The sequence below is a fragment of the Nannobrachium achirus genome, assembly GCF_963921795.1.
Source record: "Nannobrachium achirus genome assembly, chromosome: 15".
Classification (NCBI taxonomy): domain Eukaryota; kingdom Metazoa; phylum Chordata; class Actinopteri; order Myctophiformes; family Myctophidae; genus Nannobrachium; species Nannobrachium achirus.
The window spans coordinates 32,409,410-32,481,498 of record NC_137822.1 but is presented as its reverse complement, the minus strand read 5'-3'; the positions used below and the strand labels follow the sequence as shown (position 1 = coordinate 32,481,498).

Here is a 72,089-nt window from a genome sequence, read left to right as displayed (position 1 = left end):
TAAATTGTTTGATATTATAGCTAAAGCTGTGAATAAACAAGCAGAAAACAGAGCTTGTTGATGTAGTGTTGTACTGGAAAAACCCAACCTTGATTGATTAGCCAAAGGGTGTGCTTACCTCTTTGCCAACTGGTCCAGGTGGGCCCTGTAGGCCTTTTTGACCTTGGGGTCCTTTTTCACCCGAAATCCCTGGGGCACCAAGTTTCCCACAAGGCCCCCGGTCCCCCTGTCACACAAAGGGATGGATATAAGCCAGGGGTCTTCAACAAGGGGGTCCTCAGAGTTACTACTTGGTGGCTACCAAATTGAGTGATAGGATATTTTTCTTTGCATTAACCACTTGAACCCTATAGCAGGGGTGGGCGAATTTGATGATGGCGAGGGCCACTATGGCCACAATGTATATTACTACGTCCTACTTTGTCATAGTATCTCATGCAAAAGAAGCAAAAATAGCAGATCTACAAGCTCAAAACGCATCGCGCTGCGATGCGTTTTGAGCTTGTAGATCGGCTATTTTTGCTTCTTTTGAATTGGAATCCTGAAATGTAACATTTTGATTTAATTTCAAACGCATTTAGTTATATACTCATGTTAACTTTATGAACCTAAATACGAATACATTGGACATAAAAACAAAAAAAAATAATACTACTATACAAGTCATTAAGCTACTAATATACACTGACGGAATAAAAATAGGTCATTTTTGGAATTGTAACAGCTGTAATCAATAATATATCAGTATTCCGGTATTAACCTGCGGGCCACATGAAGTGAATGTGGCGGCCACATGTGGCCCCCGGGCCGCCAGTTGCCCATGTATGCCCTATAGCGTCCCTATTCTAAGGAAACCTAATAGACACAAATAGCAGTACAGTGATGCTGAGGTCTGTACTGTAGGTATAATAGCATTTCCTAACCAGAGAGAAGTGGTTTTACTCATGTTAAAAGTTAAACGACTAACCTGGTCCCCTTTCCTTCCAGGTGGGCCCTCAATTCCTGTATGACCGGGAGGACCCTGGAAACAACATGAACCAAATAATATTTACATACATGTATATAACTCAAACCTTTTCACATCAAAGGCCAATTACAGACCACCATTTGATGACATGCTGTATTGATGTTGGTACCTTAGGAGACATAACAGGCTAACAACCATCCTTCTACATTCTGTAATTGTGTAGACTTCTTGTAAAGAATGTCAGATCTATAAGGGTCAGTTTTTTGTATAGGCCAGTTCTTTATATTTATTTGCACAAATAAAGGAGTTTTGCTAAAACAATAATAGTCATATCAATACAGTATTTTAATTTTTATGCCAACCTGTTGTCCATCCTGTCCGTCATTGCCGTCTTCCCCAGGCAGTCCTCGCAAACCCTTCAAGTTATCACAACATCAATATTCAGAACCAATATCACTAACACACGTTATCGTTATACAGATGCGGTGGAGTTAAATGTATATTATGTAGTGAAAGTTTTCACACAGGCACATTTAGGCACTGTACCACAGTATCATATATGCCATGGTACACAGTATGCGGTACTGTACATAAAAATAATATACAACAATATACAAGGCTATGAGTAGACAATGAAATGGACCTGCAAGGGTATCACAGAGGTGCATTAGCAGTTGTGTAAAGGGGTTTAAGTGTCACCTTTTCTCCTCTTTCCCCTGCTGCTCCTCCTAATCCGTCAGCACCTTGAGAACCCTATGAGAATAGGACATACATTTGGTTAAAAAAAATAAAAATAAACATCATGAGCAGTTTGAACACTGAACAGAACATATAATTATAAATGACTACTAATTAAGGCAAGTATTTTAATCATACGATTTAACCATTTCCAAAGTGCACGTAACTGCAATTCACCACAGTGACCGATACAACTGAAAGTATTTAGTTTGTGTGTGTCTGCATTTTGGTCTAGTTATCTCTGAACAAAGGTAAAATAGCAGCGGACATATAGGTACCCACTCACTGGGATTCCTGGTGGCCCGCTGGGTCCCACAGTTCCCGGAGGCCCTTTGCTTCCCCTGGGACCTGGTCTCCCTGTCGCTCCCACAGACCCTGGGATACCAGCAGGACCCTGGAGCAGACACACAGAAAAATAAATATATAAGATTTGTTTTGGGGCTTTTATGCCTTTATTGATAAGACAGTAGACTGACAGAAAATGGGGAGAGAGATGGGGAGTGACACGCAGCAAAGGTAGTCGGGATCGGGACTCGAACCAGCGACGCGCTGTCAGGCCTATGTGGTATGCGCTTGGACCGGTAGACCAGCAGGCACCCCAGAAAAATAGATTGTTGACAAAATAAATGTGAACGTTTTTTCGTAGAGTAAAGCCCTGCTTCATCATACAAGACTGTCGCACAGAACAAGTGAAAATAGCAGATCTACAAGCACACAGCGCCTCGCGCAGATCAGATATTTTCACTATTTTTAATCATTTTTAAAATGATAAATACAAAACGAATGGTTTTGTACATACAAGGTTTCCACCCTACAACAGTGATATATTGTTGCTAGTATACAGTACACAATATTTTAACTCTGTATGTACTTTTTTGGTACATTAATGTGCTACTTTGTCATACTGTAACGCAAAAGCATGAAAAAATTTGGCGTGAGCAATCGGCTATGTTTGCAAGATATTGAAAAGAATTGTCTGATGTTATAGGCATTTAACCAATTAAAAGTAATTAACAAGAGCATGTGACTAAATAATAACTACATTGTGTCCATGGGAAGACAGGTTTCTTTTTCCATTTCCTGAAAAGTAACAGTTTTAGACATACAAGGTTATCACCAGACAGCAACTACTGTACAGTATATCGCTGTTGTCGGGTAGAAACCTTGTCTCCAAATTTCACTTTTCATTTTTTAAATTAATACCATACTTCATCACACAAGAGTGTTTCATAATTATGTTGAAAATAGCAGATCTACAAGCACACAACGCCTCGCAATGCGACGCATTGTGTGCATGTAGATTGGCTATTTTCACGCACGCACACGCGCACACACACACACACACACACACACACACACACACACACACACACACACACACACACACACACACACACACACACACACACACACACACACACACTGGGAAACACTATGAACTTACAATGTACAGTGCATTAATCATGCACTTTACAACTTACTGATGGTCCCTGTATGCCTGTTGGACCCAGATCTCCCTGTCGCCCCTGTGAAACAAAAGCAACAAGTGAGTTACTAAAAGCTATTTCTAAATTATATCCTAAAATAAGCAAATACAATGTATTATTATTACATTGTACCCACGTTTGCGCAATTGACATGATTATGCTAATCTTACATTATGTAAACCAGTGGTATGGATCATAATATATTTGCACAAAAAGGCCTCAAAGACAACATGGCTAAATAATTATCCATTAAGTTATAAGCGTAGGAAATGCAGTTCTCAGAAGTCATGCTGCCATGATGAATGGTACATTATGCTTACTTGAGGTCCTGGGGGTCCCTTCTCTCCAGGTGGGCCTGTTATACCCTGGAAAACACAGACAGAAGACAAGTCAGAACATAATGCTACCTGTGACAGAACAAATGCCCCTAAAATACATAGACGCAGGAACAGCACGCACAGAGTTGCATTGGTGATTTAATGTTTGGGGCACGCGCGCACATCGCTTAACACCTACTCTACAGGAGTTAACAGGTCAGACAGTGGTCTATTGATATGCATACAGGCTCGTTCCTTTGTCACCCTGGTGTGACACTACAGCATTTAAAACGTTGTTGTCTTGTCGAGGGTTGTTTTGTATCGACGCATGTCTGTGCGCGTGAGAGAAGTGACACTGCTCAGAAAAGACAGTAGGTGGATGGATGGATGGATGGATGGATGGGCAGACGGTCAGACAGATGGCTGGTGGGTGGGTGTACAGATAAATGGATAGGGATGGAGCTCCTTCATTTTTATTGATAATGAGCACCTAATCTCTCGAGACAGCCTCAGAGTCGCTATGCTTCTGAGAGACAGGCCGAGTGGGCGTCGCCCTTGCTTTGATGATGTGGTTCCCAGATTGATGAGCACCTGCTTATTGAGCAAGGCTTTTATCGAGCTGATAAAAAAAAATTCTGAACAGAACTGGTATCTTCTTTTATGGGCCAGTTGTTGTGACTGTGAGTTTGTGGCTGACCACCATCTATGAAGATTACAATTGACAAAAGTAACACATATTATCATTAAATATCATTAAAACAATCATTCATTATTAGTGTGTTAAATGGCTTTATATTATGAATACTGTAGTACTGTAATAACTTCTTGATCGCCTCTGATTGTTTAAACATGACGTCATGGGCTGCTATGCTCGATAACAAGATTGATAAGCCCAAAGCCTATTGATACCAGGTACTCAATACATTTATTATCGAGTTTGTAGCAGGCCCTTGTTTTCGCAGAAGATTAGCCTAATAAATGGAACAATGTGGAATCTTGGGAGACTCACTGGAGGTCCAAGCTTTCCAAGGGGCCCAGGTGGACCTCTTAATCCAGTCTCTCCCTGTGGGGCGGGCACACACACACACACACACACACACACACACACACACACACACACACACACACACACACACACACACACACACACACACACACACACACACACACACACACACACACACACACACACACACACACACACACAGAGTAAATAAAACAAATCACTCTGAACAGTGCAAACTGCCTAACTGCCTTGCTGTATTGATGAAAATGCCTGCTTTTACAGATTATAACTTGGCACAAACTGTTGCCTTTGTGCCTGGTTTATATTCTACTTCATATTCCCCTTCCAAATTAATTCTATAATGAATCATTCACTGCTGACTATAGAGGTAATTGTGTGAATTTGAATGTAATTATATCTTTTTTTATGGAGGGGAATTAGCACAATAGTTTTGGTATAAACTAGTGCTGTTCGAGTTAACTAAATTAATCGCGATTAACTCACCGTTATGTTAATCGCGATTAATTATTTTAATCGCAATTAATCGCATATTTATATATTATAGCCATTTGGCCTTTGGACACTGTTTCTCAACATTATTATCTCAACTATTATTTGGGGAGGTCTCCAGATGATTAGCAATATTGTTTTCTCACTCAACAGTAAACAATCCAACATACATATGATATACAGGGTATCTACACATTTATAAAGTGACAATTTAATTATTGTATTAATATCTCTAATTGTCTCACAAGTAATTAATTAAAATGGTCAAACATTGGCTACAATATTGGCTATTTTGGCTACAAGGTCCATCACTCTTGATATAAAATATAATTAAAGCATGAAGGTGGACACAACATTAATCAGATTAAGTAAATTAAGCAGATCCTTATACCCATCAGCTGCAGTCTGTTTAATGCAATACCATTATGATTTATTTGGGTTTTTAATTGATTTTGAATAAAAGATTAACATACTTTAGCATTAAGCCATCATATTTTTCCACTCTCAAGTTAATAGGGCCACGAAAGACTTGAAAGATATCCCTCTAAGTTACATTGTGAACTGATAAAAGCTGATGACTTATTTGCGATTAATCGCGCGATTAACTAGCTAAATCATGCGATTAATCGCAATTAAAATATTTAATCGTTGGACAGCACTAGTATAAACAGAATGTTGAGTGAGCGTCAGACCTGGTGGTGACGAGGACTTACCGGGGGCCCCATGTGACCTGTAGTCCCACGCATGCCTACATTTCCAGGAAAACCCTGAGGGAACATGGGAAATAATGAATATATCATCACTGTCGGGCAGAAATCTACAAGTTTCAAATGTGTACGTTTTTTCGTGAGCTAAAGCCCATATATATCATATAAGGCTGTCGCACAAAACTAGTGAAAAATAGCAGATCCACAAGCGTTGTGTGCTTGTAGATCAGCTATATTCACTATTCTAAATCATTTTTAAAATGATAGATACAAAACGAACGGTTTTGGAGATACAAGGTTTCCACCTGACAACAACGATATGAAACAGTGAGAATGATGCAGTTGGTCCCATTCTCTTTCGCTGTAGTTTGACATGTGCACATTTTAGATTTCTCACACCATTCCCTTTAGTCTAGGAAACAAAATACGTTTTCATTTTGACTAAATTTGAAGTTGAGCACCAAGTTGCAGCAAACCACATTTTGTTTACCTGCAATGACAATGAAGGAAATTCATTGAAATGGATTCTGATTCTCCCAACAGTGACATCGCACCGAATAGCTATGTATAGCCATCCTCAGTATCTTGCCATGATGTAAGTCAGTCCAAACATTGTCAATCATCTCAGTTGCTTCTGTGTGAGTGGGGAATGCAGAATTGTGCCTTCCCCTACAGTCACTCTCAATGCATGGCCAAAAAGGTCTCAGAAACGGCTCCACTTTTATTAAATTAGCCTATATTAAATACATACGTAGATTCTGTCATTGTCAATATGCATGGGGCATGGTGCTTATTATTGTAGAAAATATCTTGTGTTGCCTATATGCGCAGTATGGGGTAGTAGTGCTTGCAGTTAGTGCAAGCTGCATGCTGGTTCTGTTTGCTAGTCTCTGCTTTCACCTACTGCCGCTGGCTATAGCCCTCTTTGCAGGGGGTGAAAAGAGGGTCAGTGTGTGGTCTATTTCTGCTTTTACACAGCCTCTCCAGTCAAGACTGCAGCAGTGCCTCCCTGTGGCCAAACACAGAAGCTGGGTACTTTCCTTGGCGGTCCCAGACTAAAATATAGAGAGCATGCAGTGCACTGGTGTGTGGACACATCCTGACATCTGTCAACCTGTCCCAACTATGGACAGCCCTGGGTATGCATGCTGTTTAAATATATATATATAAAAAGAAAAACAACAACTATGTGGCCAATTTAATCTTGAGTGTATCGAGTGCAATGCATGGACACTTGTGTTGATATTATAGAACCAGATAAAACCAGGGCAAAATGTAAATACAAAATATAACTCCAAGAGCTACATTATGCTAGTATGAAGGGAAAACATTCCAGTTTGATTTAACTTAATACGACTTAATACATTTAACAGTGGTAGATTAGATCAGAATCATTAGATTAGTACCGTCGGTATTGGCTGAAACCTGAATTCAGCATCTGCGTCAAAGTGCATTGACCATACACGCCCTCTTACACAATCATATTTGAACAGACAAAGCACTTATAATTGCACATTTAGTTTGACAAAAGATAAACATCGCCTATTTTCACAATGTTTGCCTCTTCCTAGCGTAATATTTTCCATTTTGGCCAATTTGGTATTAAAAAGGTCTTAAAGGTCATATAATTGTAACCTTAGAGGTGTGCAAATACTAAATAAATGTTGCATAGTTCCCTCTTCCCTCTGCCCTGTACTACAGGTGCTGCTAGAGCAGTGGTTTTCAACCCTTTTCATATCAGGGCCCATTATTTATTTCACCATTTCATGAGATTCAGCCTCTCAGACACAAAACGTAAGAATATTTTGTTGTCGTTGGACACGATTTTGTCCACAATTCCATGCTGTATTGATGTTGGTACCATAGGAGAGACAACAGACTAACGTTGATTGTGTAGACTTCTTGTAAATGAAGTAATGCAGATGTTTAACAATAATTGAACTCTTTAGGTCGTAAAATGAAACCAAATCCACTTGGTTTCATTTTACTCTCATTTTACTCTCTTAAGTTAAGGATCTATAAGGGTCCATTTGGTTACCAACTCTCCATCATTTAGCTGGGGACCACCTGGACCCCCCTGAAGGACCACAGGTTGAAAACCCCTGTGCTGGAGCATCACTTATACCAGGGGTTCCCAAACTTTTTTGTCTCAGGGCACCCCAGAATTATAATTTTCACTCCCAGCACCTTATAGCATATCGTCGTTGTCGGGTGGAAACCTTGCATGTCCAAAACCGTTCGTTTTCTATTTATCCAGTATAAAATGTACTAAACTAGTGAAAACAGCAGATCTACAAGCACACAACGCCTCGCGATGCGAGGCGTTGTGTGCTTGTAGATCAGCCGTTTTCACTAGTTTTGTGCGACAGTCTTGTATGATGAAGCAGGGCTTTGCTTTACCAAAAGACGTACACATTTGAAACTTGGAGATACGAGGTTTCTGCCCGACAGTGACGATATTTTAGTGATTATGTTGCGAGGAAAACATTGAGATAATAGCCATTTAGGTTAGAACTGACAAGTGTCCAAATAAATTCCAAATATTATCGAATTATCTCGCGGCACCCCTGGACTGCCGTCGCAGCACCCCAGGGTGCCCCGTCACCCACTTTGAAAACCCCTGACTTATATAATGTGTTAATATGGTAATAGTTCCCTCTGCTCTGTACTACGGGTGCTGCTGGAGCATCACTTACATACATGCCTACTGGTCCCTGTGGTCCCTCCACGCCTGGCTTCCCTGTAAATCCCTGGAGGACGCAGACACAAAGGGAGAACATACACACGTGCACACACACAGTGTGATTATTCATACACACGCAACATGTCTTTGTCTCTTTCTCTGTGTGCAGTGCACTCTGGCTCAACTCTGGAATGTATAATGTAATAATAAGATAATGTAATATGACTTCTAATGTAATAGCACGGTATTTCTGTGTATAATTTGTTCACATGTACTGGAGGTTCACATGTACTGTATGCACACACGAGCGCCATGTGTAGTGTGTGCGTGCGTGTGTGTGCGTGCATGTCAGCATGTACAGTATGTGAGCAATAAGTGTACTGTATCTATCTTCCTCTCTCTGGTGCGTATGTACTGTATGTGTGTGTGTGCGTATACTGTAAGCGTACATGTGTAATTTTGTGTACCCATACATTTATGTATTGACTTACCTTCTCTCCTTGCGGTCCTGGGATTCCTTGAAGTCCTGTCTTTCCTGGAGGTCCCTATCCAAGACAGACCACACTTAACACTTTTTATCACATGCACATTATTTGCCCTCGGTGAGGGAGTGATAAAAGAGGGTCCTATTCTTAAAACCATACTGTATCTTCCCTAGGCATAATACGGCAGCTGACCAACCGGCGCCAATCTTTCTATTGGGAAGATATTATCTTCCAGAGGATAGAACAGTAATGGTGCATTTATATAGTGCCTTTATCCAAAGCACTTTACAATGTGCATTACATTTAGTCAGGGAATATTAATAAAAACCTGGGAATAAATTCCTTACCAAACGATTTCTTCACCAATGTGTTCGTAAAGGTGTCTAGTAACATATCTAACAAAGATTGAAATTCAACATCCCTAGGAAAATCTTTGACAGCTAGGGTAACTATTGGTCTCATTCACTCACTATACACTGTACTATAAGGGAAAAAATTACTCCCAAATAATATGCTTTAAGTGGGATGTGAGGGGTCTAACTAGGTGTTTTTAATTATTCTGAATCCATTGCAAGCATTTGTTTTGCACGGAAAACATTCATTGGGCTAAAAACAATAGATAAAAATGATGGTTTAGTGATGAGTCACTTTTCACAGTGGTATGGGGGTCCATTTTGCTAGCCTGGTTAATAAACCAGACTGCACAACACCACCCCCTGTTGGTAGTGGTGGTGTTGTGTAGTCTGGCCCTTCACATTAAATAAGCTTTTTCCACCAGCCCTCAGAGAGGGCGAGCCAATCAGGGCTGTAGGCTTGGGGCACGTGGTGGGTGGTGGCCTGGTTCAAAACCATTCAGCCAATCAGGCGAGTCTGTGTGTATTCAAACACATTCCCCCCTCCACTCTTATTACAGACATCAAACAGATTGTAGTCTTTGATGCTTTCAGTGACTAACGAGCTATTGACACTTGTATGGCTCAATCAATTACAGCAGCTTACAAGCCCTTTGAAGTTCAGAGGGAGCAATTAAGAGCAAGTCAACTTAAACATTTTTTTAAACCACCCCCTGCCCGCCCCCCCAGAAGTGGAATGTCTGCCCGAAATCTCAGACTCTCTTCCCAAAACGAAGTGTGTGACAGAGTCTGACGCTTGCAGTCAGGCTACCATTTTGCAGGCTTGCAGGATTCCGTTTCCCAAGCTGCCACTCTACCTGTACTGAGTCATTGTAGGTGACCAAGTTGTTGCCGTGAGCAACTGCTGCACCGATCGAATGCTATTTTCTAATTTCCTCGTGGTCTGTTTTGGTGTGTCCATGACGTAATAAATGTTAAAGTCTTTTGGGTATGCATTAAATTAATTATGGCCAGGAACTCATCATTGTCCTCAATGAGATAACCGGCAGCTGATAATATACATTTATAGGACAGCTGCTCACACAACACACTCAAAGAGAATGTCAGCCGAATCACCCTGAATTTTATATCACCAATAACAACAAACCTTGAGCTTACACATTTAACAATCAAGCATGCCCTTCATTTCACAGGGAGCTACCCTACTCTGGGGTGTTTGAAATGGTCTTGAAGCCTTAAAAATAGATATTTTTTGGCAGAGATAGAAAATATTTATTTGTGAAATGTCCTGCCTGCTCTTGTAGATTCTGAGAATAATTCCTAGTTCAAGGTTATGAACCCCATTTCCCTGATTTCTGAATCCAAAGAAACTCATAGCTAGCATATCGTCGTTGTCGTATCGCCAAGTTTCAAACGTGTACGTTCTTTCACAAAGAACGTACACACGCGGTGCGAGGCGTTGTGTGCTTGTAGATCGGCTGTTTTCACTAGTCTAAATCATTTTTTTTTAAAGATAAATGTAAAATGAATGGTTTTGGACATACAAGGTTTTCACCCGACAACAACGATATGCTATATGAATGAATGATGAACTCACCTTTGGAAGCAACCTTTCTTTGCATGAAGAGTGCTCTTTAAGCTGAATTTTAAACTATGGCCAATAACAGTTTTGATATTCAAATAATTTGCAAATAAGTTTGGCTTTCTAGACACTACTTTTCTTTCTTTTTCCCCCACTTTTTTACAATTTACAATCAGATTAATACAATGCATGACAAAGTTTTATCATTAGGCCTACATAACATACACTTCCATTTTGTCTCACCCCATATAGTACGTCTGCCTACACCTAGGTGTACGTACATGTACCCCCTTTTGAGAAAGAAACTATTGCAATTGATAAGACACGCTAGTACTGAATCAAACTGAAACTTACCGGAGAACCTGGGACACCATCAGGACCTCTCTCCCCAGCAATCCCTGGAAAACCCTGCAGAAGCAGAACAAATAAGTTACAAGAGACATAACCCTTTTCTGGGGGTCGTAATGCAACGAATTTCCAGTGAGATTTGGGGGCTTATAGACCCTGGGGGACTCCGGTCAATGAAGTAGGACTTAAATGGTTAATTCATAAGAGAAAGATATTATGGAGAATTTAGAAAGGATGGATGACAGATAAATAAGAATCGATGGAAAGGAAGGAAAGAATCATTAAAATGTAAATGTGCAACAAATTACAAATTATTTCTGGTAATTAGGCAAACGTGCAGAAAGCTGTGAACCAAGTACGTGTTTAGTTGAGTGGGTTCAATTTCTTTCTGACGTGAATAGTTATTTAATCCACCATTTAATCAGCTCCTTAGCATTTAATTAGAAGACATTTTATGTGGAGCTATTTCGACGCAATTCTGAGATTGTGCTTGGGCCACATTATCAGTCTGCATTTGCCTCTTAAAGGTCCATATCAATGATACTGCACATTTGCCCCATTGCTTACGACTCACAATTGACCATTTTCCAATGCATATATCTGTCGGGCAGAAACCCCATATCTCCAAGTTTCACATTTGTATGTTTTTTTTTTTGTAAAGTAAAGCACTGCTTCATCATACAAGACTGTCGCCCAAAACGAATGAAATTAGCAGATCTACAAGCACACAATGCCTCACGGTGCAAGGTGTTGTGTGCTTGTAGATCAGCTATTTTCACTATTTTAAATCATTTCTTAAAATAATAAATACAAAACGAACGGTTTTGGACATACAAGGATTCCACCCGACAACAACGATATATATTTTTTATCAATTGGTTACCATTAATTCCCCTCCACAGGAGGGTGTCAACCTCTTGATGAACTTGCCCATAGAGGCGAGCAGCACGTCTACGTAATGTACCCACTATGACAGGGGTTCCCAAACTCTTTTGTCTCAGGGCACCCCATGAATATTTTTTTAATCCGAGGCACCCCTACATTATAATTTTCACTCCCAGCACCTTATATTTATAGCATATCGTCTTGTTGGGTGGAAACCTTGTATGTCCAAAACCGTTTGTTTTGTATTTATCGTCTATAAAATGTACTAGACTAGTGAAAACAGCAGATCTACAAGCACACAACGCCTCGCATCGCGAGGTGTTGTGTGCTTGTAGATCGGCTGTTTTCACTAGTTTTGTGCGACAGTCTTGTATGATGAAGCAGGGCTTTGCTTTACCAAAAGACGTACACATTTGAAACTTGGAGATACGAGGTTTCTGCCCGACAGTGACGATATTTTAGTGATTATGTTGCGAGGAAAACGTTGAGATAATAGCCATTTTGGTTAGAACTGACTGAAAATAACTTTGTACTTCAAGTTTAAAATGATACTAAATATTTTTTCAAGTGTCGAAATAAATTCAAAATATTATCAAATTATCTCATGGCACCCCTGGACTGCCGTCGCGGCACCCCGGGGTGCCCCGTCACCCACGTTGAAAACCCCTGCACTATGAACCATGGGGGTAGAAGAGCGATGTGTTCTGTTTCCCATGTCCTCGCTGTGATCATCTCCAATGGAGATGTGCACGTGTGTGTCCCCTTTCTTTCCCATCTTTGCTAATCTTTACGGTGTAACCAGTGGCTTTGATCTTCTAATTAGTGCACAGACCGGCAGAGAACGTAAAGTGATGCAGTGATCCGTCAACTGGTGCACTCATCCACCCTCTGCAGGTCGTTGCCCCTGCCCAGTGTGCATGGCTACTACAAGTCAAGCCCTCAGGGATAATAATGGCCTTGTCTTTTTCTCATGTCATCTCACCGTATGTCCTTTATTGCCAGCACTGCCGACTGGACCAGAGGGGCCCTGAAATGGAAAGAAGGGCATTAACCCAGTGTACCTATTATATACAGTAGTGCTCAGAAGGAAAGTCTTAACAGTACAAGTCACTCAAGGATAAAATATTAGTCTTGAAAAAGGTGTCAGTGTTATCCAGTGAAAACCTCAGAACTCTCGCCAATATTGATTGTTCTTTATGTACACATCAGAGATCTGTCTTCAGTATCTGTGCAATTTATTGGAAACATGTTACATTATCTGCTTGTCCTGCAATACGTATTGTTGCATTAATTTGTGTCAAAATGTACATTGCGAGTCAATTGCAAAAGTTTTGTAAAAACTGCTAGGCTCAACTTAAAACTCATAATTAAAGGAGTAGTTCACCCCCAAAATGATTTTTTTTCTATTGATTATTCATGCCATGGAGAGTAGAGTTCAATAATATTTTTTGGATTTTGTCACATTCCTAAGACAAAAATTTGATTTGAGTAAATTTACCCCCATTGATTCCGGATGGGGGCCCGTTTCGAAACGGGTCCCCATCAGGAATGAATGGGGGTAAATTGATTGTTATCACATTTTTGTGATACTCTAGTCTCTATTGCATGACTAATCAATAGAAAAAAAGTCATTTTGGGGGTGAACTACTCCTTTAAATAAAAAACAAACAAAAAAGACAAGAACTACCTGTAAAAGTTAAACAATACACATATATTACCGGTCAATACAACAGAACACAACATTGTTAAGGAAGTCACTGGTATAGTGACTGAATGTGTCCTGAAGGAGAGGGCACTCAGACACAGAAGTATTTAGAGTGGTGTGGTCATGGTATTGAAATATGATATAGAATGGGAACCTGTGTACCAGGCTTTCCTTCTGGTCCTTCTGTCCCATGGGTTCCCGGCAAGCCCTGTTAAGAACACACGCACGCACACACACACACACACACACACACACACACAAACAGAAGCACATGTATACAGTAAGTTCACGCACCAACTTGGGAGAGTTCCTGGATCTCCCTTTAAAAGGACATAGCCACAAACACAGATGAACACACAGATTCTTAGATTAATAGAAATAAAAAAAAAACTATTTGGAGTCTAAATGGCATTGTTTCTCTATGGCATTTTGGACATCATTCTACAGTAGATGGATGCGTTGTTGCGTACCGATGGACCGGGCTGGCCAACGTTTCCCCTTGGCCCAGTTCGGCCCTGGAGAAAGAAAGCAAAACGTAAAAGGTCTCTTAAAGCAAGGACACAATGTATGACAAACATTACAACCCAGAAGGCAAGTTTCTGTCATTCAGGCTACAGCCATATCATCACCATGTGTAAATGTACAGCAAAATAATGTCTATAAGATGCTATAAGATATCGTAGTTGTTGGTCAAAATCTCAAGAGCTTGTGACTAATGACTACATTGGAACACATTTTTCCCACATCCAGAGAATAATAGTTAATTGGGACATAAAAGGTTTCCACACGACAACAACAATAGGTTGGCTGCTACTGTATGTAGGTTACTACATACATAACTACTAAAATTCAGGAGGGTACAGATGAGCAACTTAAGTCTAAATATATAATATATATTGATAGTAATAATCACATTTAAATGCAGATAAGAATTAATACAGAGAGAATTAGGTACAGCCGGACCCAGATCCCACTTTGAGAACCAATGTACAGTATGCACTAAGGATATGTCAAGGTGTAGCACCTGAAAGCGTCAGATTTTCTGGCTGTGAATGCATACACATAAACGTAAAACACAGCATGAGTGTTAAGCATATACCTTGTTCCCCCTTGGTCCTGGTTTTCCTCCACGTCCATCTGGACCTTTGTTCCCCTTCAAAGATGTTCACATGTTAGTGACAGGCAGCCGAGTATTGACAACCAATGCTTAATACAGGCAGCCGAGTATTGACAACCAATGCTTAATACCTCAATAATACTGTATACTACGGCACTTGGAAAATACCCATTTCTGCCTGTCACAGTATTTGACTTTTTTTTTTACTTGGTGTAGATGGGGGGAAAAGCGGTCATGTCCGTTTCACTAAGACTAAAGGGTTTAAGAGGAAAGGTCTCACACACTCTATATTATTTTTTATTAATTGACGTTCAGGCCTGCTGGCCTTCTTCAGAATTAACATAATGAGCAAGCATACAGTAAGCATGATTATGGACAATGGCATGTCCTGATAGACAGATTCCTCTGCTTCATCCATGCATTATTTACCTATCAGACCACCTTGTTGTGCATTATCACTGTATATAGTAGGCCTCCAACATGCAATTGTCCTTGATATTAGAACACCCAACACTCAGTCATTGCACTTCTTTTGGTTGTAAAGCTGCAAAGAGTGATACTAGCATTTGTATTGTATAAGCAATTTCTATGAAACAGCTGCATTTTAGTGGCTACATTGATTAGTATGACTATAGTAAGGGGAACATAAGAAAATCTGCGAAGTAAATCGTTACCAAGAAATTTCTTCACCAATGTGTTTCTAAAGGTGTGTAATAATATGTACTAAAAGATTGAAATTCAACTCCCTGGGGAAACCTCATAAAAAACTGATTATTGTTTGTGTCCCATTAACTTTGCTATACAGGAAAAAATACAAAAAGATAAATCTGCTTTAAGTAACATGTGAGGGGTCAAACTAGGGGTTTTTCATGATGCTGAATCCATTGCAAGCATTTGTTTTGCACGAAAAACATTCCATGGGCGACAAATGGCCCCCACAAAACGGTGAAAAGTGATGATTCATCACTAAACCATGGTTTTGTGGGTCCGATTTTAGCCCAAGGAATGTTTTTCGTGCAAAACAAATGCTTGCAATGGATTCAGCATCATGAAAAACCCTTAGGTTGACCCCTCACATGTTACTTAAAGCAGATATATTTTTTGTATTTTTTTCCTGTATAGTAAATTAATGGGACACAAACACAAATCATTTTTTTTATGAGGTTTCCCCCGGGAGTTGAATTTCAACCTTTTAGTACATATTATTACACACCTTTAGAAACACATTGGTGAAGAAATTTCTTGGTACCGATTTACTTGGCAGATTGGTCAAATATCTTATAAAATCCCCTTACTACTATGAGCATCTCTTCATTCCATCAGGCCGGATGTAAGGGGTCCCCATGTGTCGACTAACCTGGTTGAAAACCTCATTCTTCCCCTCATCAGTATTACCTGCCTGTACACAATGTGTGATGTGAATGTACCTGCCTGTCATGATGATGTGTGTCATGTGGAATGGTCTTTGTCTTCTAAGCAGTGCAGTGTTTATGTCAGTGTTGTTTTTTACATCAAATTTAGATTTAGTTTTTTTTCATAGCCTTTTGAATAAAATGTCATTTAGTTTTAGTCATAATTTTGTCATCTGAAATGTTTTAGTTTTAGTCTAATTTTAGTCGACTAAATATCCTAAGATTTTAGGCGGCTGAATCTACATTTGATTTAGTCAACTAAAAATGTATTTTGGCAGGCCTTGATGGCATCATAATGACTGATTTTACACTTGATTGCGAGCTGATAATAGCTGATCTACAAGCTCATGCGCGACGCGTTGTGAGCTTGTAGATCTGTTATTTTCAGCATGCAACACCTGAGAGCAACCAAACATAAAATGACTCTCTTCAGCACTAGTCCCTCCCTAAGGTTTTAGTCTAGTTTTTATTTTGTTGACAAAATTGTCAATATATTTAGTCTTAGTTTTAGTCATCACAGCTTTGTTTTTAGTTTGTTTTTATTTAGTTTTCGTCAGTGAAAAAAAAAAACGCAGTCGACAAATATTGTTCGTCATAGTTTTAGTCGACAAAATCAACACTGGTTTATGTGAAACGTGATGTATTAGGTGTATCGGATGCATTGGTGTGTGTGTGTGTGTGTGTATTGCACTTTCTACAAACTAATTTCCCAGTGGGTACCTTTGTCTCACCACCTACTTTCATTTCACTCCAAGTCATTTAACATCACAAGATTTAAATCGATTTTCAGACACATGACCAAAGAATCAATCTGAAACAGGCTATCCTTGATGTTCATCGATCAGCAAGGGAGTCCAACCGATATTTCTTTTGTGTTCATACAAAAGATCATCACTGACCTTTAACCCTTGGCTGCCTTGTTTGCCCTGAGGGCCAGTCTCACCATTTTCTCCCTGAATGGAGAAATACAAATACAAATCAACCAAGCATGTCTCCCTTTGCTCATTCGCAGCCACATTTCTTCGTCTGGTTAAAACAGCATACGATACATCCGCGGTTCTCAAACTCACGATTCACGAATCCCCATAACTCAACAGAGTGTAAATCAAATGGACCGGTTCCATTTGTACACTCTCTGAGTTATAGAAATGGGCCAAAGGTCCATTTTTGGTTCCTAAATATCAATCGTTTAACTAGGGACCCCCTGGAACACCCTCAATAAGGACCCCACTTTGAGAACCACTGCAAAACAGTGCAATGAATGCCAAAAATATCCAATCTCCACCAATGATTTTTATCTTAAATAAAGTTACAAGCATGACATAATAATTGAAAAGAAATTAGGTCAAGGCTGCTATATTAGCCTACACATCAAGGATGACATATAACTCAGCACAGCAATATGATTATACCTCAAGACCTTTGGTGCCAGGCTGCCCCTTTGGCCCCAGAAAACCAGGGAAACCAGTAGGGCCCCTCTCTCCCTGAGGACCCCTGATACCCGTGGCCCCCTGGACACCCTGGGAATGAGAGAGGACGCACAAGAGATGAGACGGGAGAGAGAGACAGAGAAAGAGAGGGAGATGGGGAGAGAGAGAGAGTGTTTTGATTAATAAAATACACCAATAGAAATATTTGTGCTTCCTCCTGTGATGTATTATGTATATGTACATAAGTGATTGCCAAGGATGTTTATACAACCTTGGGGATGAGCCATCTAGATTAGAAGAGCGTTCATGTCTTGTGTCTGTCACATTTTTCACATAATGGATATGGTGTGAATATGGTATTACATTTTTGTACATGTATTTAATACACTGAGTGGTCTAAGTGATTCATTCACTGGGATTTGGGTCAAGTAGCAGCTTATACAGCTAAAAATATGTTTTTATTATAATTGACAGGTGTTATGAATTCTAGCTACTAATTAGGCAGAGTTCCATGTGTATCCAAGTCTTTGACCCGAGGGGTACACCATTAACCTGTGTGTTTAACTTTACCTTATAGGCCTACAGTTTTGTGTTTTGTTAGTATGGGTTTGTATGCTTAAATTCCGTCCTGCAACAAAAGATTGCAGATCTACAAGCTCACATGTTGCATAATAATCTGTGGTGAGCTTCAGAGCTTGTAGGTATAATTTTTGCCAGGACAAAATTACAAAGTGTGGAAACAATGTTCCTACTAAAACCACTAGATGGCGGTGGTGTTGCATGGGTTTCAAATTTAGTCCTAGCCTGCCATGTTGAGGACCAACACAGGTGGTTCTGATATGCCAATCATTGGCAATCAGACGCATTGAAACACCTGTGTTGTTGGCCCGGTGTGTCTACACTTGAAACCCTACACCTGCATGTTTTGTCGACGTTTTGCAGAACTCCCTACTGCAAGTTGTGTGGTGTTCAAGACACTGTAGGTAAATATACTTAATCTCTCCTTTCTGTACAAAATGATCAACACATTATGCAGGAAGATTGCATAGAAAGAAGGTAAAGAATACATGGTTAATTGTCATGGATTAGCTGCAAATTGCAACACTAGTTTTCTTTTAAATCGGTTGAATGTAGGGTTGCAATACCTCCCATAGGCAGCCAATACATTTTTTTGCTATCTGTATTAAATTGTATTAAATCATCAAACTCACCAAATATTGGGTTGGAAGCGCTTGTATAACGCAACAACGTCCCACTGCCTCCTACTCTAGCCGCAAATTGCAACACTAGATTTTTTTATACTCTGATGAATCTAGGGTTGCAATACCTCCCATAGGGATCCAATGCATGAAAACAGTTTTTTGCTATCTGATTGTATTAAACGACTTCAAACTCACCAATATTGTGGCTCTATGGAAAGCTTGGAATTTACTCTTGCTATCTGCAAAGTGTTTGTTTCTGAAAAATCCACCGTGGAATTGTTATGATTTTATTTTCTGTCAAGAAATTCAGTTCGGGTGATTATTTTTTCTAAGTGCTGGAGTTTGGAAGCGCTGGGAAGTCACTCAGCAGTCCTGTGTACCAGCTGGTTCTGTCACATAGCCTAATGCAGGAGGCAGCGGGACGTGGTGTTATACAAGACGAGCGCTTCCTAAGTTCAAGACTTAGAAAAAAAACATGGCTGCTCGGATTTTATTGACAGAAAATAAATCATAACAATTCCACGGTGGAATTTTCAGAAACAAACACTTTGCAGATAGCAAGAGTAAATTCCAAGCTTTCCATAGAGCCACAATATTGGTGAGTTTGAAGTCGTTTAATACAATCAGATAGCAAAAAACTGTTTTCATGCATTGGATCCCTATGGGAGGTATTGCAACCCTAGATTCATCCGAGTATAAAAAAATCTAGTGTTGCAATTTGCGGCTACTCCTACTCTATGCTCCTACAACTACATTAAAACATCTAGTGTTGCAATTTGCAGCTAGTCATGGATGGTTACTAGCCCTGAATACATGACTCTATATGAGAGTCATGTATTCAGGGCTAGGATGGTTACATGACATCATGTGTCATTCACTTGCTCTCACCCTTGCCTAATACAGGAGCAGTGGTGGTTAAAAGTATAGAATTTAGATATACTGTTACAAGTAAAAAGCATAGGTAAAAAGTCCAAAATGTAGGTCTACTTGAGTATGCGGCCATCTTTGATCACATGACCACATTATGTGATGGCAGCCTGCTGCATTACAAACCGTGGTAAACAATGGAGCGATGGTCCCAAAATATGAGTTCTGTTCAACCAATTTCCTTTGACCAAATTGACAAATGGGCAGATGACAACATCAACATCCCCAAAAGGATTCAATAGAAGGGCTACAGTAACTGGATTGATTTCATCCACAGTAACGATATTCAAGTTAGGTTGCTTGCAACTTGCTATCTTTGCAGTGCTTGCTCCGCCATCATATTAACTATTTGTTTAATGATTAATATGCAAAAATCACGATACAGTAAGTTAATATGATGGCAGAGCAAGCACCAGGCTGCACAGATAACTGCCTTTGTATAGAGAGTAACATTGCAACCTAACTGCCATGAATATTGTGGATGTATCCTTTTGGGGATGTTGAAGTTATCATCTGCCCATTTGTCGATTTGGTCAAAAGAAATTGGTTGAACTAAACTGATATTTTGGGACCATCACTCCATTGTTTACAATGGTTTGTAATGCAGACAGCCACCCCATGTGGTCATGTGATCCAAGATGGCTGTGATGTGAATAAGGTCTAATGGCATCACAATATGTTTAAAGCACCAAAAGTAAAAGGACAAAACGTTTGAGAATAGCAGATCTACAAGCTCACAACTCGTCGCATGTGAGCTTCAAGTAGGCCTACTCAAATCAATATCTGGTGTGGCCTACAATATTTTAGTTTGTCTTAATAGTCACTGGATTTATAGCAATCAAGATATTCATAGGCCTACTTAAACTGTTTTCCAGAATCAAGTCAATATTTGCTATGGCTTTTTGAGAAATTGAAACGTATGGTTCAATTGAGTTCATATTTGCATAGAATAGAAATTAGAATACATCTGTCAATTTGTATTTGTCATATTCTTACATAATGGTCATCTCCATATTTGGGAAATGTTTATAATTTTTAATTAAAGTCAATGGAGAAAATTAATTAACGTTAATTCAATACATTTATATGAATTAAAAAATTTAAAAAGTTTATCCGAAAAGATGGAAAGGTGGATGATGGATGGAAGGAATAAAGTAAAGTATTATAATGTGGTCACCATGCAGGGGCAACACACTAACTACATAATTTAATCTGTTTTTCCACAGCTACAAGATACAATACTGGCCCAGAAAACTTGAACCTGCTGCTATCAACTGAGTGACACTAAAACAAGAACCAGGACCAGGACTCAAAGTGAACGTAAACTTCAGGGCTGATTTCCTGTCTTGAGCAGAGTGTTGGTGTATTCACTCAGACTTAAATGGCCTCTACGTCTTTTTCAGAAGAGGATTTTTCCTGTCCTGTTTGTCATGATACGTTTAAAGATCCTGTTATCCTGCCATGTAGTCACAGCTTCTGTAGAGCCTGTCTGCAGGAGTCGTGGAGGCAGAGATCAAAAAGGCAATGTCCATCTTGTAATAAAAGGTCTTCAAAGGATGATCCACCCTGTAACCTGGCTCTGAAGAAACTTTGCGAGACCTTCTTACAGGAGAAACGTCAGAGAGTTTCAACAGGGTCTGAGGTTCTCTGCAGCCAGCATGCTGAGAAATTGAGACTCTTCTGTCTGGAAGATCAGCAGCCAGTGTGTGTTGTGTGTGTTCTTTCAGAGAAACACAAGAACCACAGTTTGAGACCCATCGATAAAGCTGAGGTTCTCTGCAACCTGCATGCTGAGAAATTTAAAATCTTCTGTCTGGAAGATCAACAGCCTGTGTGTGTTGTCTGTCTTCATACAGAAAAACACACCAACCACAGTTTCAGACCCATCGATGAAGTCTTCCTGGAACACAAGGAGGAAGTCGAAAAATCACTGAAGTGCTTACAGGCAAAACTGAAAGTGTTAAATGAAGTTAAAACTAAATGTGACAAAACAGCAGCACACATAAAGGTCCAGACCCAGAACACAGAGCAGCAGATTAAGGAACAGTTTAAGAAGCTTCATAAGTTTCTACAAGAGGAAGAGGAGGCTAGAATCACTGCACTGAGGAAGGAAGAGGAGCAAAAGAGTCTGATGATGAAGGAGAAGATTGAGGGCCTGAACAGAGACATATCGACTCTTTCAAATGCAATCAATGCCGTAGAGGAGGAGCTGAGAGCTGAACACGTCTTGTTCCTGAAGAACTACAAGACCACACTGGAAATAGTCAAGTTCACACTGCAGGACCCACAGCTGGACCCAGGAGCACTGATAGATGTGGCCAAACACCTGGGCAACCTGGCCTTCAGAGTCTGGGACAAGATGAGGGACATTGTCTCCTACACTCCTGTGATTCTGGACCCCAACACTGCCCATCCAGTATACAGCCTGTCTGATGATCTGACCAGTGCAAGATATGGAGAGAGACAGCAGCTTCCTGACAACCCAGAGAGGTTTGAATGCTTGTACCACGTCCTGGGTTCTGAGGGCTTTAACTCTGGAACTCACAGCTGGGATGTTGATGTTGGAGAAAATGGAAACTGGGCATTAGGAGTCTTAGCAGAGTCGTACCAGAGGAAGAAGGCAGACACACAGGGTAAATGCTGGGGATTAATGTTAAATAATTATACTGAATACAGAGCACACTGCAGACCAGGGTCGAACACTGTTATCGCAGTGAAGCAGAAACCCTGGAGGATCAGAGTCCAACTGGACTGGAGCAGAGGAAAGCTGTCCTTCACCGATCCCGATACTAACACACAACTCCACACTTTCACTCACTCTTTCACAGAGACGGTCTTTCCATTCATTCTTAAGGCTGTCGATGGTGGGTCTATGAAGGTGTTGCCAAGGAAGTTCGGTGTAACTCTGGAAGAGCACAGTTAGACATGATGAAGAGTGTAACATTGGGGTACTGCTGCAGTTGTGTATAGAAGTTTACTTTTTGTTGTTGACCCGTGCTAGCCTGGGATCAGTTGCATTTCGGGTTTATGATCTGGTCGGGAGCGGAAACAACCTACGTCATGATGTAGTCAGACAGACTACATTTGTCTGGAACTATATTTTGCCAGAAACAGAACTTCAAAATGTTTAAAAATGGTTTTGGTATAATCATTTGGTACATTATGTTTTTATTTCAACTCGTAGAGCGACTAGCGAGAATAAACTATTTGATTTTCATTATTACATCAGTCATGAGACGGCTGGTCTTCCTCTTTCCGGTTAGGCCACACCTAGACCGGATCACATGGCCCGTTTAAAACAAATGCCAGGCTTTCCTCCGTGGTGGAAAGTCTGGTGACACGAGGTTAGACCCATGCCTTTGTTGTTGACTATACTATTGTTTGTCTTCTATTACAATTTCTAATAATGCTTCCACAATGTCGCAGAAGCAGAACAAAAATAATTTGTACTATTATGTACCTGTACACAGACAATAAAGATCACCTTGAATGGTTTCTAGATTGATCATTATTATAGTTGTAGTAGTTGTGTAGATATCTAAAGTGTATTTGGGGGTAAATATGAATGTTTGCTTTGTATACTCAGTGTCATGTAAGTTCTGTAACATTTAGTTAACACCTTGTCTTGAAGCATATTTGTATATAATTATCATATATGAACTTTTACCATGAAAGACTTAATCTAATCATACAGTAGCCTACATTATGATGGACGCTGAAAAAACAAGTTAAATTCATTTATATTTTGTCAAAGTAAAGCTACATCTGGAGAGAAAACTAATACCGACCAAAATACCATTAATACAGTGGTTTTCAACTTCTTTCATATCAAGGTAAAACATGTTTTTATTCAGCATTCGAGTCACGGACCACCAATTTAATGAGATTTAGCCTCAGACCCAAAATGTCGAATATTTTGAAGTTGGATAAGATTTTGTCCACAATTTCTAGTAAGAGCGCTATAAATATATACATTTCTCAAAATGGTCTATCATGTAATATACATTTTAAATATTTAATTAAGCCTTAGGGGCAGCATAGCAGTCTGGGGAAAAAGGTCCCCGGTTCACATCCCGGCCCTGGTCTATGCCTAAGTGTCCCTGATCAACACACTTGACCCCTAACTGCTCCCTAAACATTACTAAAAAATTGCATTGCAAATAAAATGCAAAGAGAGCTTATTCCATTGTAGGCCTATGAGATGGTGTGCTCCGAAAATAGCTCTACAAGCTAGCTCACATGCTGCATTGCAGGTTGAGCTTAAGAAGGTCTAATTTATGCCTGGACAATTTAACATAGCCAAGTGGAAAATATGTGTTTCTCCTAAAACCACTAGATGGCGCTGCAGCATTTTGGGTCCGACATACATTACAGGAAGTTGAGAATCTCTTTTTCTACACCTGCCTTCTTATCTGTGGACGTTTTTGTCTGTGGTGTTCAAGATACTGTAGGTAAATATACTTAATCTCTTCTTTCAGTACTAAATGATCTACACATATGCACAGCATTAATAGGATTGCAATGTAATAATGTCACGGATGGTATTTTCTTTTCTCTGTAGGATGTTTACAGATTACATTCACATGTTCTAATAACCAGAGTTTCTGTAAGTTAGGAGAACAGGGCTATTTGGACACTTCAGTTTGAATTTGGAGTTGTGGTCATGAATGAATGGTGACAAAGTCCAATTGAAAAATGGTCATCACAGTCTCAGACACAGACATGTTTTTCTTTGTTTTCTCTTTTTGCAACACTTTTTGCAAAATGTCATTGGAAACTTTTATTAATCAAAATTGACACGACTAATCTCATCTCTAATCTGGAGAGTCTGGTAATAATTAAGAACCCCAAATATAGTTTGTGTCCTGTGTCCATATATCACCACCAGGCTATAATAGCTGTAGTTAGTTTTCTGAAATATAATATTGCACTAATTAAACTTAAATGATTAAAAAATGGACAGTTAAAGCACTAACATCTAGAACTTCTGATGTACAATATTTTTGTTTGACTTTAGTCACTGGATTTATAACAGTCTAAAATTAAGAGTACAAATTATTGCAACCGTCGCAGTTCACTGTCAGAACCATCACAGCTTGTCCGTATCCGTCCGTACGGGTAACGGCTGACACTGTGGTTCCTCTAGCACATCACTGTGACATCACAGTGATGCCAGATACTCAGACCAGGGATCTCCATATATGGGCATAAACAGGTCACATCACAGTGGTGTGGCCGGTTCAGACAGGGATCTCCATGTATGGGCATAAAAGGGATTGTATGTTGTGATGTCATGGGAACCACTCTAACACCAGTAAGACTCCCTAATCGGGAGATAAGCGACCATAGGTCGCTTATCTCCACAAATAGGGCAAAAATTTGTTTTTCCAAAATCTTCCTGATCCATGTTGATGACATGAGTGTAGACATGCTGTGTAGTGATTTTCGTGATTTTAGGGCAAAATCTGTAGGAGCAGTGTCCAAAAATGTGTTTTTAAAAATCGGCCTGAAGGTGGCGTTATATGGGACAGATTCATGGTGATGGGATGAGTGTAGACATACTGTGTAGCGATTTGCGTGATTTTAGGGCAAAAACTGTAGGAGCAGTGTCCAAAAATGTGTTTTAAAAATTGGCCTCATGGTGGCGCTAGAAGAGGGCCATGTGAGAAATGAGGGGTGGAGTGTCCGCGTTGCCTTGGCGGACGAATAGGTACCGGCCCCGGCTCTCCCGGACCCTCCTAGCCCGAGTTACGGCATTTTATGTGAGCTGCAGTGAAGGGGGTCCTCCACTGGGGGCACCACCACTTTTGCATCCGTTCTGGAGCACCAGGAGTCGGTGGTCCCTGGGAATTCCCCGTGAGCAGCCCCGTTGGGGTGGTCATTTGGTCATTTTTGCACATTTGGTAATTTTTTACATCTGGGGGTCCCCCAGGGACCTGGGGGTCCCTGGAGCTCCGGGGGTCCTTGGAGGTTGTAGTTTGGCAGCCAAGGAGCGTGTGTGCAAAATTTGGCATGGTTCGGGGCAACGGTTGCGGAGATATGAGCAGGGCAATAGTGTGACGTGTGAGGTGTGACAGACAGACGGACAGACTGACTGACTGACAGTTTGTGCAGGTTTTGATAGTAAGTGCGACCTACGGTCGCAATAATCCCTTTTATGCCCATATATGGAGATCCCTGATGTCAATATTAAGCCCATATATAACAGGACTTCATATAGGAATGCCCATATATAGAGGAAGTCAGCCCATATCTATGTGGCTGGTTCAGACGTCATAGGATTTTCATAGGAGGAGTAAGCATGTTGTCTCACAGCATATCTCCATAAAATCCAGAGTCAATGGCTCTTTGAAAAATGGAAACGTATGGTTCAATGTGTTTTTGCTTGCACATCTGTCAGTTTGGTTCACCTTTGCAACTTAAAATATTTTCAAAACCAAACATTTATTGTATGTGTGATGTATTTATGCAGTGGTGCCATAACGATAGATGCATATTATGCTATGCTTAAATTTCTTCATCTGTGTTTTTCCACAGCTACAGGAAACTACTGACCCAGAAAACTTGAACATGTTGCTGTCAACTGAGTGGCGTAATAACCAAGATTAAGAGTGAAAGTAAACTTCAGGGAACATTATAGTGAAGAGAGTCAGTGTTACCACTACTGACTAGCTGATTCCTGTCTTGAGCAGAGTGTGTGTATTCACTCAGACTAAATGGCTTCCAGGACATCTTTTTCAGAAGAGGATTTTTCCTGTTCTTTCTGTCATGAAACATTTAAAGATCCTGTCATCCTGCCATGTAGCCACAGCTTCTGTGAAGCCTGTCTGCAAGAGTGGTGGAGGCACAGATCAACAAGGCAATGTCCATCTTGTAATAAAAGGTCTTCAATGGATGATCCACCCTGTAACCTCGCTCTGAAGAAACTGTGTGAGACCTTCTTACAGGAGAAACATCAGAGAGTTTCAACAGGGTCTGAGGTTCTCTGCAACCTGCATGCTGAGAAATCCAAACTCTTTTGTCTGGAGGATCAACAGCCAGTGTGTGTTGTGTGTGTTCTTTCAGACAAACACAAGAACCACAGTTTCAGACCAACCAATGAAGCAGAGGGTATCTGCAACCTGCATGCTGAGAGATTGAAACTCTTCTGCCAGGAAGATCATCAGCCAGTGTGTGTTGCGTGTCTTTATTCAGAAAAACACACCAACCACAGTATCAGACCCATTGATGAAGTTGCCATGGATCACAAGGAGAATGCGCAGAAATCACTGAAGAACTTACATGACAAACTGAAAGTGTTAAATGAAGTTAAAATAAACTGTGACCAAACAGCAGCACACATAAAGGTCCAGACCCAGAACACAGAGCAGAAGATTAGGGAACAGTTTAAGAGGTTTCATCAGTTTCTACAAGAGAAAGAGGAGGCTAGAATCACTGCACTGAGGAAGGAAGAGGAGCAAAAGAGTCTGATGATGAAGGAGAAAATTGAGGCTCTGAACAGAGACATATCAATGCTTTCCAATACAATCAATGCCGTAGAGGAGGAGCTGAGAGCTGAACACGTCTTGTTCCTGAAGAACTACAAGACCACAGAGGAAAGAGTCAAGCTCACACTGCAGGAGCCACAGCAGCTGGACCCAGGAGCACTGATAGATGTGGCCAAACACCTGGGCAACTTGGCCTTTAGAGTCTGGGACAAGATGAGGGAGATTGTCGACTACACTCCTGTGATTCTGGACCCCAACACTGCCCATCCAGTATACAGCCTGTCTGATGATCTGACCAGTGCGAGACATGGAGAGAGACAGGAGCTTCCTGACAACCCAGAGAGGTTCGACTGCTTGTACAACGTCCTGGGTTCTGAGGGCTTTAACTCTGGAACTCACAGCTGGGATGTTGCAGTTGGAGAAAATGGAAACTGGACATTAGGAGTGTTAGCAGAGTCATACCAGAGGAAGAAGGGAAACACACAGGGTAAATGCTGGAGAATAATGTTATACGATAGTGAATACAGAGCACACTGCACACCAGGGTCGACCACTGTTCTCTCAGTGAAGCAGAAACCCTGGAGGATCAGAGTCCAACTGGACTGGGACAGAGGAAAGCTGTCCTTCACCGATCCCGATACTAACACACACCTCCACACTTTCACACACTCTTTCACAGAGACACTCTTTCCATTCATTCTTAATGCTGTCGATGGTAGGTCTGTGAAGGTTTTGCCAAGGAAGCTCAGTGTAACTCAGGAAGAGTTACACTAGAAGAAACCACCCCATGTAATAAATGCAGCTATGGGCAGAGTCTTGTTGAAATCAATGTAATGACTGCTAGAAGTTCCGCAATTGACAGGTTTGGCGAGATCAATAAGTTCACACAACAAAGCGTGTGAGTGCCTTTTTGGGGGGTGGGTTCCCACTTCCCAGCGTTAGACATGAATGATGATGAACATTGGTGTTCTACTGCAGTTGTATACTGAAGTTTGCTTGTTGTTGTTGACAACTGTTTGTCTTTTATCAAGATTTCTAATGCTGCCACAATGTCACAGGAGCAAACTAAATAAGTCCTACTCTTATGTACCTGCAGGGTACGGTACACAGACATTCCACAGTTGACAGGTTTGGTGAGAACAATTGCGCACAATAAAGCGTGTGAGTGCCTTTTTTGGGGGGTGGGTTCCTAGCGTTAGACATGAAGATGAACATACGTGTACTGCTGCAGTTGTAGAGTGAGGTTTGCTTTTTGTTGTTGACCACTGTTTCTTTTATTAAGATTTCTAATGCTGCCCCAATGTCACAGGAGCAAACTGAAATAATTCATACTCATGTACCTGCAGTATAGACAATAAAGACTGATTTGTAGATTGATTATTATTATAGTTCTGATGATATAGTAATGTTTGTATTTGGGGGAGATCAATGTTTAATTGCTTGTTCATTTTGTAAAATCAGTTTCATATTAATTTATGCGTCTTTAAATCTCCATAATATTAAATGCTGTATGTATTCATCTAGAGAAAACAGCAACACCAAATAACATGCCATTAAAGCAATCAGGACTGACAGCTGTACTGTGTACAGTATGCACTTTGTATAGCCTATGTTGTGTGGTCATGATCTCATTGTGTTAGCTGACTGTACACACTGATAACAGAGTAAACAGACCATTTCTAGTAATTAATATATTGTGGAAAAATAAGGTACAAACTATAAATATATTAAGTATGGCATAAACTAAAGTATTCTGACTAATGGGGGATTTTTCTGAACTGTGCCTGTAAGATTTCAACCACAGTTAAAAAGTGTTATAATATCTTAAAAGGATAAAAGCCTAAAACAAGTTAAACAACCATGCACATAAATAATATCAGCACACAAAAAGTGTGGACACAAATGCATGGAGCATGAAAAGACAATTTACATACAAAATGTACACACAAAAAAATCGTATATTCATTTAAGCAGAGCCTATTAAGGTGAGAAACGTCCATAATGATGCAATATTATGTTATCTTTTGGTTATTTAAGAAATTGAGGGGTTTAACTTTAAATTCAGTTCTAGGAGAAACTATAGGTCAAGTTGACTAATTAGCAGCAAACAGTAGCCCTACAGTTAATGTATGCATGTTATTGTTGGTCATATTAGTGTTAGACCCTTTTCACAGCAAACATTGACATTGAATAGTGGAGTAAACACAGGTGTTATGAATTATACTAAATAAGGCTGTGTTCCATGGTGTAACAAGAATCTTTCCAATGAGCCATCACTTGTTTGGCCTGAAGGGAACACAATTGGGGTAACATTATGTTTACCTAATGCTGTTCTGTGTTTTCTATTATTATGTGGGTTTATGCTTTATATTACATCAAAATATATCTACAAGCTCACATGTTGCATCGTAATGGGTTGTGAGCTTGAGGACAAAATATAACCCAAATGTTGGCAAGTGGATTAATATAACCACTAGATGGCGCTGCGCCGTTTTGGGCGTCACTGATAGTCTAGTCTCGCGTGGCCAGACTGTTGCCTCCGCGATTTGGTCAAATGCTCCCAGCATACATTCGGAGATTGTGGAATAGTTGTCTTGCTACGCGAGACTACTATGGAGACTACTGATAGTCAGACATACTTCCCTTACATTACATCACAGGAAGTGCAGTCTTCTCTTTTCTACACCTGTGCTTACATCTCCTGCCTGCACTGTTGTGGAAGCTCGTGGTGTTCAAGATTCTGGAGGTAAATAAACTTTCCCTTCTTTCTGTACAAAATATCCAACAGATAGGCTATGCAGTAGTGCATACTATGCACTGTGGTGGTAAAAGTACTCAAATGTTTTACTTAAGTAAAAGTAGCAATACCACAATATAAAAATACTCTGTTACAAGTAAAAGGCCAGTGTTCAAAATGTTACATGTTGAGTAACTGTAAAAGTACAAAAGTATTGGCATCAAAATATACTCAAAGTACCAAAAGTAAAAGTACTCAAACGTTTGAAAACAGCAGATCTACAAGCTCACAGCATGTCAACATGTTGTGAGCTTGAATAAAATAGGGCTGAAATGGTTGCACAAAGCACACAGGAGAGTAGGCACACACTTCAAGTTTGTTCTGGGATTTGTGGTCAAGCACTGAAAAGTGACCAAATTAAAGTCCATGTGAAAAACTGTCAACACAGACGTTTTGGCAACACTAAAATGCAATTGAAAACTATAAATCAAAATGAACATTGAACAGTGAACACAACATTGAACTCAAACCACCCCAAATATAAAGTTGTGTGACTTGTGTCCTGTATCATCCATATCACCAGTCTACACAGGCTTTAGTGTAATTGAAGTTCACTTCGATTCTAGTTCTCTTTGATATTTTCTTTATTTATACTGAGTCCCCGTTCTAGCTCTCTTAATAGCCTACTGTACATGTCAACACTTGTTTTACAAGTTACCATAACATGTCTGGATATGTATGTATGTACTGTATGTACAAATTGTGTTCTAAATTTTTAAATTACTCTAAAATTATATATATATATATATATATATATAGTCTTTATTATCTTTTTTTGTTTTGTTATTAAGATTATCATTAAACAGTTTTCCAGAAGTCAATGGCTCTTTGAGCAATAGAAACGTATGGTTCAATGAGTTTCTGAATATAATATGTCAGTTTGGTTAACATTTGCAACTTAAAATATGTAGTAGTGTTGTATGTGTGATGTATTTATGCAGTGGTGCCAGAACAATACATTATGCTATGTTTAAGTTTTATATTACCATTTTCTTTATTAGTCAAATCATTGTTGGTAGAAAGAAAAAGAAAAAAAAAAACATCATACAAATGACATCTCATTCAGGGAAGTGTTTCAAATAATTTCTTCATCTGTGTTTTTCCACAGCTACAGGAAACAATACTGACCCAGAAAACCTGAACCTGCTGCTGTCAACTGAGTGGCATAATAACCAAGATTAAGAGTGGAAGTAAACTTCAGGGAACATTATAGTGAAGAGACTGTTACCACGACTGACTGGCTGATTCCTGTCTTGATCAGAGTGTGTGTACGATTCACTCAGACTAAATGGCTTCCACGTCATCTTTTTCAGAAGAGGATTTTTCCTGTCCTTTCTGTCATGAAACGTTTAAAGATCCTGTTCTCCTGCCATGTAGCCACAGCTTCTGTAGAGCCTGTCTGCAGGAATGGTGGAGACAGAGATCAACAAGGCAATGTCCATCTTGTAATAAAAGGTCTTCAACGGATGATCCACCCTGTAACCTGGCTCTGAAGAAACTGTGTGAGACTTTCTTAAAGGAGAAACGTCCGGGAGTTTTAATGGGGTCTGAGGTTTTCTGCCGCCAGCATGCTGAGAAATACAAGCTCTTCTGTCTGGAAGACCAACAGCCAGTGTGTGTTGTCTGTGTTCATTCAGACAAACACAACGACCACAGTTTCAGACCAATCAATGAAGCCGAGGTTATCTGCAACCTGCATGCTGAGAAACTGAAACTCTTCTGCCTGGAAGATCATCAGCCAGTGTGTGTTGCGTGTCTTTATTCAGAAAAACACACCAACCACAGTATCAGACCCATTGATGAAGCTGCCCTGGATCACAAGGAGAATGTGCAGAAATCACTGAAGCACTTACATGACAAACTGAAAGTGTTAAATGAAGTTAAAATAAACTGTGACCAAACAGCAGCACACATAAAAGTCCAGACCCAGAACACAGAGCAGAAGATCAGGGAACAGTTCAAGAGGTTTCGTCAGTTTCTACAAGAGGAAGAGGAGGCTAAAATCACTGCACTGAGGAAGGAAGAGGAGCAGAAGAGTCAGATGATGAAGGAGAAAATTGAGGCTCTGAACAGAGACATATCAACTCTTTCAAATACAATCAATGTCGTAGAGGAGGAGCTGAGAGCTGAACACGTCTTGTTCCTGAAGAACTACAAGACCACACTGGAAATAGCCAAGTTCACACTGCAGGAGCCACAGCTGGACCCAGGAGCACTGATAGATGTGGCCAAACATCTGGGCAACCTGGCCTTCAGAGTCTGGGACAAGATGAGGGAGATTGTCGACTACACTCCTGTGATTCTGGACCCCAACACTGCTCATCCAGTATACAGCCTGTCTGATGATCTGACCAGTGCGAAATATGGAGAGAGACAGGAGCTTCCTGACAACCCAGAGAGGTTTGAATGCTTGTACCACGTCCTGGGTTCTGAGGGCTTTAACTCTGGAACTCACAGCTGGGATGTTGCAGTTGGAGAAAATGGATACTGGGCATTAGGAGTCTTAGCAGAGTCGTACCAGAGGAAGAAGGGAAACACACAGGGTAAATGCTGGAGAATAATGTTATACAATAGTGTATACAGAGCACACTGCACACCAGCGACCACTTTTCTCTCAGTGAAGCAGAAACCCTGGAGGATCAGAGTCCAACTGGACTGGGACAGAGGAAAGCTGTCCTTCACCGATCCCGATACTAACACACACCTCCACACTTTCACAAATTCATTCACAGAGACACTCTTTCCATTCATTCTTAATGCTGTCGATGGTAGGTCTGTGAAGGTTTTGCCAAGGAAGCTCAGTGTAACTCAGGAAGAGTTACACTAGAAGAAACCACCCCATGTAATAAATGCAGCTATGGGCAGAGTCTTGTTGAAATCAATGTAATGACTGCTAGAAGTTCCGCAATTGACAGGTTTGGCGAGATCAATAAGTTCACACAACAAAGCGTGTGAGTGCCTTTTTGGGGGGTGGGTTCCCACTTCCCAGCGTTAGACATGAATGATGATGAACATTGGTGTTCTACTGCAGTTCAGTTGTATACTGAAGTTTGCTTGTGGTTGTTGACAACTGTTTGTCTTTTATCAAGATTTCTAATGCTGCCACAATGTCACAGGAGCAAACTAAATAAGTCCTACTCTTATGTACCTGCAGGGTACGGTACACAGACGTTCCGCAGTTGACAGGTTTGGTGAGAACAATTGCGCACAATAAAGAGTGTGAGTGCCTTTTTTGGGGGTGGGTTCCCAGCGTAAGACATGAGGATGAACATACGTGTACTGCTGCAGTTGTAGAGTGAGGTTTGCTTTTTAATGCTGCCCCAATGTCACAGGAGCAAACTGAAATAATTCATACTCATGTACCTGCAGTATAGACAATAAAGATTACATTGAACCTTGACTGATTTGTAGATTGATCATTGATTATTATTATAGTTCTGATGATATATAGTAATGTTTGTATTTGGGGAGATCAATGTTTAATTGCTTGTTCATTTTGTAAAATCAGTTTCATATTAATTTATGCGTCTTTAAATCTCCATAATATTAAATGTTGTATGTATTCATCTAGAGAAAACAGCAACACCAAATAAAATGCCATTAAAGCAATCAGGACTGACAGCTGTACTGTGTACAGTATGCATTTTGTATATGTTGTGTGGTCATGATCTCATTGTAAGTGTTAGCTGACTGTACACACACTGATAACAGAGTAAACAGACCATCTTAGTAGTTAATATATTGTGAAAAATAAGGTACAAACTATAAATATATTAAAGTATGGCATAAATTAACGTATTCTGACTAATGGGGGATTTTTCTGAACTGTGCCTGTGAGATTTCAACCACAGTTAAAAAGTGTTATAATATCTTAAAAGGATAAAAGCCTAAAACAAGTTAAACAACCATGCACATAAATAATATCAGCACACAAAAAGTGTGGACAAATGCATGGAGCATGAAAAGACAATTTACATACAAAATGTACACAAAAAAAATATGTATAGGCCTATTCATTTAAGCAGAGTATTAAGGTGAGAAACGTCCATAATGATGCAATATTATGTTATCTTTTGGTTATTTAAGAAATTGAGGGGTTTAACTTTAAATTCAGTTCTAGGAGAAACTATGTCAAGTTGACTAATTAGCAGCAAACAGTAGCCCTATACAGTTAATGTATTAGGGGTGTAACGATATAGTAACTGTATCGAAATATGGTTTTTAACTTAAAAAATCGAAGTATATCGAAATGAAAACAGCTAAAATCGTATCGTATCGTTTTATTTTGTATCGTATCGAATCGGCAGTACAAAGAATCGATTGTATCGTTACTACCTACTTGAGCATTGTATTTAGCATTTTTAAGAAGAAAAAATTAAAAGGAGGGGTTTCATTACTTTTCCTTTCCATATAGCTATACTGGTCTATCGATAAATGTGTGTAATTTCTGGGTTCATGTCAAGGTGCAGGTTTATATCCATAATAATACATGTTTCCCTTAAAAACCTGCACTATCCACACCTTTCACACAGAATTAATTTCTTTGCTAAATAGTTACTATATCGATTTTAAATCATTGAATCGAATCGTATCGTATCGCCATGAATGAACCAATATCGTCCATGTATCGTATCGTCAACCATGTATCGTGATATGTATCGAATCGCTATTAAAATGTATCGTTACACCCCTATAATGTATGCATGTTATTGTTAATCATATTAGTGTTAGACCCTTTTCACAGCAAACATATTGACATTGAATACTAGAGTAAACACAGGTGTTATGAATTATACTAAATAAGGCTGTGTTCCATGGTGTAACAAGAATCTTTCCAATGAGCCAACACTTTGTTTGGCCTGGTAACATTATGTTTATATACCTAATGCTGTTGTTCTGTGTTTTCTATTGTTATGTGGGTTTATGCTTGTATGTATTATATTACATAAATATATATCTACAAGCTCACATGTTCGTAATGGGTTGTGAGCTTGAGGACAGGACAAAATATAACCCAAATGTTGGCAAGTGGAAGATATGTTCCTACTATAACCACTAGATGGCGCTGCGCCGTTTTGGGTGTCACTGATAGTCCGACATTACATACATCCCTTACATTACGTCACAGGAAGTGCAGTCTTCTCTTTTCTACACCTGTGCTTAGGCTACATCTCGTGCCTACACTGTTGTGGAAGCTTGGTGTTCAAGATTCTGGAGGTAAATAAACGTTCCCTTCTTTCTGTTCAAAATGACCAACAGCTATGCACTGTGGTGGTAAAAGTACTCAAATGTTTTACTTGAGTAAAAGTAGCAATACTACCACAATATAAAAATACTCTGTTACAAGTTAGGCCAGTGTTCAAAATGTTACATGTTGAGTAAAAGTACAAAAGTATTGGCATCAAAATATACTCAAAGTACCAAAAGTAAAAGTACTCAAACGTTTGAAAACAGCAGATCTACAAATAAAATAGGGCTGAAGTGGTTGCACACAGCACACAGGAGAGTAGGCACACACTTCAAGTTTGTTCTGGGATTTGTGGTCAAGCACTGAATAGTGACCAAATTAAAGTCCATGTGAAAAACTGTCAACACAGTTGTTTTGGCAACACTAAAATGCAATTGAAAACTATAAATCAAAATGAACATTGAACACAACATTGAACTAAAACCACCCCAAATATAAAGTTGTGTGACTTGTGTCCTGTATCATCCATATCACCAGGCTACACAGGCTTTAGTGTAATTGAAGTTCACTTCAATTCTAGTTCTCTTTGATATTTTCTTTATTTATACTGAGTCCCCGTTCTAGCTCTCTCAATAGCCTACTGTACATGTCAACACTTGTTTTACAAGTTACCATAACATGTCTGGAGATGTATACATGTATGTACTGTATGTACAAATTTTGTTCTACATTTTTAAATTACTCTAAAATTATATATATATATATATATATATATATATATATATATATATATATATATATATATGTATATATGTGTATATATAGTCTTTATTATCTTTTTTTTTTTTGTTATTAAGATTATCATTAAACAGTTTTCCAGAAGTCAATGGCTCTTTGAGCAATAGAAACGTATGGTTCAATGAGTTTCTGAATATAATATGTCAGTTTGGTTAACATTTGCAACTTAAAATATGTTGTAGTGTTGTATGTGTGATGTATTTATGCAGTGGTGCCAGAACAATACATTATGCTATGTTTAAGTTTTATATTACCATTTTCTTTATTAGTCAAAAAAAAAACATCATACAAATGACATCTCATTCAGGGAAGTGTTTCAAATAATTTCTTCATCTGTGTTTTTCCACAGCTACAGAAAACAATACTGACCCAGAAAACCTGAACCTGCTGCTGTCAACTGAGTGGCATAATAACCAGGATTAAGAGTGGAAGTAAACTTCAGAGAACATTATAGTGAAGAGAGTGTTACCACGACTGACTGGCTGATTCCTGTCTTGAGCAGAGTGTGTGTACGATTCACTCAGACTAAATGGCTTCCACGTCATCTTTTTCAGAAGAGGATTTTTCCTGTCCTTTCTGTCATGAAACGTTTAAAGATCCTGTTCTCCTGCCATGTAGCCACAGCTTCTGTAGAGCCTGTCTGCAGGAATGGTGGAGACAGAGATCAACAAGGCAATGTCCATCTTGTAATAAAAGGTCTTCAACGGATGATCCACCCTGTAACCTGGCTCTGAAGAAACTCTGTGAGACTTTCTTAAAGGAGAAACGTCCAGGAGTTTTAATGGGGTCTGAGGTTTTCTGCCGCCAGCATGCTGAGAAATCCAAGCTGTTCTGTCTGGAAGACCAACAGCCAGTGTGTGTTGTCTGTGTTCATTCAGACAAACACAACGGCCACAGTTTCAGACCAATCAATGTAGCCGAGGTTATCTGCAACCTGCATGCTGAGAAACTGAAACTCTTCTGCCAGGAAGATCATCAGCCAGTGTGTGTTGCGTGTCTTTATTCAGAAAAACACACCAACCACAGTATCAGACCCATTGATGAAGCTGCCCTGGATCACAAGGAGAATGTGCAGAAATCACTGAAGCACTTACATGACAAACTGAAAGTGTTAAATGAAGTTAAAATAAACTGTGACCAAACAGCAGCACACATAAAGGTCCAGACCCAGAACACAGAGCAGAAGATTAGGGAACAGTTCAAGAGGTTTCGTCAGTTTCTACAAGAGGAAGAGGAGGCTAAAATCACTGCACTGAGGAAGGAAGAGGAGCAGAAGAGTCAGATGATGAAGGAGAAGATTGAGGCTCTGAACAGAGACATATCAACTCTTTCAAATACAATCAATATCGTAGAGGAGGAGCTGAGAGCTGAACACGTCTTGTTCCTGAAGAACTACAAGACCACACTGGAAATAGCCAAGTTCACACTGCAGGAGCCACAGCTGGACCCAGGAGCACTGATAGATGTGGCCAAACATCTGGGCAACCTGGCCTTCAGAGTCTGGGACAAGATGAGGGACATTGTGTCCTACACTCCTGTCATTCTGGACCCCAACACTGCTCATCCAGTATACATCCTGTCTGATGATCTGACCAGTGCGAAATATGGAGAGAGACAGGAGCTTCCTGACAACCCAGAGAGGTCTGTCTGCTTGTACCACGTCCTGGGTTCTGAGGGCTTTAACTGCGGGACTCACAGCTGGGACGTTGTGGTTGGAGGAAATAGATACTGGACATTAGGAGTGTTAGCAGAGGGAGACAGCCAGGGTAAATGCTGGAGAATAATGTTAGATGATCGTGAATACAGAGCACACTGCGCACCAGGGTCGACAACTGTTCTCTCGGTGAAGCAGAAACCCTGGAGGATCAGAGTCCAACTGGACTGGAGCAGAGGAAAGCTGTCCTTCACCGATCCCGACACTAACACACACCTCCACACTTTCACACACCTTTTCTCAGAGACACTCTTTCCATTCATTCTTAATGCTGTCGATGGTAGGTCTGTGAAGGTGTTGCCAAGGAGGCTCAGTGTCACTCTGGAAGAGCACAGTTACACTAGAAGAAACCACCCTGTGTAATAAATGCAGATAAATGCTCTGGGCAGAGTCTCGTTGAAATCAATGTAATGACTGCTAGAAGTTCCACAGTTGACAAGTTTGACGAGAACAAGCGTGTGAGTGCCTTTTTTGGGGGTGGGTTGGGTTCCCAGCGTAATACATGATGATGATGATGAACATTGGTGTACTACTGCAGTTGTATAGTGAAGTTTGCTTTTTGTTGTAGACCACTGTTTGTCTTTTATCAAGATTTCTAATGCTACCACAATGTCACAGGAGCAAACTGAAATAAGTCATACTCTTACTGTATGTACCTGCAGGGTACGGTACATAGACGTTCTGCAGTTGACAGATTTGGCGAGAACAATTGCGCACACAATAAAGCGTGCGAGTGCCGTTTTTTGGGGGGATGGGTTTTCAACCTTAGACATGAAAATGAACATTGGTGTACTGCTGCAGTAAGTTGTATAGTGAAGTTTGCTTTTCGTTGTTGACCACTGTTTGTCTTTTAATGCTGCCACAATGTCACAGGAGCAAACTGAAATAATTCATACTCTTATGTACCTGCAGTGTACATTACAGATTACATTGAACCTTGACTGATTTGTAGATTGATTATTATTATAGTTCTGATGATATATACAGTAGTAATATTTGTATTTGGGGGGAGATCAATGTTTAATTGCTTGTTTATTTTGTAAAATCAGTTTCATATTAATTTATGTGTCTTTAAATCTCCCTAATATTAAATGCTGTATGTATTCATCTAGAGAAAACAGCAATACCAAATAAAATGCCATTAAAGCAATCGGGACTGACAGCTGTACTGTGTACACTTACAGAATGTACTTTGCATATGTTGTGTGGTCATGATATCACATTGTAAGTGTTAGCTGATTTCTATTAATATATTATACAAATTAATGTACAAACTATAGATATTAAAGTATAGCATAAACTAAAGTATTCTGACTAATGGCGGATTTTTAGCAGGCCTATTATGATTGTTATATAGAGCCTCAGCCTGAACTGTGCCTTTGAGATTTCAACCACAGTTGAAAAGGTTAGTGTTATTATATTTTCAGAGGATAAAAGCCTAAAACAACCATGCTTGCACATAATATCAGCACACAAAAAGTGTGGACATAAATGCATAAGACAATTTACATACAAAATGTACAAAACACAAAAACGTATATACATTTAAGCAGAGTATTCAGGTGAGAAACGTCCATAATGATTCAATATTGTGTTATCTTTTTGGTTAATAAGAAATTGAGGGGTTTTAAGGGCTAAATTCAGTTATAGGAGAAACTAGGCGAAGTTGACTAATTAGCAGCAAACAGTACAGTTAATTTATTCATGCTATTGTTAATCATATTATTGTTAGACCCTTTTCACAGCAAACATTGACATTGAATAATAGAGTAAACACAGGTGTTATGAATTATACTAAATAAGGCTGTGTTCCAAAGTGTATCAAGAAACTTTCCAAAGAGCCAACACTTGTTTGACCTGGCTGAAGGGAACACAATTTGTAACATTATGTTTACCTAATACTGTTTTGTGTTTTCTATTGTTATGTGGGTTTATGCTTGTATTACATTACATTCCATCAAAAATATATCTACAAGCTCACATGCTGCATCATATTGTGTTGTTGTGAGCTTGAGGACAAAATATTTAACCCAAACGTAGAAGAGTGGAAGATATGTTCCTACTAATACCACTAGATGGCGATGCGCCGTTTTGGGTGTCACTTGACATACATCCCCTGGCCTAAATCACAGGAAGTGCAGTCTTCTACACCTGTGCTTACATCTCGTGCCTTCTTGTGGAAGCTCGTGGTGTTCAATATTCTGTAGGTAAATAAACTTTCCCTTTTTCTGTACAAAATGACCAACAGATAGGCTATGCCAGGGGTGCCCAAAAGGTGGATCGTGATCTACCAGTAGATCACCAAGGGTGTGCAGGTAGATCACATGACAAGCCCTTAAAAATATATCATGAAAATATAAAGAGGTGACTTGATTGATTGACATCAAGAAGGACCTGTCCTTCATGGCTTCTAGGCATCCCCTCCAATGCAATGCTTTTTTCAGTTGTCAGTAGCATTACAAAGAACCAGAAAACGTACCACTCCACTTCCATACAGAATGGGATGAAGACTTTCCCCCCCCCCCACTATTTCCCATTTCAAGACAAAGTGAGCTTGTATTGCCACTATTCCAAAGTCCGTTCGGGTACATTCTTTGGGGTGGGTAGATCATGTTGAGCTGGTCATTTTAAAAGTAGCTCTCAGGTCAAAAACGTGTGGCACTGGGCACCCCTGGGCTATGCACTGTGGTGGTAAAAGTACTCAAATGTTTTACGTAAGTAAATGTTGCAATACCACAATATAAGAATACTCTGTTACAAGTAAAAGTCCTGTGTTCTAAATGTTACTTGAGTAATTGTACACAAGACTTTTGGCATCAAGATATACTCAAAGTACCAAAAGTAAAAGTACTCAAACGTTTGAAAATAGCAGATCAACAAGCTCACAACATGTCAACACGTTGTGAGCTTGTATAAAATAGTGCTGGAGTGGATGATGTATGTTTTATAATATAATGATGTACCGGTATATCTGCAAAGTAACCAGTAAGTAACGAAAGTTTCAAATAATTGAGATGGAGTAAAAGTACAATACTTTCCTCAAAGATGTAGTCGAAGTAAAAGTATTGAACTTTGGAAATACTCCAGTAAAGTAAAAGTATCTCAAAATTGTACTTACTGTAAGACAAGTACAGTACTTGAGTAAATGTACTTAGTTACATTACACCTCTGGATATGCACTAATTTGAATATGTAGCTGTTGGATTGCCAAATTGTGTCTGATGTTACATATTTCATTTTCACAATATGCTCTCAACTCACTACGACTCAGAGTAAGTAACACAGCACACAGGAGAGTAGGCACTTAAAGGTTTGCTCTATTTGTGGTCAAGCCCTGTGAATAGTGACCATTAAGTCCAAGTGAAAAATTGGCAACACAGACGTTTTGGCAACACTAAAATGCAATTCAAAATTAACTCTCACACCTGTAGAGGATTTTGGTAATAATTAACCCCAAATATACTGTAGTTTGGGTCCTAATCACCAGGCTACACAGGCTTTAGTGTAATTCTTTTATATTTTCTTTATTTATACTGAGCGCCCGTTCTAGCTCTCTTAATAGCCTACATGTCAACACTTTTACAAGTTACCATAACATGTCTGGAGATGAGAAGTGGAGAAATATGTCCATTTACCTTTTACAGAAATGTACTGCAGTAATGAAACTTACATGGACAGTTACAGTTGTGTTAATTGTATCAAATGAGGCCAAGTATCCTAATAGCCAAATTGAATGTCCTTGAAAATAAAATAAAAAATACATTTGAGAATCACTGTTCTATATCAATCAATCATTAACAAACCACGATCCATAGGCTGCCATAGCACATGAATGAAGGCTTTTCATTATCAAGGCATGATCTATTCCAATCAACGCCTTCTAATATGTACAACTTTTGTTTGTTTTTAGTCACTGGATACTCAATTACAGTACAAATCAAATTATATATATATATATATATATTATTGTTTTATTTTTAAGATTATCATTAAACAGTTTTCCAGAAGTCAATGGCTCTTTGAGGAATGGAAACGTATGGTTCAATGAGTTTCTGAATATAATGTCAGTTAACAGTTTGGTTCACATTTGCAACTTAAAATATTTTCGAAGACCAAACATTTATTGTATGTGTGTGTGATGGTGCCAGAACAATACATTATGCTATGTTTAAGTTTTATATTACCATTTTCTTTATTAGTCAAATCATTGTTGGTAGAAAAAAACACCATACAAATGACATCTCATTCAGGGAAGTGTTTCAAATAATTTCTTCATCTGTGTTTTTCCACAGCTACAGGAAACAATACTGACACAGAAAACTTGAACCTGCTGCTGTCAACTGAGTGGCATAATAACCAGGATTAAGAGTGGAAGTAAACTTCAGGGAACATTATAGTGAAGAGAGTGTTACCACGACTGACTGGCTGATTCCTGTCTTGAGCAGAGTGTGTGTACGATTCACTCAGACTAAATGGCTTCCACGTCATCTTTTTCAGAAGAGGATTTTTCCTGTCCTTTCTGTCATGATACGTTTAAAGATCCTGTCATCCTGCCATGTAGCCACAGCTTCTGTGAAGCCTGTCTGCAAGATTGGTGGAGGCACAGACCAACAAGGCAATGTCCATCTTGTAATAAAAGGTCTTCAAAGGATGATCCACCCTGTAACCTGGCTCTGAAGAAACTGTGTGAGACTTTCTTACAGGAGAAACGTCAGAGAGTTTCAACAGGGTCTGAGCTTCTCTGCCGCCAGCATGCTGAGAAATCCAAGCTCTTCTGTCTGGAAGACCAACAGCCAGTGTGTGTTGTGTGTGTTCATTCAGACAAACACAACAACCACAGTTTCAGACCAATCAATGAAGCCGAGGGTATCTGCAGCCTGCATGCTGAGAAATTGAAACTCTTCTGCCTGGAAGATCATCAGCCAGTGTGTGTTGCGTGTCTTTATTCAGAAAAACACACCAACCACAGTATCAGACCCATTGATGAAGCTGCCCTGGATCACAAGGAGGACGTGCAGAAATCACTGAAGCTCTTACATGACAAACTGATGGTGTTTAATGAAGTTAAGACGAAATGTGACCAAACAGCAGCACACATAAAGGTCCAGACCCAGAACACAGAGCAGAAGATTAGGGAACAGTTCAAGAGGTTTCATCAGTTTCTACAAGAGGAAGAGGAGGCTAAAATCACTGCACTGAGTAAGGAAGAGCAGCAGAAGAGTCAGATGATGAAGGAGAAGATTGAGGCTCTGAACAGAGACATATATATGATTTCCAATACAATCAATGTCGTAGAAGAGGAGCTGAGAGCTGAACACGTCTCGTTCCTGCAGAACTACAAGACCACAGTGGAAAGATTCAAGCTCACACTGCAGGAGCCACAGCAGCTGGACCCAGGAGCACTGATAGATGTGGCCAAACATCTGGGCAACCTGGCCTTCAGAGTCTGGGACAAGATGAGGGACATTGTCTCCTACACTCCTGTCATTCTGGACCCCAACACTGCCCATCCAGTGTACAGCCTGTCTGATGATCTGACCAGTGTGAGACATGGAGAGAGACAGGAGCTTCCTGACAACCCAGAGAGGTTCGACTGCTTGTACCACGTCCTGGGTTCTGAGGGCTTTAACTCCGGAACTCACAGCTGGGATGTTGCGGTTGGGGAAAATAAATACTGGACTTTCGGAGTCTTAGCAGAGTCTTACCAGAGGAAGAAGGCAGACAGCCACGGTAAATGGTGCTGGAGAATAATGTTGTACGATACTGAATACAGAGCACACTGCAGACCAGGGTCAACCACTGTTCTCTCAGTGAAGCAGAAACCGTGGAGGATCAGAGTCCAACTGGACTGGAACAGAGGAAAGCTGTCCTTCACCGATCCCGACACTAACACACACCTCCACACTTTCACACACCCTTTCACAGAGACACTCTTTCCATTCATTCTTAATGCTGTCGATGGTAGGTCTGTGAAGGTGTTGCCAAGGAAGGTCGGTGTAACTTTGGAAGAGTAGCCTGGGAGGCTGGGATCAGTAGCATTTTCACGTTTCTGATCCAGTCAAAAGAACCTCATGTTGTGTTGTAGTCATCGGACGTACTACAGGTTTGCCGGAAAACACCAAACCGGAACCAGAATCCAAAATGTTTAAATGTTTTAAATTGGTGCTGTATAATCATTTTCTTCCTTTTGGTATAATAATCGTTTGATATGTTCATCTTTTATTCTAACTCGTGTCGTGTCTAGCGAGAATAAACAATTTGATTTGCATTATTAAGTTAAAAAATAACGTTATGTCTTGTTGTAGCCAGGTGGCCGTGACAAGCAAAATCTGCAGTTATTTTTTCCCCCGGTTTAGGTCACAACTAGACCGGATCACACAGGCCAATTTAGAATGAATAGCAGGCTTTCCTCCAAGGTGGAAAGTCTGGTGAGGCGAGGTTACTGGAAGAGCACAGTTAGAAATGAAGACAGTGTAACATTGACATACTGCTGCAGTTGTATATAGAAGGTTTGCTTGCTATGTTTTTTTACTATTGTTTGTCTTTTACTATTTCTAATGCTGCCACAATGTCACAGGAGCCAAACAAAAAGTTGTACTATTATGTACCTTTACCACAGACAATAAAGATAACCTTGAACGGATTGCAGATTGATCATTATTATTTTAGTAGTTGTGATGATAAATAGAATATCTTGTGTTTGGGGGTAAAGATGATTTTTTTATGTTTTGTACAGTATAATCACCTTTTGTCTTGATTATACTGTATAATGAACATACCATTAATCATATGAACCTTTTATGAAAGACACAGCCAACACCTTATGATGACACTGAAAAACAAGTCCAATAAGAGTTTCATATTCATTAATATTATTTAATACTGTATATTATATTCCTGGAGTCTTGGGAGAAAACAGCAACACCAAACAAAATGTTTCTAGTAATGATAATACCACACTTTCTAAATGGTCTATCAGTGTGATTTATCGATGTTTAATTGAATTAAGGCCTACCGGTATGTTACTATTAGGGCCAGTAATTAGGGCTGTCACGATTATGACATTTTACATGAAGATTAATTTTCTCTCAAATAATTGCGATTAAGGATTTAATTGTGTTTTTGTCGTTGACAATTACATTTCTGTTTGGCTTTTAGGCTTTGAAGTTACACATGGTAGATATGACACATAAGCTAAATATACAAAGAAATTACTTGACATATTTGACAACTTTATACTTAAAAAAGAACATTGATAGTGGAAATAGCCGATCTACAAGCTCACATCGCGACGCGTTGTGAGCTTGTAGATCTGCTATTTACACTATTTTTGACATGAAAACGATTATGACGATTATGAAAAATAATCATGATTATGTCAAATAATCACGATTAGACGATTATGTAATAATTGTGACAGCCCTACCAGTAATGGCTGAATGGGGAGAGAGCCCTGGAGCCAGGCTGATGCTGCAGCCACCACCTCCAACACAGACAAGTACATATTTCACATGCATTTACCGTATAGTATTTACTTGGAATTAGATTTAGTTTGACTAGATCTATTCCATCGTGTAAATAGCCGATCTACATGCTCGCAACGCTAGACGTTGTGAACATGTAGATCGGCTATTTTCACAATTTCTGCCTCAATATTTAACAATTTGGTCAATGTTTGACCAGAGGTACTAAAAAGGTATTAAAAGTCCTTAAAGTGTCACTTAGAAATGTGCAGATATACCCAGTATACACTTATACTGTATGGTGGTCTGTTTACTGTTAAGTGAGAAAACAATGTTAATATTAAGCTAAACATCTGGGGACCCCCAAAGTAATTCGGGTACCCCTCTGGGGGTCCCGACCCACAGGTTGAGAACCACTGTAGTAGAGAGTGGCAAGATTGGTACAAGTGAGTGTGGGGATGAGAGCTGAGTAGTCACACCCAGCTCTGAACCTAAGCCCACTTAGTTTGGATTCAGGCCAGGTGTGACTTCCTAAATCAGCTATCAGCTAAGTGACCCTTAGCAACACATTTAACCCCTAAATGCTCCCTGTAGCTGCTCCTCATAGTTGAGATGGGTAAATGCACAAGACAAAGTTCATGTTATGTGCAAAATGCTGTACAGAGACAAACATACCACATTATTATTATATTAAGATACGTATTATTATAGTCAAGAATCATAAGAGGGGGTGTTTTCACATATACAATCTCATATGCAGTAGGTAGCCTACAAGCTATGAAAAGTTGATGTGACAAATAGCTGATCTAAAAGCTCACAACACGCTGTATCACGATGCGTTGTGAGCTTGTAGATTGGCTTTTTTCACTCTTTTGCACGCCACCATTGTAAAACAATGTATACTACAGTGTTAGGGCAAGGTCGCACCACTTTTATTCTAGAATAAAAGTTATTCTAGTTATTCTAAATGTTCTCTTCAATATATTTGTGGTTAATGATGTGATGTTGCTGCTAGTGTTTGAACAGAATGTAGCAGGACCTACTCTGTCGCCTTTCATTCCAGGATCTCCTTTGTCCCCATCTGGTCCTCTGTTGCCCTGTGCAAACCAGACATCCAATGAGGTGAATATCTGTGAATTATTCATATAAAATACATAATAGATTTCTGATATTATTAGTCATCTACATCACTTACATTTAAGCCAGGAAAACCCACTGGGCCCTGCCTCCCTGGCACACCCTGAAATCAATGACAAAAAGGACAGAAAATATTTATATTTAATATATATATGACACAGGAATGAGGATGATTAAGGAGTTGTGTACACTTCATTGATTATGAAGGTGCAATCGTGTACACACCAGGTATATACAGTACTTTAAGAGTAAAACTTATTTTTGTTTGGCTTCCTTCAGACAATGTAGCAGTATACTGTACGTATTAATAATTATAGTCAAGGAAAAAAGAATGAGAGACTGAGAAAGGGAAAAAGCATACAGTTGGAGCTCAACAGTGTGTGAGCAGTTTTTCTCCCGTTCATAAAGGACGACTTCACCACTTTTCAACCTATCTTCGTATAATTGGTCCTCACTAATGTTCATGATAAAAAAAAACATTGTCTTGTGACATCATCTATGGAGAATCCAAGCAAATAGAAAATGCCGGCATTCTAGTCCTGAAAAGTTGCAATGTTAAAGTGGAAGCCATTGTTTTCGCGATAATACAAATCAAAATATATATTTTTTTAAATCTGTCAAACAAGATATCACAAGACTATCTTGGATTTCTGAACTTCCCACAGCTCTCCTAAGAGACTTGCACAGAGTAGAATTATTTTTGCTATTTTATTATGAACATTAGTGAGGACCTATTATATGAAGATAGGTTGAAAAGTGACAAAGTCGTCCTTTAAGTGTGGGCACCATGGAGACAATGCTACAACTCACCATTGGCCCCTCAAACCCGGGCTCCCCTCGACCACCCATAGGCCCGGCAGGTCCCTGATCGGAGAAAAAGGGAAACAAGACGCAATTAAGAGAGACAGAATGATCTATCCTGGGATCGTCACTCACACTATGACATGGATCTCAGTAAGACAAAGTTACAGCTTGACTCTTGACCTTGCAGCTTGACCTTGTCTTTGGAACTAATAAGTGAGTCACAGTGTCAAAGGTTCACGCACCTCAGGAATGCTGCCTCACTTTTTACTTAGAAGGCATGCGGTGCAACTGATCTCTCACATGGCTTTTGTACAGATGTACAGTACTGTATGGTTCATTAGTTAAGTCGTTCCCAAGCCCCCTTTTTACATCTGACAAAAGCTGAGACCCCATAAATGTTCACTCACACATTATACACAGCATACTTTTCGTCTGACAAATAGTGAAAATAGCCAATCTACAACTTAGAGCAATGTTTCTCAAAGTGGATTCCAGGGATTGTGGGTTCCTTTAGGGGGGTCTAAATTGACCCATACAAGTCTGTAACTCTGACAGTGTACAAATGGAACCAAATGAACCTGTGAACCTGTCAGGTTTCATTTTGTTCCATTTGTACACTGTCAGAGTTAAGGGGAGACATTGAAATTTGAAAGTTTGAGAAACACTGACTTAGAGCATCGCATTTGAGATACTGTACGTTGAAACATTTTTATACATTTTTCTTTTTTTTTGTACAATATAACAACATGCCCAAAATAGGGATGCCAGGTTGAAATTTGATGATTTTGGGCAACAACATTTAAAAAATGTTGACTACCTTAAAACAGACAAGACCCCAGCCCCCGTTTGGAGGCCCGGCCCTGGATCCCAGAACTGCACCGTCATGGTGTTCCCATGGTGGTTCTATGAACAAGACAACATTAAATCACGGCAGACTTACGGGCTCTCCTTTCGGACCGCTGGCACCAACCATTCCCGGACGTCCCTGTGAAAATACCAGCGCATCACAGTCCATCGCAACCTTTAACCCAAGGTCAATTACAGAGAACACGATAGCACTGCAACAGCACCACTACCCTCCATAGACAGCAGAATTCTTTCAACCGTTAAACAGCCAGGTAGCAACATTTTTATCTCCCTCTTTTTTTATATACCAGGGGTCGGCAACCTTTTTGACATGAAGTGCCATGTTTTCATTTTCTTGATAGTCAGTGTGCCATATCAACATTAAGTTGACACCACATCAAAAATGTATATTTCCAATTGATTTTGACAGACTCTCCCCAGTTAATGAATGAATGTAGAATTAGAGATGCTCCGATTCTGATACCGATATATATTTATTGTGTTAGCGTAGCAGTATTTATATATTTAATGATTCTTCTTACAAAACATTGACATTGTATATTAAGTATTTAAACATTAGGAGATTGTAGGCTGAGGTCCTTTAGTATCAACTTGTAGGAGTTGAAGCTGAGGTTACATTCAGTCCCACAGATAAATATTGTGAAAATAACTGATCTAGCTTGTAGATCGGCAAGTGATCGGTGAGTGATTGCGATCACTCACCGATCAATCGGCACATCTCTATGTAGAATTATATGCAGCATGTAAATCCTCTCTCTCACACTTCTGCCAGTATGCCAGTGATCACCCATCCCTGTGCCAATGTTGGCACCCATGCCTATGGTTGCCTACCCCTGTTATATACACATATCAGAGAACTGTCATGGATATTAATTACTGGTACTGTAGCTATCATAGAACTATTGAAAGAGCTTCTGTGAGAGAAATGACGTGACCATTTTCTCTGTTTATACCCTTGAGTTATGCATGCCAGGGGTGACAAGGTGATCCTGTCACTTTGCGGTGCTTATACTGTAGATATAAATGTTTTGGTACACACTCATCATTAATGCACTACTACAGTATATACTGTACTGTACATACATATTAGATTAGAGGTGTAAAGTAGAATGTACATACAGTAGAGATTGATTGATTGTGAGTAGCCTAATCGCCAGAGCCTTCTATCTTGTGATGGTTTTAATGTTTATACTGTACATATTAGCAAAGATGGAAATACCTGGAGTCCATGGAGTCCTGGAGCCCCAATCTGTCCATCTAAACCTGCAGGCCCCTAGTAATGACAGAAACAGGCAAAGATGTATTCATTTACTCATAACATGTAGATGAAGATTCTTAAATTGTTGCATGCAGCCAAAGAAACATAATACCTGGGGGCCTTTAGGACCCACTACACCAACAGGCCCCATATCGCCCTGGAAGACAGAAGGAACATTTAGACCATTTAGATCTTCATTAGTTCAAGATATTGTAACTTATTCCAAGGAAGATTTTGATAAAGGAGAACTACTCCTTTGAACAGCATGCAATAAATACATAAAAACGTCCATGGCTTACTGTCAGCGTGCACAGTAAACGGGGGCCAGAAAAAGAAAAAGCTAGGAGATAGTCCTCAGACTCCAGTTGAGCTGGAGCTGTTTATAGACAGACCTGAGAGTATAGATTTGATCTCACTCCATTGGTAATTGGTATACATAATTTTGGGCGAGATTTAAGTTGCAATAGATGAAAATGTTTGGTGTAAGCTCACCTGTGAGCCGTTAGCTCCCTGAACGCCAACTGATCCTGTCACCCCTGGTGCACCCTGGACAAAACAACACGCACGCACACGCGAGCACCCGCACGCACACAAATAAATACACATATCATTGGTAAAGAACTTCATAAACATTTTGCACCTTGGTCTGAGTATGTATGCATCTACTGTACTTACAACAGGGCCTGGCAATCCAGGAGGGCCGTCCAGTCCACTCTCACCCTGGTAAGGACATCAAGCACACAATGAGACTTCACTGCTTCACTTACACCTATATACTGTACTACTAAAGGTCCCCTCCATCATACATTAAAACCTAGTTAAAACTAAAGCTGGGCAATATATCGAGGTATCAACATGCAAGGTATACATATCGACGAAGGTGGCTTGAAATGAGGTATTGGTGTATGTTTCAAATTAATTAACAGATACACTATGCATGCACGTAGCACATGCAAAAAAGCAGTCCATCTGTAACCAGGTATTTTTATTTCAATAAAACCATTGTTGGAAAATGGAAATAAGGCATTTAATTTCTTTATTCTATGTGTACTGTGCAGTGTGCATGCATGGATGTGTTATTCATTATCTGGGTTAGGCAGGCAGTGGACCTAAAGCAGAAAAACATTAAAAACTATATAAAGCAATTTTTTTTAATAATATCGTGAGTAATATCGATATCGAGGTATTTAACAACTTTATCGAATGGTCAAAGGTTTTCCTAATATCGCCCAGCCTTAGTTAAAACTTAGTTCTCAAATATATTTTTTATTCAAAGACTACTACTTTAAGAGTGTACAAATGGACCATAGTCCATTTGTACACTCTCAGGGTTACAGACCTGTAAGTCTGAAAGGGTTCATTTGGAAAGCCCTCAAGGAACCCTGAGAGTCCATCCCCTGGACCCCACTTTGACAACCACTGCATTCAAATAAACCTGCAGGCTGTTACATGACATCTAGATTGTGATGCATGCGCTTATCATCAAGTGCCATAAACACTTTCAGCTTGGCTTTCTGTCCCAATTTTGGGCATGTCAAAAAAGAGAAAAGGAATAAAATGGCAGATCTAAAAGCTGTGTTGTACAGTAGATTGGCTTCTTTTTCGAAATGATTTAGAAGATGTTTGCGGTTAAGTGGTTAAGATCAATGGAAATATGTTCACCATATAAAAGACTACATACTGTAACCTATAGTAAGGAACTCGGTGCCATGGCATTGGTCCGACATCTCATTGTTCTGAATCTGGAGATTGTTAACCTGGAAAAAATACTATGCCTAAACCTAAACCTAACCTCAGTAAAACTATGCCTAAACCTAACCCAAACCCTAACCTTAACCTCAGTAAAACTATGCCTAAACCTAACCCTAACCAAATTAGGATTTATGAGATGTAGGACTAATGAGCTGCAGGACCTATGGGCACAGGCAGTCCCCAGAAACCCGAGGTCAATCCAAGCCATTAGTTAAATTTAAGAAAGGATAATAAGAAGAGACAGAGATATTTCTCATCAGCAAGATTCAGTGAAACAAACTCACATCAGGCCCTGGGGGCCCATCTGGCCCGTAACCACCTCGGACACCTGAAGGTCCCTGGAGGAAAGATTCAAAATATGTGTTACACTACTGATAACATGAGCTGTCACTCAAATACGTACACGTTGTTAACCAGAAAAGCCTGATTTATCCAACATCAGTTACATTCCGGTTAGAAAGTCTGTCTCATGTGTTCATTTCCAGAACTGGTTGATGCAAAATTGCAAATACTTAATAATATTGATAAACTGTAAGTACATATCTTATGTTTATCACAGGAGAAATTTGCTTCATAAATCTTCATAAATGTGTTCCAAAGATTTTTTTTCATGGCACATGGTGGAGATGAGAAGAGAGAAATTTGCTGTAATGCTGAGCCTGGTTGTTATACTACATCTAACTGTGTACTACTGTACTATGCAGGAGTACAATTCCAACCATGAATATGAAAGAAGCACACAACAACTCTACACTCGTCCAAAAGCATTAATCTGCTGAGAGTTAATTAATATAAACATTACAAATAGTATAAATATTAGTAGGCAGGTAACTATTAATGACCAGTCAAGGTCTTAAGTCATTTGTATGCGTAACTTGCATGCCTAAGGTATAACAGGCATTTTTTGCCTCCAGACATCAGTTTAATTTAGCTCCGATCCTACCCCACTCATACAGAGACATAAAAGAGATACATGCAACCATAATGAAATAAAAGGAACTCACTGGCGGACCCACAGGGCCTGGTGGGCCTGGCAAACCCATTGAACCCTAAACATTGAAGAGAACACACATTAGAGCAGAAAATACTGTAACTACTATAAGTACAGTGAACAGCAAATAGTCAGTGAACAGGGGGGGGGGTTCAAACTGAAAGGTTTGAGAACCACTATGTTACAGGACTAATATGCTTCATTCAAGATAACTCAGAAGGCATCAAGGACAACCTGAACGGTAGTCCAACTCTGACAAATGCACGAACACTGTAAGTTGAAAAGAATAATGTGTTTTACTGCATGATTATTCCGGAGAGTACACATGCTTTGTTGTTTATGCTGTCTGTGTGTGTGTGAGTGTGTGTGTAGGTGAATGTGTGCATAAATATGTGCTTGTGGATGCATACCTAATATGGGTTAGTGAGTCCCAATGTGCAGGCTTGATCTGTACTTTGCGGGGAGAAAAAAGCTGATCTACAAATTCACAAGGTGCTGCACTACGATGTGTTGTTAGCATTTAGATTAGACATTTTTGGCTTAAGGACCCATGTTCTTACTACCCCTGTGTACTTGTGTGAGATGAGAGCATGTGGGGATGGATGAGTACAGCACATGCAAGCTAATACAATGAGGTCTATGCAGTGCGTCTGAAATACCTAGGATTCAAACCCAGGTCTCCCGTGTGAGAAATCAACTATGTACCGCTAATCAAAAGGGGAATTAATCCTCCCTTGGCCAGGGAAGATAGGCTTATGAGCTCATAGGGCTACTTTGTTATGTTCGTCCCCCTTTGACCTCAGGCAGGGCTACTCAATAAAAGATTTTTAATATTATGAGAAAAACAATAAAACATTTTTTACAAGACTGTACAGAAATATTATCTGAGGAAGGCAGAATAAGGTTAATGTGTAGTCAAATGTGCAACTGCAAATGAAATGTACTAATGTTTACTGTAGCATACTGTAGTTTTACTGAATCTTAAGCAGTGTTGGGCAATATTACTTAGGAGAGTAATCGTTACATATTACTTATTACTCCTTGGAAAAAGTAATAATATTATATTACTTATTACTTGGAATCAAGAGTAATATATAATATATTAAGTTATATTACTTTTTTCTTTTTTTTTTACCCCGCAAAAGAAAAGAGATGTCGGGTACAATGACACAATCTGTTTAGCCAGCTCCTTTTAGAACAGAATCCAATTTATTGGAAAAATAAGTCTCCAATCAGCCAAACAAGCTTTATTTGACAGCTGTGATCAGTGCATTTACCAGACATTTAAAACTGTCAGTAATTTTGACCCTAGGCTCTGTATGGTCTTTAACTCAGAATAAAGGATATAGGCCTAATCAGAAAGCAGCCTACTTTATTAGGAGTATCTGTAAATTGAAAAACAATCCAGCACCACGGAGATGAAGAGAAACTACTTCTCCCTGTGTGTCGTCGTGTGTAAATGAGAAGAGGCTCACTGACCGTCTCTCTCTCTCTCTCTCTCTCTCTCTCTCTCTCTTCAGTGTGTCTCTCTCTCTCTCACTCTCTCTCTCTCTCTCTCTCTCTTCAGTGTGTGTGTGTGTGTGTGTGTGTGTGTGTGTGTGTTGCGACGCAATCTACAACTCGCTGCGCAACTCTGTGTCAAGTTGACCTAGGCTCTCAGAGAACATCAAAAGAAGTTAACGACCGTCAATTAAGCAGCTGCATGCGCTGCTCTGAGTGCTCTCCTCTCCTGCCAGCGAGGCACGAGTAATATAGTAACGAGGCGTTTTTTGGGCGGAGTAAAGCGTTATATATTACCGTTTTTGACAGAGTAATACCTTACACTACTCGTTACTGGATAAAGTAATAATATTACAGTAATATATTATTAGTAATTCGTTACTGCCCAACACTGATCTTAAGTGAACACTTGTCTAGCTCTCCTGTATGAGGTTTAGCCACTAGGTGGCAGTACAACCCTCGTAATGCTCTTAACTCACCAGAAAGAAGATGAACATTAAATATAACTGCCTTTAAAGTGACATTTTCCTATACCAATACTTTTGCCAAATATTCTTTAAATGATATGACCTGGATATGATATGACTTTCCATTCTGTCCTTCATTAACTCAACATCACTTTGGAATTGTTTGTCACAATGTCATTTAGGTACAAATTTCTTCATGATGATGTGTATCTAAATGAGTCATATCACTGGTTATTGTGGGCTCGCCAGTACCTGGCGAGCACACTTTAGATATTGTCATTATTTATTTATTTATTTATCTAGTAAGTAGACGGGATTTGCGGTTCCTTTCTACTCCTACATACTTAGTGAGAAAATGAAAATAAAAACATCAATGTGTTCAGTTTACAGTGGCGAAGTGTGCTATTACTTTTTACAGCAATCGGCCAAATGGTGGCGCTGTAGGAAGCCTTCGAAAGTGCGATCTTTGAACAGGTATAGATCATGCTGTGTTATACATACAGCCATGAAACCTGTATACACTTATGCGTCTCCTCATGCCGAACAACTTTTACCCTCTAACTTTTGACCTCTGACCTTTAGGTCTCCCACAATTCGGAATTATATGAAAAACAGTAAAAATCTATCTCCTCCTGGGATTTTCGCGTCAAGTGCACAAAACTTTTTTCACATGAACTTTGAACCTATATCTACACAGGCTATGTGGTGAGAAGTTTGTACGTTAAATAATGATTTTTTAATAATTCAATATATATTGCGGTTTTATGCAAATTATTCTTCGGCCTCTAAATCATACATGCAAAGTTACACGTTCATGGCATTTGGCAAAGATGTGGAGGGTTAGTCAAAGTATCACTGAAACCAATTTTATTCCAATCGGCCAAAGGGGGGCGCTATACGAAGCGTCTGAAAATTCAAACTTCAACCGGGCATAAGTCATGACTCGTTTCGTTTGAAGACATGCAACTTGTTACGCGCGTGCTTTGACTCAAGCGGAAGACATCTGTGTCGTTGTTAAGTAAGCTCCGCCCTTCAATTTTCCGCCATTTTGAGCAGTTTGTAAAACGCGTAAACCCGCTTTTATTCTGGAATTTTCGCGTCACGTGCACAAAACTTTTTTTACGTGAACTTTGGACCGATATCTAAAGATCTGTCAGATCGGATTTCTTTAACATTGAAACATGCTTTTTTAAATAATTCAAACAATATTGCATTTTTATGCAAATTATTCTTCTGCCTCTAAAACATACATGCAAAGTCAGATTTTCATGACAAAATAGTGTAGAGGGTTAGTTCAAATATCACTGAAACCAATCTTACCCCAAATGGCCAAAGGGGGGTGCTATATAATTTTGAGCAGTTTGTAAAACGCTTAAACCCGTTTTTATTCTAGGATTTTTTTTGCAATTTGCATGAAACATTCTACACGCAATCTAAGGACCTTTATCTAACATGCCTATGAAGTGCACACAAAAAAATTATAAAATAATAATAATAAATATAGCTGCAAGCAGCGATAAAGTGGCCAAAGCCAAAAACACCTCAAATCATGAACACAGCCTGCAATGTGCGTGAAATCTTGCAAGCACATTCCCAATAGGTCAAGGAACAGATACCACCCTTCTTACATTGGCCTGTTATAGCGCCACCAGCGGGTCAACTTTTGCACAACACATTTTTGGAACAAAATGGACCAATCTTTGACGTCAGTAACATCAAAGAGAGCACTGCCTGCGATCTTGACATTTTGTACTTTTATAGCCATTGTTTTCCGGCTTGAAGCGAGCCCACAATTGTTTCGAAGGAACAATATTTTTCTAGTAATAAATATAGCTGCAAGCAGCGATAAAGTGTCCAAAGCCAAAAACACCTCAAATCATGAACACAGCCTGGGATGTGCGTGAAATCTTGCAAGCACATTCCCAATAGGTCAAGGAACAGATACCAACCTTCTCACATTGGCCTGTTATAGCGCCACCAGCGGGTCAACTTTTGCACAACACATTTTTGGAACAAAATGGACCAATCTTTGACGTCAGTAACGTCAAAGAGAGCACTGCCTGCGATCTTGACGTTTTGTGCTTTTATAGCCATTGTTTTCTGGCTTGAAGCGAGCCCACAATTGTTTCGAAGGAACAATATTTTTCTAGTATTACATATGATGTGTATCTAAATACGTCATATCAGGATGAAACCAAAATGTTGGTTGCTCTCTTTTACTTGTTATCTAATGCACATTTGTGATTACATGCAAGCACACTATCATTCTAATAATAAGTATTAAGCTACAGGCCGTGTTTCTATTACCTTCTCGCCAATTTCACCAATATCTCCTCTTGGACCCTTGGCTCCATTACGACCCTTGGTAAGAAGAGGATGAAATTATTATTTTACAGACAGTATCAAACTGTCTCTTTTCACATCGCTGTTGTGTGGAAACCCTGTCCAAAACTTCTGCCCGACAGCGTCAATCAATTCGTACAGTCAGGTTCAAATCACACAGTTAAATAGAGTTCATTTAACGCAACTAAAAAAAAAGGTTCAAATGTAACAAAAATGGACCCGTAAGTAAGGGTCCATTTGGTCGCTTCATTTATTGGTTAAATGAAGCGACGCGCACACAAATCATCATTTGCTGATTACTAGAGAAATATTGGGATAAGCAAATAAAGAGAACATTGTACAATGCCATAGACATTTTGTCTATTGTGTTACAATTATTATTATTTAAAAAAAATGTCTTTGTGTACAGCAGTTATTTAGAAGTGATTGTTATGTTTTACAATTATGTTTTGGTGTCTAATCCCATAAGGGATGGATCTCAAATTCTGGGTTAAGACAAGACATGAAAATGCATTCCTTCATTCATTCATTCATTCATTCATTCATTCATTCATTCACTATCAAGTTTTGACACTACACTGTGCCCTGTTTAGAGAGAGGGCGAGATCATTTAGCGACCTACAACCGGGTTGCAACGTGGTCGGTAGTTTTCAGCGACCGGGTCGCTAAAGCGTCCGACCGGGCCGCTAAAGCGTCCGACCGGGTCGCTAAATCATCGACCGTGCCGCTAAAGCGAGCGACCGGGTCGCTAAATCGAACGACCGGGACGCTAAATCCACGGACCGGGTCGCTAAATGCACCAACCGGGACGCTAAATCCACGGACCGGGTCGCTAAATCCACCAACTGGGACGCTAAATCCACGACTGGGTAGGTAAATCCACCGACCGGTGGTCGCTTATCCACCGACCACCGGGCTACTAACCCTAACCCTAACCCTAAACCTAACCTCAGTAACCTTACCTCAGTAGGCTAACCTGCCGACGCAACCTCCCGACCGGGTCGCTAAATCACCGACCGCGCTGCTAAAGCGAGCGACCGGGTCGCTAAATCGACCGACTGGGGCGCAAAATCTTCCGACCGGGTCGCTAGATGTACCAACCGGGTTGCTAAATCTACCGACCTAAAACTGCAGGCAGGTCGGTAGATTTAGCGACCGGGTCGGTCGATTTAGCGGCGCGGTCGGTGATTTACCGGGCCGGTCGGTTGATTTAGCGACCCGGTCGCTCGATATAGCGACCTGGTCGCTGAAAACTACCGACCACGTTGCGACCCGGTTGTAGGTCGCTAAATGATCTCACTCTTACTGGCTGTGTAGGCTATGTGATATACAGTACAGGAGAATCTATTTATAATACAGTATTCATGACGCCTTCAGAAATATACTTGTTTTTATTTCCGCTGTCCTGTTCATTCTCATACTGGAACCTGCATGCTCAAGGGACACATGCTGAAGTTGTTTTGGGTGTATGTACTGTTTTGCCGTTTTCTAAACATCCAACAATGGCAACAATTTGAATAGCTGGTGATGAAAATGGTAAAAGAATACAAATAAAATGGCAGACCTATAATAGAAAATGTTGGTTGCAGGCACATTCTCCTTGTCACCATGTAAAAAAAAGACAAAATAATAATAATAAAAAAAAAACGAATAAAATACTTAACGAGTATGGTCTGCCCCTTTACAGTAACAGAGTTTTAATGAATCTATGAAAGTGTGAAAATAGGCCTGCAATGTTTGTACAGCCTAGCCGACACCGAAGGTTTGCAACGGGATAAAACCATTGCAGCGGTCTGAATACAGGCTGACTGATGCCGGCTGATTGAGTCTCACGAGATTCAACTTGTTGAATTGCAAGCAACAAGTTCCAGAGCATATCATACGCCCCAGCCATTACTATGATTTCTTTGTTTATCTGTCGCAACCGTTATGTTCCCATATCCCACAGGGATGCCCCTCCAAAGTCAGAGCACTGACATACCAAATGGCATCTCAATCTCAACACATTTAGCTATTGTGGTTGCAGGTTTCAACTTGGCTCATCGCAAATCTTTGATCAGAACTATGCTTAAGAGCTGAATCAACACAGGGGCGACAGTGGCTCAGGAGGTAGAGTGGCCACTTGGGTACCGGAAGGTTTCTAGTTTGATCCCGTACTTCCCCCTGAGTTAGTGTTGAAGTGTCTTTGAGCAAGACAAGACCCCTAGTCTCGCGTAGCCAGACAACTATTCCACAATCTCAGAATGCTATATACTGTAGAGTCTGGAACTACACCTCCTGAAATCCGAGTAACAGAAGCTGGTATTTCCATTCTCGGAAATATATTTTAAAATATAATTTCTCATCAGCAGCAATATATATGCTTAGATGATTTTTTATTAGGATAAATGTGTGTGACTGTAAAAACGAAACGGAGGTGGGGATGATTAGAACTTCCGTCTCCCACAATGTATGACGGAAGCATTTTCAAATTGTGGGAGGCAACAGTCTGGCTACAAGAGACTATTGAACCCCTAATAGCTCCCGATGAGCAAGTTGGTTGCCTTGCATGGATTCTTCTACCATCACTTTAAGGATAATTGCACCATTTACTACTCATTCATTTTGCGGTGTTTAAAAAACGATTCATTGAACAGATTTAAAGTTGGATTTCGTACCTCGTCACCTTTTTCCCCCTTGGAACCTGGTTCTCCTCTGTATCCCAGTGGACCCTGGAGAAATTAGTTTGGGAGAAAAAAGATAAAAGGTTAAAACAGTAATAACAATATAAGCCGCTACACACAGACCATTGTGATCCAGAGGCTGTTCAGCAGATGATCTACAGTTTGTCATCTGGATGTTCGGGCACAGGTACATTAAATCACTTTTCACTGAGTCGTGCTTTGAGCCCTACCTGAGGTCCAGGAGGTCCAGGTGACCCAGGTTGACCGTCCAGTCCACATTCCCCATCTCTCCCCGGGACCCCCGGTCTGCCTGGGACGCCCCTGTGGCCCCGCTCTCCCTGCAACACAACACACCTTCCTGTCAACAAGCAGCCCCTTGGAAACATACATTGTGACTAGGGATGGGACCATAAACAATATTATCGTTTATCGTGAGAAAAAACACTCACAATAATCATATCGTGGAGATTTCATTTATTGTGATATCGTCCTCTGTCATGCACTGGGATCAATTCACCTTTTATTTGCCAAGCTTCATATCCGGTACCATTTAAACCCTCTATTGGTAAAACTTACTCATACTATACATACTTGATACAGTCTTTTTCTCAATCTCTACGAAATCGCTTTACCAAAAATTAGCCGATCTACAAGCTCGTAGAGCAGAGCTTGTAGGTCGGCTATTTTTTGCAAATGCTCCACCCCAGGATAATGGATGTTGGGGATATTTAAATTATCGCGATACTATCGTAAATCGCGATTTCTTTGGTCACAATAATTGTGATATGAAATTTTCAAATCGTCCTATGCCTAGTCAACAAGTAGCCCCTTGGAAACATACGTTGTGTGACTATTCATTCATTCATTTTAGTGCAATGGATCTCAAACATTTTCCCGTCAAGGACCACCAAATTGATATGCATTTGGCAACACTGGCCCCGTAAAGATTCTGTGCCAGGGACCCCCTATTTTCTAATAGCCACACGCTTAAGTTGTTTAAACTGTTCCTCATTTTAGCTGGGGGCTCCCCTTCAAGGACCCATGGGGGTCCCCACCCAGAGAGCCCCCGTTGTATCATTTCACTTGTAGGCTAGTCGGCCAAGAATCGTCAAGAAAGAATTAATAGCTCATGATTTATGGGGACATTAATGTTGGTGGGAGGTTGTAGCAAATCAAAACAGATTTACTTTAGGTGAAATTACAGCATTATAATATCTACACTGGCAGTGATTCTGACAAAGGTTCTGTAAGTTGCAAAGGCTCTGGCTTTTTCCAGTAATAACTTTTAGTAGCAATTTGTCAAATGGCCTGCGGCTAGACACCGGCTAGCAGCATATTGTCCACAAGTTGAGATTTATTTTATCGTTTCAATGCCTCTGACTGAGGAGAGGTGGAAAACATGTATGGAACCAGGCTCAATGTCTAAACCACCTGTCGGATCTTGGCTGAGCACAGCAGCGTTTGATGGATACATTAACACACATGTAGATGTTGACCTGTAGTTAAATAGACAGTATTAAAGTTTCTAAGTTTGATAGATAGAGTTCAGCGCTGATTTAACAAGTCGTTTCTGGAACAAGTTTCTGGTTGCACGCACGCACGCACGCACACACGCACACACGCGCACACAAACACACACACACACACACACACACACACACACACACACACACACACACACACACACATACACAATCTACAAGCTCACATGTGAACTTGTACTGTAGATATTGTCATAATTTAAAAATCTTTGAAAATGTTGAGATGCCAAGCTGAAAGTGCTAGGTTACACACAATAATGTAGTATTGAATTGAAGTATTGAATTTGAATAGTTCTCACATGCACGCACGCACACAGGTACGGAAACACTTATATTTTATATTTAACTGCAGTTGTTTTCAACAAAGGCTTTTTAAAACTATGCCAAAGACAAACAAAAGAAATGTGTGACATGCAGACACACCATCCGAGTCAATGGATCCATTCTCCATGCCACATGAGTGCAAAACACAGCATGCAGCCTGGCTGTTGTCTGAGGGGGAAACTTTCTCAAACCACGGCAGACTTTCAAATGTATACACCATGGCATATTACACAGTTCAGTTGAGGTCTAACATAGAAGCCACTAATAAGTAATAAATAATAATAAATAATACCTGATCGATTGATTTGCTTAAGGTTCTACGTTTATGTATACTAGCGTGATGCCCATCACAATGCATGTGTCAATTACTTGTTGATTTATAGATATGGACAACCGTTGATCGGACCAAATTCACTGCCCTCCCTTGCGTCCTCAGCAATGCACACAGCAAGTTTGAAGCAGATCATTCAGAAGGTTCAGACAGATATACACAAACGCAGAGATTCTATGAGTTCATAGACAGATGAGCGGTTGAGAGCGACATGTGACACTCTGAAAATGCCAAATATCTCCAGTTTTACAAACTGCTAATCCAGAATTCTGTAGCCCTGCAGATTTCTTTAATTAGAAGCTGAGGCCATATGGAAGAGAGAAAGCAATGTCTCGCTGAGCGAATGTGATGCCTATTAAACGACGTTATAAAACAGTAGAATCTGGGTCATCTCTGACCCAGTTTGATCAAATCCTCTGACAAAAAAATATGGAACCTCTTAATTTAGCCATAAAAATACTTTTGTCTCTCATTTTCTCATTATGAGCATGGTTATGTCATACTGAGGATTTGCAAGGATCCACTCCATCTTAACCACACTCCCTCTTCTTCACATGCTATGACAGAGCAGTGGTGTAAGGCATGGGTCTTCAACAGGGGGTCCGGGGCCCCTGGGTGGTCCTCAGAGTTACTACAAGGGGGCGGCCAAATCTTTGTGATAGGATCATTCTTTTAAATTAGCAACTTGAACGGCCTCACATCCCTATTCTGAGGAGAACTTAAACCAAAAATAGCAGATCTACAGAGCTTGTAGATCAGCTATTTTCGGCAAATAGGTTTGGTATAGAGGTAAAAAAAAGAGCAGACCAAGTACAGAGTGAAAGGTCAAGTTAACTAAAAACACAAATCCAACATCGACTCATGACAGTTACATGTCTATGAATCTATCTCTATCGATGTAAATCTGTATCACTCCCTGCTTCATCTCTCTCTCAGCTAAGGGGTCCTTGGCCTGAAAACGTTGAAGGCCCCTGGTGTAAAGTAACTAAGCACATTTACTCAAGTACTGTACTTAAGTAGAACTTTAAGGTACTATTACTTTACTGGAGTATTTCCACGTTTCAGTACTTCTACTCCACTACCCTCTCAGGGGGAAATATTGTACTTTTACTCCACTAAAATTATTTCAAAATTATTTCAAAACGTTACTAGTTACTTTGAAGATTTTGATATTTTTTACAAAACATATATTACCTACTGTACTCCAGCCCTATATATACATTTCGGCCATTTGAAAATAGCAGATCTACAAGCTCACAATGCATCATAGAATGTTATACTGTTGAAAACTTGTGAAAGTACTATTGGTACTTTAAGTACTAATATTTTTATACTGATACTTTTGTACTTTTAGCAGAGTATTTCTACACAGCCGTATTGATAATTTTACTTAAGTAAAAATATTGAGTACTTTTTCCACCTCTTCACATAGTTTTAACGACCGTACAGCAACAACTGCTTGATTTGTTTTCAGTATTGGATTACATTGTGACACACAGTCTATCATAAAAAAACATAATACAATCAAACAGCACAACAGAGGCAAACAGAGCAAAAGGGCATGCATGAGTGCAAAGATTGTAAATATGGCATCATTTTATGAGTATAATTATGTCTGTATAACAAGAATTTATGGCTCCAGCGGACAGGCAAGGCAGGCGGAAGGATTATGTTTTTGCGGTATCCGCCCATATGTTCTGTACGTCCATACACCCATCTGTCTGTAAGTACGTCTGTCTGTCTGTCTGTTTGTACATCCTACGTCTTTACGTACATCCATACATACGTATGAACATCCGTCCGTATGTCCGCTCATCAGGCCCAAACTCGTGAATGCAATATCTCCATTTGGCACAAACCTCCACTTCCAGGATGAACTGATTAGAAGTAGGTGTTCTAATCAGCGATAGCGCTGTCGCCTCACAGCTAGAGGGTCCTGGGTTCGATTCCCGCCGGGGGAGGCTGTGGGCGCTGGTGCGTAGGTGGTCAAAGGTGCTCGGTTGGAACAAGGGTAACGTTTTTGTCCCTGCATGACAATCGGTGGTGGCAGCACCCGTCAGTGGGGGAAGATTAGGATAGAGGCGGTACATCCTCCTGGTGGGGGCTCCTCAAATCGCTTTTTTCCCCGGCCACCAGCAGGTCAAAGATCAAGGTCACACTTCATGTCCGTCCCATTCTCGTTTGTCTCACGTAGCCAGACAACTATTCCACAATCTCTGAATGCTGTATAGAGTCTGGAACTACAGCTCCCAAGCGGCGAGTAATGGAATCTGGCATTTCAGTTCTTGAAAATATATTTTAAAATATAATTTCTGATAAGCACCAATATATGTTTAGATGATTTTTATTTGTATTAGGATAAATGTAAAAACTAAACGGAAGTGGGGAGGAGGCTTCACATCCGCTTTATCGCTTCTCAAACCGGATACTCATCATCAGACATCCGTTGCCCCAGACTGTATGACGGGAGCATTTGAAAATCGCAGGAGTCAACAGTCTGGCCACGCAAGACTACGTTCTCGAGAACGGTGAACGCAATATCTCAGGAACTCCTTGACAATCACTAAGTGGTATTTCTAGTTTTTTTAAGCAGGATGTTTTAGCAGGTTTGAATTGATGGCATTTGTGCTTACCATCTCCCCCATTATCCCTGGTCGTCCACGGCCCCCAGCTTCACCCGGCGGTCCCTGGATTGGAAAAGCATAAAAACGGATTCAAAGGTTCAAATTGTTTGTACAGGGCCAGTGCAAAGATCACTTATAATGCTCCTATATACTTTGTTGACCGGGGTACACCTGGGTGCGTAGCGTTGTTCCGATGTCCCATTAGTCCGACAATACCTAACCCTAACCTTAACCCCAACCTCAGTAAAACTATGCATAAACCTAACCTTAATCCTAATGCAGGGGTCTTCAACAAGGGGTCCTCAGAGTTACAACAGGGGGTCCTCCAAATCTTTGTGTGAGTTTTATATTAACCACTTGAACCTTACCGTCCATATTCTGATAACTTTAGCCAAAAATAGCTGATCTACAAGCTCACAACGCCTCGCAGTTGGTATAGAGGGAGAAAAGAGCAGACTAAGTTCAGAATGAAAGGTCAAGTTTATTAAGTATTGATGGTTAAATATCTGAAAACACAAATTAACATGAATCCAAAATACACTGATGATTGTGGTGTCAAACGATGAAACTATATGGTATTTATGAGTTATGGGGGTCCCTGCTTCATCTCTCTCTCAACTAAGGGGTCCTTAGCCTGAAAAGTTTGAAGACCCCTGCCCTAACCGGTTCGGCTATTCCGCGCCAAATTAAATGTCTGCCTATTTTCACTGAACGTTTGCATATGATTAAAGCTATCCATCGAGCCACTGTCATTATACCATACTGTGTGGAAATGTCCTTGTCGGGTAAATAATGTGGGTCTTCCCATACTTCATCTCAAATGATTTATTCAAAACATAGTCTCGCGTGGCCAGACTGTTCCCTCCGCGATTTGGTCAAATGCTCCCGGCATACAGTCTGGCAGACGGAAATAGAAACGATGAGTGCGAGATGAAGCGGAAGTGAAGCCCCCACGTCACTTCCGTTTCAGTCTCACATCACACATATTTATCATTATATAAATAAAAATCATATAAGCATGTTTAGCTTGCTGCTTAGCAGAAATGACATTTTAAAATATATTTTATTGAACGGTAATGCCCGTTTCCGATACTCACTGTTCTGGAGCTGCTGTTCCAGACTCTATATAGTATTCAGAGATTGTGGAATAGTTGTCTGGCTACACGAGACTATTCAAAACATAATGATGGTCTCACCTGTATGCCTGGCTTCCCCATCTCCCCGGGGGGTCCTTCATCGCCCTCTTTGCTCTGAAAGCTCAGGGAGAACACACCTGGAGTCAGCTAAACAGGAGCTTACACCTAGAAACAACTAGGGCTGTGCACCATTGTGACATTTTACTTAACTGTCGCTCAAATAATTGCGATTAACAATCTAATAGTGTTTCTGTTTTGAACTTGAAAAGATAAAAAATATATGAAAATCTTGATTATTATGATGATTTTGCCAAAAAAAAGGAACATTTTAAAATGGCGGTTATGTAATAATAGTGACAGCCTAGGCCTATAATAAACAATCACAGGCCTCTGTAGGTAGTCACTGCATTAGGGCTGTCACAATTATTACATAATCGTCTAATCGTGATTATTTGACATAATCGTGATTATTTTTCATAATCGTCATAATCGTTTCCATGTCAAAAATAGTGGAAATAGCAGATCTACAAGCTCACAACGCGTCGCATTGCGACGCGTTGTGAGCTTGTAGATTGGCTATTTCCACTATCAATGTTCTTTTTTAAGTATAAAGTTGTCAAATATCTCAGTAATTTATTTGTATATTTAGGTTATGTGTCATATTTACCATGTGCAACTTCAAAGCATAAAAGCCAACGACAAAAACACAATTAAATCGTTAATCGCAATTATTTGAGAGAAAATTAATCGTCATGTAAAATGTCATAATCGTGACAGCCCTACACTGCATACTTACAGGCCATCCCGCATGGAGCAACTGGTAGAAATTGGTTTGCTGCAGAGAATAACAACAGAAAAATGCATCAAAAGAAGTTGCAGAAAAAAAGCCATAATTCATTTCACATACAGTACTTAAATCACGGTTCATGCAGTTTTCCCAATTGGTGCCAACAGTATTTGAACATATCCTTTCAACACAATAACGGATGAACAGATGTATGGATTAAAGATTATACCAGAAATAAAAACAAACGCTCATAAACTCATCACCTGTGACAAACTCTCTTTACTCTCATTGTCTCATGAGCTAAAAATACATCTGTATTTTACCATTTATCTTCAATAGATACAGTATGGAGTACAGCGATTCTAAACCTTTTTCATTTCAACGTCCCTAGGACCCCCATTTGACAGGCGTTTTCATCTCTGGGACCGCAATCTACAAGTTATAATCCTATAAGATTTACAGACCCATTTGGTTCCGATCAATCATTTAGCCGGGGAGCGGGGGTCTCCCTAGAACCGCACTGTTTGCATTTCTGTCTAATAAAGTGTTAAATCAATCAATCAAACCCCATCAAAGCATACAACGTAACAAATCAAAATCGCATGTCATGAAAAGAAGCAAAGAGACAACGGCCTATCCGTGTTTTCTTTTCTCTCCCCCTCCTGCCACCCGCCTCCTTCTCCTTCTGCAGCATCTTTATTCAATAACGTAGATGCCGTTTTCCATCATGCTGATATAGCGGTGGCTGTTTTATACAGCCCACAGATGTGACCATAGTAAAGCGATTAACCCATTTAGAACGGGTACACATTTTGTGTATCATTATTTTATGCTTTAACTATTGAAAAATAGCAGATATACAAGCTCACAGCGCGGCACCGAGTGCCGCGCTGCGAGCTTGTAGATCTGCTATTTTTGAAAAGTCGTGAACATTTGAATTTTGACCCGATTCTATAAGTGTCTTTTGAATCCTTCTAATTCTAGGCCTAAATGGGTTAAACAGATGAGAGAAGAGCGCGGGGCTCACACGCACCATGTAGTGTGGGGTCAAACATTCAATGTTGGTGGGGAGGCGCTTCGATGTATGTACAGTAATATGTGGGTTACATTTGATGCACAGCATGTCTGTAGCATGAAGCATGGTGAGTTATGGAAGGGCAGCAGATGATAAAGGAGAAATCACCTGGTCTAGGTTGTGGAGCTTTGAATTTCACTGGCCCGGTATGACATTTAAAAGCGTATGTTTTTGATTTTATCGCGTCGTAGTGGAAGTATTCCCAAGCCATGGTGGTTGGCAGCGTCTGTGTACAAATGCTACAGTACACAGACACGTTGTCATCTTAATTTTGGAGGTTGACATGTCATTTCATGGACACTTTATCCAAGAACATGCCATCAGTCTCAGTCAACTGTCTACTGTATGTAATGGAGTGAAGATACCATCACTAAACACATATAAACTTCCTTCAATGAATGAACGCATACTGTATGTGGGACACACACATTAACAGGTACATTGCGGTTGGTGCTGGATCACACGCAAACATTTAGAATGCTGCCGAGATGAAATCCCACAGTTCCCACCATGACAATTCATTGAGTGTACAATGTACAGTACATGGCATGTGTATGGAATACATGCAACAATATCCAGCCTTATTGTAATATATTAGCACTAGGAAACCAATCCGACGCACTTTGGTGTTGTGAACTGTATTAAGTGATTATTCTTTTAATGTCATTTAACCAAAACTTGTGTCTCATCTCATCATTGTGTCATACTGTAACTCATAGTAGACACCAAATGGACATTTGTACACTAAAGGGGGGGTTCGCCTATGGTACAATACGAGCTAGAACTGGCCCTGCTCAGCCTATACTGTAAGTATGTATTGTATATCTAGAGTTCATACTAGTTCATATAGGGTTCAAACTAGGTGCTCAAGTTGGACAAAACAACAAAGAAAACATGATTATGACTGAAACGGGAAGGGAAAATTAAGTTGGACAGATTAAGTGTGTGAGCTCATTTACCACAGTAAAATCCTTTGTTAATTTAACTCTGAGTATAAAAGCAGACCTCTAAACCGCCATTCTTAGGCCCTGAGTTAAATCAACAAGGGTTTTGTGGTGGAGGATTATCATCTTACCTGGAAGGCGGCCCACTCCTCTGCAGTGTTTTTCCACAAATAGAGCGTAGGTAAACCTGCCGGTCCTGGAGGCCCTCGTTCGCCCTTTCGCCCCGGACGCCCCTCTGACCCGGTTTCACCCTGCACAGGGTGAAGAGGACAGGTTGTAATACCAGTGGTGGAAAAAGTACTGTACAGTGTTTTACTACTTTTGTGTTAAAAAGCTCTATATTCCCATACTAAATACAGGTAATCATTATTATCGAGTGTTTGTTCAACTCTTTCAAACTCTTTAGAAATTAGCAGATAAAATTGGAACATTATCATAAATGATCTTTGTGGAGTTCTCTCTGATCAGACAAAAGCTTTGCAGACCTGAATTATGTTCAGTTTATTAAACCCATTCCCTGCGAACTTAAAATATGGATGTGCGCTAAAACTGCCGGGAAATAGCTATATTTTATTAACATGATAGGGTATAATTTCATTGTTTTCAAAGCCATGATGATAAACCACCTCCGAAAAGACCACTAGAGTGCGCCATCGTAACACTAAAACCTTCAGAAGAAACCATGTTTGAAGGATGTGTAGGTGACGTCGCTCCATTGATTCACAATGGGAGATCAGCGGCGCGCCATCTGTGCTCAATCCTATTCAATTCGTGCTTGATCGTCTAAAACCACCATCGGTCTGGGCAACGGATCGTATACAGACGCCACGCACAACATTTCCGAATCAAAATCCGACCCATTGAAGCTGCGTATTGGACAATGGTTTGCATTGAGCCTAACGGCTAGCAGATGCTATTGCAAACAGACGAGGCCTAGTTTAGTTTTCATAATCATATCCTTTTTTTTTCACGGTTTCGTGTTATAACCAGCTGAAGGTAAGGAAACCGATTTGCTCTGTCGATTAACCCAAATAAATGCTTAAACAATGCTTTTATATAAAAGTCGATTAAAGTCGATCGGCAGGGACGTCCATAATAACAATGTCGATCTGGTAGTCGACCGGCGCTAAGTGAGTTAAAAGCTGAAGAGATGACCCTGTTATTGAACAAATAACAGGGTTGATAATGCTGTAATGTTTTAATAAAACCCTGTCTTTCTTTTTTACATCAAAGTATTACATCACCTTCCAACACTGAGGATTTTACTGTGTTGCCTAGCAGACTTTGTGAAGTTTCAACTTTATAAACAATGAAGAACTGATTTCATGTACATAATATCACTGAACTACAGCAAAACAACAAAAAAAGCACATAGAGAGTGCAAGGGAAGGAACTGAGACAAGAGTTTATGACTGAATACCGTATATGAATCTCTAAAGGTGAAGGTTAGTTGTAAAACAAGGTATACACTCTTATTTCAGAATCATAATTCACACGTTTCACAGTGGCGAGGGTCAAATGGACTAACCCAACACATAATTCTATGCTGTTCAGTCATAAACTATAGAAACCACTAAAGCTACCAAAACTGTTACGTAGGTCTGCTCACCTTGTCACCTTTAAACCCAGGCCAGCCAGGGTCACCCAGACAACCCTGTAAAGGCAGTAAAAATCATTGGTGATGAATGAATACATAGAAAGGTTGTATGAATACGTGCTACAAAAAAGCAACTGCAAAGCAAATAAAACGTAAAGTAAGTGCATCAACTGCAATGACAAAATCCAAAATTCCAAGGCCAATAACCCACCATATCCCCCAAAATGCAATAAAGCACTTCCCTTTTTTGTCTCCCACTTAAAAGGTCACACCTTTCTTAAAGACCAAAACTGTCTGCCTGGAAACAGCCAGCCAGAGCTGGCTGACCCCTATAAACCCCCCCAGGCTTCTGTGGGCCTCATTGACTCCAGCCTGCTGTCAGTGAAAAGCCAAAACTATGCGGTTCTTTCGTCCTCACAGTTTAGACGCCAATAAAAGATAACAAGCTTCTTTTCCCGGGCCAAAAGGAGAACTATGTTATGGCTGTGCATTTAACCTGCTGGTGTTGCCTCTCTCATGGCTCTGTGTGGTACCTGCTGGTAACACCACCAAGCCTCGTAAATGTCAGCCGATTGAAAACGCGCTCCGTGCAGGATTCTGAAGACTGAAGAGAGAAAACAACGCCTCCCACCGCCCACATCACTTCTCTATACGTGTTGTTGTCACAGCTGATTTTATATGAGAAGAGACATATGGAGGAACCGTTTTTTGGCGTCTCATTTTCATGAAAGAAATGCGTGTTTACATGGTCAACAAGGCGACCTGGAGATGTGCATATTTGAGTCACATGGTGGCTGTGCGTGCGTGCGTGCGTGCGTGCGTGCGTGCGTGCGTGCGTGTGTGCGTGTGTGTGTGCGTGTGTGTGTGTGTGTGTGTGTGTGAGAGAGATAAAAAGCCTGCAGTGCATATTGTCATTGTGGGACAGAAACCTCCTATCTCCAAGTTTCACATTTGTATGTTAAGTTTTGTCATAAAGTATCCTGCTTCATCATACAAGACTCACACAAAACTAGTGAAAATAGCAGATCTCGCGGTGCGAGGCGTTGTGTGCTTGTAAATCGGCTATTTTCAAAAACGAACAGTTTTGGACATACAAGGTTTCCACTCGACAACAACGATATAATAGTATGTAAAAACGTTATAGAAGATTTGCGTGTGACTGAAAGATTCCTGGAAGGCCACCTGCCCTGCCTCATTCCTATAGCGATTTGATGTCTCCAGACAAGCAGTGATGCCCTCTCCTCTCCTCACCTATATGACGTACACTACCAACCAGCTAATCCCGTATTAAGCGTCATCCACTGTGAGTTGACAGCGAGCAGCCGGCGGGATTGAGGGATAAGTCTTTGGGTTCTCTACGCTGCGGTACAAGCTCTGATTCATGGCATGCTTCCTTCATGTTCCCCGCAGCCGGGATCCATCACGGTAATGGCGGTGAGTGATCTCAGGGTTTTATCCCATAAAAGCCAAGACCTGAAAAATACCTAAAAATGTCTTCTAAATCCTAATGGTAACTTAAGTTTCTTTATCTGTGGTGCTCAAAGGACCCCTAGAGTTATATGTATTTGACCGGACCCCCATCTCAAAATATTTGGTTCCAGGAACCCTGAGAAAGGAAGATTTGAGTTACAAATGTTCGCTTCAAGATCTTATGACGTCAAAAAATTTAAAGTAATTTTCTTGTGGCTTTTTTCATGTTTCCTGACCTCAATTACACCCCAAAAAATTGAACATTCAACATTCAGTGTTTTTCGTACGTCCAGAGGCAATTCTCTTTGTGTAATTGGGTCAGGAAACATGAAAAAATACTTTTTTTTATGTCATAACTAGGACCTTTAAAGAATATATATATTCAAAGATTTGCTAAAATTTTCATGGTTTTTCAAAAAATTGCAGATCTACAAGCTTGCAGCGTGGCACTCGGTGCAGTAATAGTTAAAGCATAAAATAATGGTTAAAGTGGTTGAAATCTAGAGTGACATATGGATCCGTTCCCGTCATAAACGGGTTATAGCAGCACGACTCCAGACGCTGCCAGATGTGCAATCATCTGGGCCTTGTTCCGTCTTCCCCTCGCCCCGCAGGGCGCTGAGCATGACCACACCTCCCCAAGGCAGGTATGCAGCATTCTGATTGGACGGTATAAATGGACTATGATCTGTTGCACCAATCGTTCGGGTCTGGAAGTGATAAGTCATGATTGTCCTCCTCCTACGGTGACCCACGCTGTGACAAGCGGCGTCGACACTTATGTCAGTGTCGGTTCAGAGCGCTGCATCAAAGACATGCGGAGCAACACATGCTTGCACAGCACAGCATGAACTGTATTTATTACACTCATACCATATTTGATCGTGGCCAGCATTTGTCCCTTTCACTTTGTTCACTTTTCTTCATTCGCATGTTCTTTTCTTTCTTTTTTTTCGTACTCATCCAAGAATAAATATTGGATGCTTTTCAGTGATGCAATCAAGATTTTTGTTAAGCATGCTACATCACATATCACTGGATGTGAAAGTGTAATATACAGTAAGTGTTTCTATTTGTACACCTTTCAACACATTCTATAAACCTGATATTTTTTATCTTCTGAAGCATTTTCTAACTGCACTATTGCTATTGATATTTGTGATCTGTATA

General features: G+C 40.1%; 4 protein-coding genes across 4 annotated transcripts; all 4 read left to right on the top strand.

Annotated features, from left to right (window-relative positions):
- Positions 1 to 14,336: 14,336 nt before the first annotated feature.
- LOC308299772 (E3 ubiquitin-protein ligase TRIM35-like) lies at positions 14,337 to 22,784 on the top strand (the record flags this gene model as incomplete). Its single annotated transcript, XM_080743560.1, has 2 exons — positions 14,337 to 14,364; positions 21,589 to 22,784. 2 exons carry the CDS (start codon positions 14,337 to 14,339, stop codon positions 22,782 to 22,784), a joined length of 1,224 nt encoding a protein of 407 aa, XP_080599686.1.
- A 2-nt stretch (positions 22,785 to 22,786) lies between these two features.
- On the top strand, positions 22,787 to 31,327 carry LOC308299771 (E3 ubiquitin-protein ligase TRIM35-like; the record flags this gene model as incomplete). The annotated part of the gene is made up of 3 exons (XM_080743559.1): positions 22,787 to 22,809; positions 26,667 to 28,063; positions 31,254 to 31,327. 3 exons carry the CDS (start codon positions 22,787 to 22,789, stop codon positions 31,325 to 31,327), a joined length of 1,494 nt encoding a protein of 497 aa, XP_080599685.1.
- Positions 31,328 to 31,685: 358 nt separating this feature from the next.
- LOC308299770 (E3 ubiquitin-protein ligase TRIM39-like) lies at positions 31,686 to 36,554 on the top strand (the record flags this gene model as incomplete). Its single annotated transcript, XM_080743558.1, has 2 exons — positions 31,686 to 32,913; positions 36,481 to 36,554. 2 exons carry the CDS (start codon positions 31,686 to 31,688, stop codon positions 36,552 to 36,554), a joined length of 1,302 nt encoding a protein of 433 aa, XP_080599684.1.
- A 358-nt stretch (positions 36,555 to 36,912) lies between these two features.
- Positions 36,913 to 43,859, top strand: LOC308299768 (E3 ubiquitin-protein ligase TRIM35-like; the record flags this gene model as incomplete). The annotated part of the gene is made up of 3 exons (XM_080743556.1): positions 36,913 to 37,342; positions 37,484 to 37,726; positions 42,796 to 43,859. The coding sequence occupies 3 exons, from the start codon at positions 36,913 to 36,915 to the stop codon at positions 43,857 to 43,859; spliced, it is 1,737 nt and encodes a 578-aa protein (XP_080599682.1).
- Between the last annotated feature and the right edge of the window lie 28,230 nt (positions 43,860 to 72,089).